General features: G+C 36.2%; 4 protein-coding genes across 5 annotated transcripts; 1 reads left to right on the top strand and 3 right to left on the bottom strand.

Moving 5' to 3' along the window:
- The first annotated feature begins 17120 nt into the window (after positions 1-17120).
- LOC141672772 (uncharacterized) lies at positions 17121-20404 on the top strand. The gene is made up of 6 exons (XM_074479434.1): positions 17121-17371; positions 18463-18533; positions 18634-18701; positions 18793-19281; positions 19366-19456; positions 19864-20404. The coding sequence occupies exons 1-6, from the start codon at positions 17230-17232 to the stop codon at positions 19948-19950; spliced, it is 948 nt and encodes a 315-aa protein (XP_074335535.1). The 5' UTR covers positions 17121-17229; the 3' UTR covers positions 19951-20404.
- Positions 20405-20760: 356 nt separating this feature from the next.
- LOC141675255 (protein REVERSION-TO-ETHYLENE SENSITIVITY1) lies at positions 20761-23292 on the bottom strand. 2 transcript variants are annotated; one of them, XM_074481967.1, is made up of 3 exons: positions 23027-23292; positions 21550-21848; positions 20761-21333 (listed from the first exon to the last, which is right to left on the bottom strand). In XM_074481967.1, the coding sequence occupies exons 2-3, from the start codon at positions 21835-21837 to the stop codon at positions 20911-20913; spliced, it is 711 nt and encodes a 236-aa protein (XP_074338068.1). In that variant the 5' UTR covers positions 21838-21848; positions 23027-23292; the 3' UTR covers positions 20761-20910. The 2 variants fall into 2 exon arrangements, with proteins under 2 accessions (XP_074338068.1, XP_074338069.1); XM_074481968.1 differs by lacking the exon at positions 23027-23292 and adding an exon at positions 22855-22987.
- Positions 23293-27367: 4075 nt separating this feature from the next.
- Positions 27368-38613, bottom strand: LOC141672907 (putative serine/threonine-protein kinase SIS8). The gene is made up of 13 exons (XM_074479606.1): positions 38033-38613; positions 37038-37478; positions 35772-35875; positions 34145-35274; positions 32180-32220; positions 29747-29815; positions 29558-29658; positions 29130-29208; positions 28944-29042; positions 28751-28819; positions 28497-28546; positions 28210-28386; positions 27368-28054 (listed from the first exon to the last, which is right to left on the bottom strand). Exons 1-13 carry the CDS (start codon positions 38375-38377, stop codon positions 27922-27924), a joined length of 2838 nt encoding a protein of 945 aa, XP_074335707.1. The 5' UTR covers positions 38378-38613; the 3' UTR covers positions 27368-27921.
- Positions 38614-56882: 18269 nt separating this feature from the next.
- On the bottom strand, positions 56883-58945 carry LOC141673253 (uncharacterized). Its single transcript, XM_074479983.1, has 2 exons — positions 58936-58945; positions 56883-57268 (listed from the first exon to the last, which is right to left on the bottom strand). The coding sequence occupies exons 1-2, from the start codon at positions 58943-58945 to the stop codon at positions 56883-56885; spliced, it is 396 nt and encodes a 131-aa protein (XP_074336084.1).
- Between the last annotated feature and the right edge of the window lie 13144 nt (positions 58946-72089).

The following is a 72089-nucleotide window of genomic DNA, read 5'->3' on the forward strand; positions in this document are numbered from 1 at the left end:
CATTAATAAGTCGGATTGATTTAATGGGATGGTCAGGAAATTGAGATCAGGGTTTAATTATTTGGGCAAGTAATTTGGCAACGACTGTATTTCGGGTTGTAAGTAGACATACATGAGACCATCGAGTTGACGCATCAATTAAAACTATAAAGTACCTAAATGAGCCAGAAGATGGATGAATAGGACCACAAATGTCATCTTAAATTCTTTCTAAGAATTTCGGGGACTCAGTTTGAAGCTTAACTGGGGATGGTCGGATAATCAGTTTTCCTAAGGAACATGTTGAACAATGAAGTTCATCTTGGGATATTATCTTTTGAGTTTTAAGAGGATATCCCACAGAATTTTCAACGATATGACGCATCATAGATACTCCTGGATGACCGAGTCTTTCATGCCAAAGGGAAAGTAGTTTTGGGTCTATGATTTTGGGGATGTTGACACTATGAGATTCAATAACGCGTATACTCGTAACATATAATCCTGAAGAAACCGAGTGAAATTTTTCTTAGACCCTTTTATTATCAACGGTGTTTGAGGTGATGAAAAGGTATTTTTTTCATTCTCATTAGTAGTTTCAACGTGAAACCCATTAAGACGGATATCTTTAAAACTCAGTAGGTTTCTAGTTGACTTGCTAGAGAATAGAGCCTCTTGTATGTGTATGTGTGTCTTATTTGGTAGATGTTAGGTCACACTTTCACTGTAGAGGGGGTGAATACAGTGTTTATTACAATCAAATCAAACTTCAAAAACTTATATAACAGAAAACAAACTTTATTTAAACAATAAACTCTGTTACAATCTGGAACTGTTATCTCTCAGTGATGAACAAAATATCACGAGAGCTGCTAGGGTTACAATAAATAATATTCTCGATAATGATAACACTTATAGTGTAAACCCTATGTCTGTGTTTATATACTACACAGTTACAAGATAATCGCTAATTGATATGGAATATAATTCTGCTTCCTAAAATATATCAATCAGATATCTTCTATTCCAAGTATTCCATTCTTCACGGAATTCCTTCTTCATGCATATCTCTTCTTATGTTTATCTTGATCTTCTTAACTTTAATCAGCTACTGTCCTTATCTGATCGTCCTTCAGCACTTAAGTTCTGATATCTATCTCCTGATAACATAAGTACTGATATCCCTTAAGTTCTGACTTCCAGTATAAGTACTGATCAGTTAAGTACTGATTTGTTCTGTTCAAATAAGATCTGAAATTTAAACATAAAACATATTAGCCATGACATTATCAAATATATCTAACAATCTCCCCCAACTTGTAAATTAACAAAATATACAAGTTTAACAGATATTTGATGATGTCAAAAACATTAAGTACAAATGCATGAGAAATAGACAAGATAACTACAACTTACAGTCCTTAAAGTTTTTACCAATTCAACTTCTGATAACAACTTCAATCTGTATAAATATCAGAATTTAAGCAGTTGTAGATCTTCGACTTGGCTTCATCATTTTCTGATCTCTCTGATGTCAGGAGTTGTTCTGAGATAATTCTTCAACAAACATTTCTCAGCATATCTGAGTTCATCAATCATTCTCCGTTTGACATCTTTAAGCTCTGCAGTATCTTCACCAGTTTGAAATATTGCAGCTCTGAGATCATTAATCTTTGCTTTTCTCAACTCCCGATCTAGTCTTATGACATAAGCTTTATTAGACTCTAGATTGAATTCAAGCCCCTTAATACCAAGATATGTTCTGATCTGTGCAGTATTAGGCTTTATATCAACAATATCACCATTGTGATTTCTGTACTTTGGAACATATCTGCTGTCAGACTTAACAGAATAAAGTCTTTTCTGTCTCTGAATCTGTTCCTTTAAGTAGTTTGCAGCAGTCTCTGTTATTCTGTCATCCACTTGAAGTAAGAATAATACATGCTCCAATTCTTCAAAATACTTCAATGGAATGGCATTTTGTCTTATATGATAAACCCTACCATCTGTCATGAAATACAACATGATGTATTCTTTCAAGAAGGTATGATAAACCATCTGTACAGATTCTAGTTGATTCAATCTCTCAGGAGTTGCTCCAATACCTGGTTCACTCAAGGAAGTTGGATCATCGGTAGTGTTGTGTACTCTTCTTTCATCAGCACTTCCCAATCCAGTTTTATCTCTAGCTTCCTTTCCAGTAACTACTCTTGCTTCAAAACCACTTGAAGTAGTCTTCAAAGATTGAGTCTGTTTTGCTTTAGTGAATCCTGGTAGGAGTGTTTTAGATTTATTTTCTGATATCAAGTTAACTTGAGCACTGTCAGAGGTTACTTGCTTCTTCTGAATATCAGAACTTACAATTTCTTGACTCTGAACAACTTGAGCCATGTCAGAGGTTGTTTTAAGAACTTTTCTTGAAGTCAGAGCAAGATTATCTTTTCCATCAGTAATTTCTTCTTCCTCAGGAGGTACATAAGGCTTGATAGGTTCACCAACCTTTTCTTTACCCTTGGATCTTGGATCTATCTGTGGTTGTGATCTAGCCAAAGTTTCTTCAGTATGTATCCTTTCTTTGATCATAATGCCTTTAGGTTTTGGAAGTAACTTTTTACCAGAAGCTTCAGATTTAGATGTGACTTTCTCTGATTTAAGTCTGGCTTCTTCTTCCTTTAAACTTTCCAAGTCCATCCCTGGATTTTCTTGAAGAAATAACTGTCTTGACATTTCCTCATCAAGATCTAGAAGTTCATCAGAACTTATCCTTTTACCAGCAGCAGAACTTATTCTTTTCCCAGTATCAGAACTTGTTCTGTGACTAGCTTGTCTTGATGTAAACCTTCTACCTTGACTATGACCACCACCCATTCCAGAGTTTCCTTGGTCATCTTTTCCATCATCCTTTCCTTGCAGTGACTTGTTGGTTTTGCATTTGGACTTAATTACCTTCTCCCCCTTTTTGGCATCAGCAGGTAATAAAAGAGAGATAAGTAGTTCCACTGAGGTCTGGATTTCAGTAAGTTGCGATTGCTGAGAAGCTTGATTTGTCAGAATTTGATCAATCTGAGCTTGTTGCTTCTCTTGAGTTTTCTCAATATAAGCAACCCTGTCAATGGTAGGTTGAAAGAACTTTTTCTTGTCAAGTTTCCAAACTTGTTCCTGTTTAATAAAGTTCTCCTGAATCTTGTGTAGCTCTGCATGAGTGTTGGAATGAAGACCTTGTAGATGTTTAGTACTCAATGCAGTGACTCTAAGCTGGATTTTAAAATCATCAGAATGTAACATTTCATCAGCTTTAGTCAAGTGCTCAGCAAGATGTAAAGCATTTGGAACACATGAAACTGAGTTCCATTCCTTAGTCCACTCCTGACCTGCAGGAGTTTCACTCCAAGGTACTGGTGCATCCCTGATAACAAACTCCTTTAGCAGTTCAGACTTAGGAGGAGTATGTCCTGAAGGACCTGCTTCATCAGCATCTACAGTTGTAGCAGCTTCACCAGTATCTCCAACATTTGCAGCATCAGAACTTAAAGAATCAGTATCTTCTGATAAGACAACTGTATGAGTAGCAATGGAGGCTTCAACATCCTCTAATTGCTGATCTGATACTAAGTTCTGATCAACAGCCATATCCTGATGCTCACCTAAAATCTGATCATCATCTTGATGCAGAGAAGGTGTTAGTGATAACTCAGGAGTTTGAACAGCATCAGTAACAGGTGTTGTGGAAGGATTATTTGCTGTTGGAGCTTCTAAGAAAAGTATTTCAGGCACAACCAAGTTCTGAATATCAATTTCAGCACTTGTGCCTGGATCAACAAGAGATATAGAAGGTGAATTAGCCTTGTCAGATACAGGTTCCTGAGATAGAGTTGATGGAGAAGAAGTGACTGGAGCAAATTCCTTGTCTTGTGAGATCAGAGATTCCTGATCCCCTTCCTTAGCTGCTTCCTCCTCATCATCTGAAACTGGCCTCTGTGCCCTCTGTTTCTTGTACTTCCTTGTTGATTTGGATTCCTTGGGAGTTGCAGGAACCGTCATACGTCTAAGCCTCTTGAGAAGCCTAGAACCCCCAATTGCAGAATCCTTCTGAGAAGTTGCCTTCTCAGCTTCATCTATCATAGGTTCTGAAGAGGGAATCTGATCCTCAGAATCTGATTCATCTCTCAAAGTAATCCTCCTCTTCTTCTGAGATGTTTGAGGAACAGTCTTTGTTCTCTTTGGCTTAGAGGATGTAGGCTTTACAGTAGGTGCTGAAGAAGAAGGTTGAGCAGTCTGTGAAGTGGAGAGATAGGATTTGAGATAAGTTCTGAGGGTAGGTTGAGTAGAATGAGAGGTAGGGACTGAGGTTGATGGATTTTGGTTATGGTGAGTTGGTTGAACATTTGAGTAAACAGATTTGTAAGTAGCAGGATCAGCATTTACCAGAATCTGTTTCACAGACTGAGGAATCTGTAATTGTCTCACCATTGATTTCTTTGTGTCAGCATTTATCAGGTCGTTAAAGTACCTTTTTGCAACCTTAAAAGGTGGGGTTTGCGTGCTGACTAACTGGGGTTCAGCAGTACAATACGTATAAATAAGTTGACAGAATCTAGCAAAATAAACAACATCTCGATCCTCTGTCATCCTATCCCCAATAAAACCAATTATTCCAGTTGCAAAATCAAAATGAGTTTGATGGATAATAGCATACCCGATGTGCTGACTCAGAATTGGGATGGCATCAAAATTTGAACACTTGTTGCCAAAAGCCTTGGTGATGCAATCGAAGAAGAAACTCCATTCTCTTCTGATATTAGCCCGTTTCAACTGTCCAAGTTTCGTCAGACTCTTTTCATATCCCAAATCAGTCATTAACCCCCGAAGGTCTGATTCCTCTGGTATAGAGAAGGTACAATCTTCTGGAAGATGTAATGCTCTTCGTACTGTACCAGGAGTGACTACATAGGAAGAATCACCCACTTGGAAGATAATACTGGGAGTTCCTCGTTTACCACCATCATCATAAACTCCAGTCCTCCAGAACCGCAGAACTTGTTGACTTGAAAATAATTCAGGCTGAGTTAAGGCGTACCCAACCTCACTATGTGCAAGAAGATCTTGCACAAAATGCAATTCAGATGGAGCTTCAGCATGATCAAGAATTGCAGCATAGTTGTTTAGAACAAACTTTGCTCCATCAATGATTAAATCCTTTGGTGCCATGTGAAAAAATATTGAAATTCAAGTATGCCTGTTAGGTGTGTGAGATAATGTCTGTATGAAAAACCAACGTGAGAAAGAATGAGAAAGAGAGTAAAAGTAAAAAGAGAGATAAAGTATAAAGAAAGTAAAAGATTAAAGAAATCTTCTCTCTGTTGTTCTTATACTCGAAGAAAAATGTTACCGTTGGACACCTGTCAGACATGCAGTAATAACGGATAGTTACTGGGCTCGAGAAAACAGGAATGATTACTTATCCAGTTGCCTTGATTCAAGGAAAAACCATTTCAGTTATCAAGAGACACAGGTTTAATTCAAAATTGAAACCGTTAGCACTGATTGAATTGTTTTTCACTGCAACATTAATATTCTGAAAATGAATCATGTTAAAAATGACCGAGATAATTTCGATGAATAAGTGCTGACAAAGAATCAGAACTTAAATAAAGACAAAATTTAAATGGTCATCAGAATATCAAGCAGGATTTAACAACACAGATAAAATAACTCAGAGACAAAATCTTGAAGTAAAAACAGTTTTCATTAATATATCAAGTCAATACATATATGAAATAGAAATTACATCAATACAAGATTTTCCCTAAGCTTCTAATCCTATCGTCAACAGCTTTAGTCTTAGCTAAGAAGCCTGACAAAGCTGAGGATGAAGAAGAACAGGAAGAAGACGAGATTAAGTCATCCTCCTCTTCCTATCTTCGACAAACAAGATAGCGAGTCGAATGATTCGCTCTTGCTGACGGATACGACGAAGGTGAAGGTCTCTTCGAACGGCCACCAGATCACGTTTGATAACCTCTGGAAATTGAATCCAGAGATTGTGAGGGATGTTGGTGATAGGGTAGGGAGTTGAAATTCCATTCAAAAAGACATGCACAGTCTCATCACCGTAATTGTAGAACCATCCAAATTCAGCCATTTGTGATAGTAAATGAAAAACAAGACTGAATTTGTGATACAAGTGTGATGAGAAGACTAATGTGAAGTGGTTGCATATATAGGCATGAGAATGCCAAGAGACACAAAGATATTGAATGCAGACAGGTAGAATTAATTCTACCTCGTCTCCCTAGACCTTGAAAAAGAATAACAGTCATTGAAAAAGGAATGTGCACATGTAACAAGAGTGAACTGTTCAAGGACGAGTGCCATTATGTTTTAACCATAGACTATTAATCTTCCACTTCAACATTTCGAAATTAATCTGAGACTGTTACCAAATTTTATTCACAGATAAGTCAAGTAAAGGGTTAGACTGAAAAATCAGAACTTAGACCTATACCAGAACTTAACAGTCATCAGAACATAATGTCTTAACTCGAACAAGGAATATCTATCTTAGTAAATACTCATACAAGTTCTTAGTTATGAACGTCAGAACTTAATCATCAGAACGTGTAACTAGAACTTGTCCTCAGAATTTGTGCAAAAGTGACACAATGACTGTTGATCTAAAATAACATAGACCACCACAGAAATTTCATCATTCATATGGAGTGATGTGTGTGTGCATTAAGCTAAATAACAGACAAAGAGTAAAGTCTGATCTACTTCAGTACATCTTAGAAATAAGTCATAATTAAAATTTTGCTAAAGAGCTGCCATTATCCTGAAACCTACTGATAAATGAGTTCATGCATGAGTTCACCTCTACTGTTTTTGTGCTAATTTTATGCATCTTTTGAAATTCTATTTTACAGAGGCTTCTCAGTGTAAGTGAGTCACGACTGTTTATCAGAATTTATGCTATTATCAGAGTATTTCTCCAGTAATCATAGAGTGTGAAAAGTCACCAAGAAAATATTTTGCTTTTCTAATGCATATTTACTTAATACCAGCAATGCACTTGGGTCGTCCCTTTCACATTTTTACTCTAGATCTCAAAGGAGTACCTGATATTATTCTTTGATTATTGTTCTTCTTCTTTTGATAAGTGAGGTTTATCAGCACTTAGTACATTCAGCAGTTTTACTAGAATCAGAACTTAAACAGATGAGTAGCATTATTCTAATTTGTGACTTAGTAATAAGATATACAAAGTAAACTTAACTAAGCTCAGTTATCAGAATTTGATTGTGTCATAAGATTTCCACAGAAATAATTACTTCTTTCATGGGATCATTTGTTTATTGAAGACTAGTAGGTCAGTATCTAGCACAGTTATCCTCATAGGATTGAATAGTTACTGAAACAGACATATCACTTATCAGAGTTTAGAAACATATATCAGACAACAGTCAGTACTTAAAGACATTTATCAATTAATGCACAGAATATACAAAGAGATTAATTCTGTAAATACTGATCATAAAGTCTGATAACATAGAACAAGTTTAAGCAGATTTAGAGAAAGAACCTGAAATCATTCCAAGTTCATTTACCAATTTTGAAAAGGTAGCTTCACACAGTGGTTTTGTGAAGATATCTGCTACTTGTTGATCTGTGGGAACAAAATGCAATTCCACTGTACCTTCATCCACATGTTCCCTGATGAAATGGTACCTGATGCTGATGTGCTTTGTCATAGAGTGTTGAACTGGATTACCTGTCATAGCAATAGCACTTTGATTATCACAGTAAATAGGGATTTTGAAATACGTTAACCCATAATCTAGTAACTGATTCTTCATCCAGAGAATCTGTGCACAGCAGCTTCCTGCAGCAATATACTCTGCTTCTGCAGTTGATGTGGAAATTGACTTTTGTTTCTTGCTATACCAAGAAACCAACCTGCCTCCAAGAAATTGGCAGCTACCACTTGTGCTTTTCCTGTCAATTTTGCAACCTGCAAAATCTGCATCTGAGTAACCTATTAATTTAAAATCTGATTCTCTAGGATACCATAATCCTAGATCAGCTGTTCCTTTAAGATACTTAAAGATTCTTTTTACAGCTGTTAAGTGAGGTTCTCTTGGATCTGCTTGAAATCTTGCACAAAGACAGGTAGCAAACATGATATCTGGTCTACTAGCAGTTAGATAGAGAAGTGAGCCAATCATACCTCTGTAATCAGTAATATCTACTGAATTACCAGTATCCTTATCCAGTTTTGTTGCAGTGGCCATGGGAGTGGATGCACTTGAACAGTCTTGCATTCCAAATTTTTTTCAGCAAGTTTCTGGTGTACTTAGATTGACAAATAAAAGTTCCTTCTTCACTCTGCTTGACTTGAAGGCCCAGAAAATAACTAAGTTCTCCCATCATACTCATCTGATATCTTGACTGCATTAGGTTGGCAAACTTTTTGCAAAGTTTGTCATTTGGAGACCCAAAAATAATATCATCAACATAAATCTGGATCAAAAGTAAGTCCTTGCCATGGTTGAGATAGAACAATGTTTTGTCAATAGTTCCTCTGTTGAATCCACTTTCCAGAAGAAACTGAGCTAAAGTCTCATACCATGCTCTAGGAGCTTGCTTAAGTCCATAAAGTGCTTTATCAAGCCTGTAGACATAATCTGGATGTTTGGAATCTACAAAGCCTGGAGGTTGTTCAACATATACTTCCTCTTCCAATTCTCCATTGAGAAAAGCACTTTTCACATCCATTTGAAAGACAGTAAACTTTTTGTGAGCAGCATAAGCCATGAATATCCTTATGGCTTCTAACCTAGCAACTGGAGCAAATGTTTCATCATAGTCAATTCCCTCATGTTGAGAATATCCTTTTGCAACCAGCCTTGCCTTGTTCCTTACAATTATGCCATCACTGTCAGTTTTGTTTCTGAATACCCACTTTGTACCAACAACCGATCTATTCTTGGGTCTTGGCACTAAGGTCCAGACTTTGTTTCTTTCAAATTCATTCAACTCTTCCTGCATTGCTTGCACCCAATCAGCATCTTGAAGAGCTTCTTCCACTTTCTTTGGCTCAGACTGAGAGAGAAAAGAATTGTAAAGACATTCATTCGAAGTACCTGTTCTAGTTCTGACACCTGCCTCAGGATTTCCAATTATTAAATCAGGTGTATGTGATTTTGTCCACTTCCTTGCAGATGGAAGATTTTCTCTAGAACTGGATGCTCCCCCATGATTCATGCTGTCTTCGGTTTCATTTTCTGATGCTCCCCCTGAAACTATGCTCTCTGAGTTGGATCCTTCAGTATTTAGATTTTCAGCACTGTCAGTACTTGGCTTATCAGAACTTGACGAATCAGAATTTGAAGAGCCAGATGTATGTTCTGATGCTTCTTGAGATGTGATAATATCTTGAGTATGCTCCCCCTGCATTGGTGCATCTTCCTTTGACGTAGTCACCACAGTTTCAATAACATCAGAGTTTAATCCATCAGAATTTACAGTATCAGGAGTTAGACTGTCAGGACTTGAGGTATCAGAATATGAATCTTCATTTTCAAATCTCAGCTTATCATGATCAATGCAATCTTCAAGTCCAGTGATCTTCTTGTCATCAAAAGAGACATTGATAGATTTCATGACCACTTTTGTTCTCAAATTATAGACTCTGAAGGCTTTTGTAGAAAGTGGATATCCTACAAAGATTCCCTCATCAGCTTTTAGATCAAACTTGGATAGCTGTTCAGGATGAGTCTTGAGAACAAAACACTTACATCCAAATACATGAAAGTATTTGAGATTTGGCTTTTTGTTCTTCACCATCTCATATGGTGTTTTTCCATGCTTGTTAATGAGTGTTGCATTTTGAGTAAAACAAGCAGTCTGCACAGCTTCAGCCCAGAAATAGGTTGGAAGCTTTGCTTCTTCAAGCATTGTTCGTGCAGCTTCAATTAGAGTTCTATTCTTCCTTTCAACAACTCCATTTTGCTGTGGAGTTCCAGGTTCAGAAAATTCCTGCTTTATTCCATGATTTTTGCAGAACTCTTCCATTATCAAATTCTTGAATTCAGTGCCATTATCACTCCTCAAAATTTTCACAGAATCTTTGATCAATTTATCCAGATGTTTGACATGATCAATCAGGATAGATGCAGTTTCACTTTTTGTGTGCAAGAAATACACCCATGTGTATCTGGTGAACTCATCTACTATGACCAACGCATATTTCTTCTTTGCAATAGACATGACATTCACTGGACCAAATAGATCAACATGAAGTAGATAATAAGGCTCAAGAATTGATGATTCAGTCTTGCTCTTGAACGAAGATTTTCTTTGTTTAGCCTTCTGACATGAGTCACAAAGACCATCAGGAACAAACACTGATTTTGGCAGTCCTCTCACAAGATCTTTCTTGATCAGTTCATTTATCTTGTTGAAGTTTAAATGAGAGAGTTTCTTGTGCCAATTCCAGCTTTCTTCAGTTGAGGCTCTACTCACTAAACAGATTGCAGAACCATCAGAACTTGTTGAAAGCTTAGCTTCATAAATGTTACCACGCCTGAATCCCTTCAGAACAATTTTTCCTTTAGATTTACTAACTATTTCACAATGTTCTGCAAAGAAATCAACATGATAACCTCTGTCACAGATTTGACTTATACTCAGTAAGTTGTGTTTAAGTCCTGAGACCAGAGCTACATCTTTAATAATGACATTCCCAAGATTGATATTGCCATATCCCAAAGTTTTTCCAATGTTGCCATCTCCATAAGAAACACTTGGGCCAGCTTTCTCCACAAAGTCTGATAGCAGGGCCTTATTTCCAGTCATATGTCCTGAACATCCACTGTCCAGAACTAAAATATTTTTCCTGTTGCCCTGCAATCAAAAAGACCACTAATTATTAGTTTTAAGGACCCAGACTTGCTTGGATCCTTTGGCCTTTTTAGGTTTGTTAACATTTGCAGCGGATTTAACATCAGATTTTATGTTAACAGTTTTCTTATCAGAACTTATACTAGAAGGAACAACAGAAACTTTCTTTAAAGAAGGTTTTATTTGATAATAATCATAGTACAAACTATGATATTCCTTACAAGTATAAATGGAATGCCATAAACTACCACAATGAAAACAAGGATTTTGTGGTTTGTATCTAACAGACTGACTTTTAACTCCTGACTTTGTAGATAAGGAGTTAATATTCTTATTCTTCCTGCAAAAAGAAGCCAGATGGTTAGAACTTCCACAGTTATGACATGCTTTCCTAGGAGCATCAGGAACAGATTTATAGTTATTGCTTTTATTCACACCTTCCTTTCCATTCCTGTTTTTCCTAGGTGATTTTACCTTGTTTGTATTCTTAACATCTTTCAACTTATGCTTAAGCTGCTTCTTTGTCATTAAGCCTATGTTAACTTCAGCTGTCTTTTCCTGTTTTAGTTTGTCAGAAGCTAATTCCTTTTTAACTTCTGATTTCTCATTTTCGGATTTTTCAGTTACAAACTTAACAGGTTTTAACTTCGGCTTTTGCTTATCAACAGGCTTAATTTCTACAGTTCCTTTTTTATTTTCTCCATAGCCTAAGCCCTCTTTCCAGTTTCCACTGCTTAGCAAATTTTGAGTTGTTTTGCCAGAGTTAGTCCAAGTTCTGATAATCTCTCTCTCCTTTTCTAACTCAGTTTTTAGAGATTCATTCATTTTTAGCACTTCATCCCTAACATAAAAAGCATCATCTCTATCCTGCTGAGTTTGATGAAACATGACTAACTCTTTTTCTAAGAAATCATTTCTTTTCCTAAAAGCAAGATTTTCAGAAGTTAATATTTCACATGTTAAAGTTTGATCTCTATAACTAACAAACATGGTTTTAAGATATCTTCTCAACTCATTAATATCATCAGTATGAAAAGCATAAGTAGTCTGAGGTACCTTTGTTTCAGCAGCTTCAGAACTGCTCTCAGAACTTGATTTATCAGCATTTGCCATCAATGCATAGTTCTCCTCACTTTCAGAGTCTGAGGTGTCTGTCCAGCTTTTCTGCTTTGTGACAAGAGCTTTGCCTTTGTCATTCTTGGTCTTCTTGCAATCAGGAGATATGTGGCCTTTCTCACCACAATTATAACATTTAACATTAGCGTAATCTCCTCTGTCAGACTTTCCTCCTCTTCCTTCAGATCTTCTGAAATTCTTCTTATCAGAACTTATGCCTTTCCTGGAAAACTTCTTTCCCTTCCTGAACTTCCTGTATGCAATCTTTGTGATTCCTTTCACCATAAGAGCACACAGCTTCATCATCTCCTCATCAGCATCAGTTTCAGGCAAGCTTTCAGAATCTGAGTCATCATCACTCTCAGAACTTGATGACTCAGTATCAGATTTTATGATAAGAGCTTTACCCTTATCTTTCTTTGAGGAAGGTGGTTTGGGGGATTCCTCTTCAACCTTGAGAGCAACTGTCCTTGACTTTCCTCCTTTCCTCTTGCTTCTTTGTTCCATCTCAAGTTCATGAGTCTTGAGCATTCCATAGATTTCATCAAGAGTTGTTTCATCAAGATTGTAGTTGTCTCTTATTGTTGTTGCCTTCAAATCCCAACATTCAGGAAGAGCTAACAGGAATTTGAGGTTTGTATCTTCAAGATCATACTCCTTATTTACTAATGACAAGCCATTCAAGAGTTTGACAAATCTATCATATACATCAGTCAATGACTCATTAGTCCTAGAGTCAAAGTGTTCATACTCTTGAGTGAGTATTGTCTTCCTGTTCTTCTTAACTGTTTCAGTTCCTTGACACCTTGTCTCCAGTGCATCCCATATCTCCTTAGCAGTCTTGCAGTTGATTACCCTGTTTGACATTACATTATCAATGGCACTATGCAATAAGTGACGTACCTTGGCATCCTTAGCAATAGATGCTATATCTTCAGCAGTGTAATCATTCTTTTCCTTTGGTACGGTCATTGCTGCTTCACCTGCAACTACAACAGCGAGCTTGGTAGGTTTGTGAGGCCCTTCCTTGATTCTATCAAGGTATTCTGGATCTGTTGCTTCCAGAAACATGGTCATCCTTACCTTCCATATGGGATATTCAGATGGTCTCAATATGGGAACTCTGATAGTCTCATATCGACTCTGAGTTGATGTCTTTGATGATTCCTCAGTTTTGGTAGGCTTAGTTGGAGTTTCTGTGTCAGACATGATTGTGTTTGGATCTTTAACTGTATGTGTGTTAACAGATAGCTCTGATACCACTTGTTAGGTCACACTTTCACTGTAGAGGGGGTGAATACAGTGTTTATTACAATCAAATCAAACTTCAAAAACTTATGTAACAGAAAACAAACTTTATTTAAACAATAAACTCTGTTACAATCTGGAACTGTTATCTCTCAGTGATGAACAAAATATCACGAGAGCTGCTAGGGTTATAATAAATAATATTCTCGATAATGATAACACTTATAGTGTAAACCCTATGTCTGTGTTTATATACTACACAGTTACAAGATAATCGCTAATTGATATGGAATATAATTCTGCTTCCTAAAATATATCAATCAGATATCTTCTATTCCAAGTATTCCATTCTTCACGGAATTCCTTCTTCATGCATATCTCTTCTTATGTTTATCTTGATCTTCTTAACTTTAATCAGCTACTGTCCTTATCTGATCGTCCTTCAGCACTTAAGTTCTGATATCTATCTCCTGATAACATAAGTACTGATATCCCTTAAGTTCTGACTTCCAGTATAAGTACTGATCAGTTAAGTACTGATTTGTTCTGTTCAAATAAGATCTGAAATCTAAACATAAAACATATTAGCCATGACATTATCAAATATATCTAACAGTAGAAGAAAACTAGCTTTCCCAAAACCTTCTATTATATTTGATATACCCGATACCGTCCAGACATGTGAGTTGGTTTTAGTCAACTGTGAGAAGTATTTCTGACTCTGTAAAATAGTGTGTGTGGTTGTGCAGTCAACAATGCATATATCTTCCATCTCTATACATATATAAACGAAAAATATCTTTATTAAAAATACACCGAGTACATAGAACAACAACATGAAACAAGTACATAAAATGAGTACATAATGGAAATAAGTAAAACACAAAGGAAATAAGTAAAGTAAGACAATACATATGAAGTCTAGTCGTCTAAACCATAATAAAGATTAGCACCAGTGTCTATTTCATTTAAGGCCTTATTGACTGGTTCATTAACTAGATTATAATTAGCGAAGTTGGTTTTTACTATCTTTCCATTATTCCTTTTGGATGACTCGTAGAGATCAACAAGATGTTTGGGTGTGCGACAAGTACGTTGTCAGTGCCCCTCAGATCCGCACCTATGACATATGTCTCAGTTCTCTCCTTCTTGGGGTGCCTTTCTTTTATTTGGCACTTCACGTTGCCATTTCTGGTGGCCAGAGTTGTAACCATCATGTTGCCACTTCAGGTGGCCAGAATGATATTGATTGCGAAACCGACCACGGAAATTTCCACGTCCACGGTTTCGTCCATAACCCCGTCCTCCTCTATGCCCTTTCCCACATTCATTCTTCAGGAATGACGTGTTATGTACTTCAGGTAACTGGGCAGAACCTGTGGGACGTATCTAATGATTTTTCAGTAGCAACTCATTATTCTTTTCAGCTACAAGAAGGAGAGATATCAGCTCGCCATATTTCTGAAAATTCCGCTCCTTATATTGTTGAGCCAGGATCATAGTGTTGGGGTGAAAGGTTGAGAGGGTCTTTTCAATCATTTCAGCATCAGTAATATTTTCACCACATAAAATTAATTTTGAGTTTATCTTGAAAAGAGCAGAATTATATTCAGCTACAGATTTGAAATCCTGTAACATCAAATTAATCCAGTCATATCGGGCAGATGGCAAGTGAACAAGTTTCTGGTGATCAAATCTATCCTTGAGAATATTCCAAAGGGTGAGTGGATTTTTGATAGTGAGGTATTCAGATTTTAGATCTTCGTGGATGTGATGCCTAAGAAAGATAATTGCTTTTGCATTTTGTTCAACAATTGGGATTTTTTTCGGGTCAATAGTATCTTTTAGGCCATTAGCACTAAGGTGTAATTCCGCATCAAGGACCCATGATACATCCAAGGCAACAAACTCTAATTTTGCAAGATTCACCATTCTGAATAGATTTTAAATAAGATATAATATGTCACATAATATTTAAACAGGCGGGTTGAAATAATAACTTTATACAAAAGTTACGATGGCATAGCCGGCCCAAAAATTTTTGATTATTACTTGACGGCAACGCCATCTTTATAATAGTATTACTTGACGACAGAGCCATCTTTATAGTATTATTTGACGGCATAGTCATCTTTATAGATTTCAATCAGTAACATAAATAAATATGTAATAATAATTAGAATAAAATGAATAAAAGAAATCATACCTCTTTTATGAAATAGTTTTAGTTGATAGAGATTCGTGAGTCAGAATAAGTCGTAGCTCTTTCGAGAATAAAGTTTCAGTTGGCAGAGACTCGTGGGTCAGAATAAGTTGTAGCTCTTTCGAGAATAAAGTTTCAGTTGACAGGGACTCGTGCTGATAACGTGTTATAAACCTTGACTGGAAATATTAGTCATGTTTAATGTAGAGGAAGTATAGGAGAATAGATGATATGGAGAGAAAGTTGTATCTCATTTCATTAGCTAAATGAGCTATTTATAGCAGTTGGTTTACAAGTCTTACTAAGTAAGTTATTCAAATCTTCTTCACTAAGTATTGCAAGTCTTTCTCGATAAGTTTTACAAGTCTTTCTGATTAAGTTTATTTCTTAAGAAGCTGTGTGAGTCTTCCTCTGCAAGATTTGAGAGACTTCCTCGATACGTTTTGACAATCACTTTATATTTATTCAAATATTTTAACATATCTCTGTTTTTTGTTTTTACTGTTAATTAGATTTTAGAAAATGTTATTATTCTAAAAAAATCGCAAATACTAATACATATTTGAAAATATTTCTGATAATAATATGGGTCTTCATATGTATATATATACTAGTATATAACCTGTGCTTCACACGGTTATTTTTATCATTATATATTGTAAATTCTAATTTTAATATGTTGTTGGTAGGATTAGAACCTTATACCTCTTAAATAATACTAATTTTTTTTATAATTTTAATATATTGATGGCAGGATTCGAACCTTATTGCTCTTAAATAATACTAATTCTTAAGAATAAATCTAACGGTTCTCGTCGATTTGATCTGAAGGCTCTGGATTGAGGGATCAATGACCAGCAACCACCAACAACCAAATTTTTATTGTTTCGTCTTTAATATAATAGTATAGATATTCAGTTATTCACGCACAAATCAAAATTTATCGCTCGTTATCCACGCGACTCGTAAAAAAAATAGAATTTTTTAAAATACCTAAAACTGCTCTTATATTGGTCTTCTTTCTGCCAAACTATAACAATTTTCATCATTTTTATGACATGATATTTTCATAAACCATTTTTCACATCTGAAAGCTCGAATTAATATTAACATCTTAGAATGTTGGACCGTAAGCGAGCTAAACTATTTGTGCGCTATTCGAGCTCGGCTAATAAAGAATTCGAATTCGACTCGAAAATAATCGATCAGAGCTCAAACTCGAACATTTCAAATTTTTTACCAAACGGAGCATGGGCTTCAAATTTACTCAAACTCGTAGCATTCGCGAGTCTTATCGAGCCTCTATTATCTTTAATTTTTTTATTGTAAATATATTCTTATATAAGTATTTAAATTTTTTTATAGATTATTTATTTTTTATCGAATCGAACTCGAGGCGAACCGATTGTATTTCGAGTTTTTGTTAATAATTAGTGAAATTAATTTGAGTTTTCGAGACGAACTCGAGCTTACCGAACTTTTTATGAACCGAATTTCGAACTTAAAATTAAAGTATCGGTCGAGTTCGAACTTGAACTCGAAAGTTCGAGTTCAAACTATTCTAATTGAGTTCGATCCGAGGCTGACAATTAGTTTTTAAAAAAAAGAAGAGAATAGACCAGAATTTAGAGATCAAAATGCAATTAGTTTTTAAAACAATCCAAAAAACAGCTTATAAATATTGAAAAAAAACAAAAAGCTACGCCAACTTAAATTGCAAAGCAGTACAAGAAGAAACTCTACTCGTTGCTGCTGATAGTGAATTAAAAATTCGAAACTAGAAAATGGCAGACAAGGCAAGCAGAGGGCTGGTGATTTACGGAGATGGGCTGGCCCGTTTAGTTGACCCGACCCATACCCATATCCACAAGCTTGCTTCTTTATCTTGCTGTGGCTTCTTATCTCTCCCGCACTCCCCTTCTTCAGGTTTATTCATTCTCTTATCATTTTAAGTTGTGTATATAATCTTGAATTTGTAATTAATGATAGTGGATTCAGTCTTGTTACACCCATGATTTGTTTCTTGTTTTTCGAGTATTGAAAAGGGATAAAAATTGTATCTTGATTTTGTTTAGACTTGAAATTGATTTGTGATCATGAATTGTGTGGTGTTTGTCAGTTGATGTTTGTGTGAATGTTGATGAATTATGTGAAATGTGATATGTTTCGATTGATGCGAGGCTTATGTATTGCTTTAGATTTGATGTTTAATGTTGTGTGTAATTCAAAATGGCCTTTAGATTGATTACTACTTCCTGCTAATTGTTGTGTTTAATTTGACATTGTAAAAGGTTTAGTTCCGTCTTTGTAGACTTGCATTTATGGTGGTTTTAGTGTCGAAATGTTAAGCTTGTAGCTGTTTGGGTTGAGCCAAGGAACTGCGGTAGTGCTTGTAATAGCAGTTAAGGACATATAAAAAAAGGTTGTTTCTATGTTGTCATGTATAATTGTGATCTATATTCTATTAGAGACATAATTACAGATTAATTATGTAGTCTTGTTCACCATTGTCATTGGCTTCTTTTCATCACTCATATTAATCGAGGTCTTATGAATACCCTTCATAATTCTATTTCTTCCTTAATTGTATTGTTTGGTTGCTCCATTTAATTGTGCGGAGTGGAGGGAAAATAATGGAACATATGAAGAAAATTTAGAGTGGAAGAGAAGGATAAGCAGGGTCTGTATTAAAAGTCAGTGTTTATGTTTTACATGATGAATTTGTTAAGGGTCTGGAGAGGGTGAAGGAGAATATACATGCATATAATAGCTTAAATTACATTCATTCCTTTTAACCAAAGAGATACGAATTTTGTATCATCTTCCAACCTTAAAAGCTCATAATTTTTAACTCAAGTAGATTGTCTCACGGGTTTAAAAGCACCTTTAGTTTTTGTGAAGGTGATTGATTTGAACTGGAGAATGCTTTGTCCCTCCAGGCATCTATCCATTGCAATAAATGTTAACACTTACATATATCATCTATTATATCCAAGTTACATATAAAAAAATTGCAGAGAGCGAGGATGCAAGAGTAATGAGAGAGTTTGCCCAGCTGCTTGATGTAGGTGACACTTGCATGGATATGGTGAGATTCTTATATACTTTAATGACAATTTCATCTTGCATTCATTTATAATGGCCTTTATTCTTCATTTTGACATGTTGGCTTTTTAACTCATTTGCAGAGTGGGGAAGGTACCACGAATGATGTAACATCTGAAAATTTGTCCTCCGTGAAGAGCATATCTGATAGGTTCAACTGCTGTGGTTTTTATGCGTTTAGAATTGGAATCTATTTATATGCTATTTGTGATTCAACAATAAAAAAAATTGCTTTGCTTCAGGTTTATGGGAATGAGAGCAGCTATGCTTACGGACAGTACAAGTCTGAAATCCTTTGGAGGCAAATATGGGCTATCGGTGTTGCAGTTGCAAGATTTAATTGATAAAAATAAAGCATCTACCCAGCCATCCCATGATGTCTTAGCTTCAGAATTGCTGAAGTTGCTTGGATTTCAAGAAGGAAAGGTTTTAGACGCTAGTCCATTCGACTTGGTTTTTCTTCACATTGGAACTTACAAGGAGATGTTCGGTCAAAAAGACATCGAATTTCTAAATTCTTTGCTTGGTGGACTAATGCAAATAGCCCCACTTGGATCTGACATAGGCTCTCGTTTGCACTTGTCTCTTGTATTGGGCTACGGGGATATCTCGCAGGATGATCCTAATCTATCTGTTTCAGTGACTAATCAAAGTTCCAACTCTAAGTTTTCATCACTTTTCCCTCGTCAGAGTTATAGTTTAAAAGGAATGGATCTTCGTACAGATGTTAGGTAAGTTGGGAACTTACTTCTTCAACCAATTTAGTTGCAATGAAGTAATCCTATTTTCACTCTTGTTTGTTCCTTCTTTTGCAGGCCTCATTGTCCATTATTAATGGCTCAATGGCAGAGTGGTGTTACTCGCAAGGACACTGTAAAGAATTTCTTTTTTCAAGAACTCAAAGAGGTACGAATTCAATTATTATCAGATCTCTGACCAGTTTGAGATGAGGCCAGGCATGAAAATTTCGAACACATCTTCCTCTAGTAACATAGCATATTTCTTTACTGATTATTTTTGTATTTTTTTTTTAAATTCTGCTGCGTCCAATAGATATCTTTTTTCACCCAGTTGCTCTAGTTCAGCAAAACTTGTTGCATATCTATCTTTTGACCATTAAGAGTTTATCTTAATATTCATGTTAGTTTAACCACCTGATGTAGATCTTGCACTTTCAAATCGTGTATCTGATAGAACATTCTGAAATCATTAGGTATCTAAATTCAATCTGCTCTTTCGAGTTTCCTTGCGAGTGGTGGTTGTCTGTTTTACTTGTTCCAATTTAGACAATTTAGTTTTCTTCCTTTATGCAGCATTGTGGAAACCTCACAGTCCCTGCGGATAGATTTCTACATGAAGTTGCATTCAAGCTTTGGAAGGCCCCAAAATATGGGGCCTGAGGAGATATTCACCGGAAGTACTGGAAAAAAATAGAACGTGTCTCAACTGTATAATCAGGAAAGAAGTAACCATTCTGTGATCAACTTGCCAGCATTTAATTTGATCACAAGTTGCAAGTCTGGACAGTTAATAAAACTTGTAGTGGAACATCTACAACAAGGACGCATTGCATCATTTCTTCAACATGGGATATTTGGAACTATATTGCAGTCAGGATGCTGACCACCTGGATGGCCTTATAGTTCTTTCACCTCCTAATAAACCTTATGTAGCTTTTGTGCAATTGTAAACAAACATCTCATTTTCTCTTGTTGTTTGTTTGAAGTTGAAAATCGCATGATAAGCAATAAGCAATATTCAGTGACTGCGACAGAATGCAGGAATTTTGTTTGTTTATAATCCCTGTATAATAGTGATGCAATAATGTTGGCCAAAATTGTATTGTTGTTTTTATATACTCTACTTGAATTTGACAGAATTTGACAGTGCTTAAATAAAGTTTCATGTTTTACCAATTTCTTGTATCGTCAAGATAGTTGTTTGCCCTGTTTTCTTATACTATAAAAGTTGCATTAGAGGACAGTGATTATTCAGGCCTCGGTGTTTTCATATTTGTTTAAACCAAAAAATTAGGGTAATACCAAAAACTCTTGTTTGAACTTGACTAGTAAAATGGTTTCAGACGAATCAGCCACGGATAGTGTGATTCGAATTACACAATCTCAGAAAGAAGAAAGCTCATTAACGAACAGATACAAAGTCAATTTAAGCAATTAACATGGCAAAAGAACTGTATAAATGCATGAACAGATATCAAGCCAGTTCAGTAATCAACATGACTAAAGAAGTGTTAACTTTCATCAATAAAGTCTTATGTAACCAGTGGTCTGCCATGAGAATGCTCTTACTATGATCAATATTTCTGTTTCCATCAGTTTAAGCATTAACAAATCAAGATTCTAGCATTCAAAGAGACTTTTAACATAATAAGTACCCAAAACAAACCAACACATAAGGAGTACAGAGAATGATATCAGCCCTATCAAGAAAGGCCATCCAACCACACTAATCCCCAGGCAAAGCATCAATAAAACGGGGAAGAATGATCTTGCGACCGATAAAGTGTCTACCCACTGCCCCTTACACAATATGAGAGCCGCTACATTAATCATGTTCCAACTTAATGAATCATCGTAACAAAGCCGATTTAGACAAGTGGCAACAAATGAATAGCAATTACACGTGAAGAGGTTATAAGATTTGTGCTCAAACTGGCGAACACTTGTTTGAATGGCATCGTCCCAAGTCATTGTACTTCCGTATTGTGTGTGGTTGTAACGATGCTTGCATGTATGAGCAGCAAGATTTGGAGGGAAGCAGCACTAAATCGAAAATAAAAACAAATTATTTGTCAGCTATATTTCAAACAAACAAACAAAATGGCGCATATAAGAAAATACAGTGATTATGCTATACGTGCAGTATCTACTGCTGACCCAAAGCATACACTAAGATAGACTAGATAGTAGCTAGGGAGAGAGGTGTTGCACACAATAAACAAATGGCGAATTATCCGGGCTAAGATCATCAAAGCCTACCTTCTCTCTGTCAAGTTGAATATATCTTGCTACAGCACCGTATGCAAAGTCATCAACATTAAGAAGGTTTGATCCAGAAAAATCTATGATAGATCCATCTTCCTTGCATATGCCAACATGTCCAATAAATGGTGCCAACCATGAAACTACTGGCAGAGGAGTCCATACTAAACAACAAGGGAACTTGGCATTCTTCGGATTAATTTCGTCAACTGGCCAGAATTCGTGACGAACTGCAAGTACTGAACTTTCATCTCCAATGCCAAAAGTAGGTTTTAGGTCCATCATAAAAAGTCTCCCTGAAGACAAAAGGAAGTGCCCAATTTTGCGTTACAAAACATGTTCAATTCAGATAACATTATCTGCCATTATAATTTAGGTGCACAATACATGCCGACTTGTTTTCTTTCCCCACTAACTATGCACAAACCAACTTTTGTTCTATAAAATGATAGATTTCAGCAAAACTCTGATTTCCCATCCCATTAGCATCCAAAAATAATATACATAATAATTATAAGAAAAAGCATCCAGGTCATCAATCATATTCAGCTACTAAAAATTCCATAAATCAGAATACTAAAGTATGATCATAACCACAAGATGAGATATATGATATTGTAAATAAAAACAAATGCTGTCCATTTTGACTATAATCACATAATTTTCCTTCACTCATTGCTAAGGAGTTGTATATGATAACATATTCACCGTGCATTGGTGTGCAAGTGTGACCAGATGCCCCAATAGACTACAACATAAACTTTTTTTAACCAAGGCTTAGCCCTAGTAGATATCCCTCACTACTGGTAACCGATAGATGTTTCGACTCCCAGTAGGGAAAATGCAGCATAATTACATAACAATAACCATGGTACCCAAGCCAGTAAGCCACCTCTAGTTTTGTGGCATCACAAAGAAACAATCTGCAAACCTCATCCAACAGAAGTCTAAGCATCCCCCATTCCCCCTACATACTTAACTAATGCAACTACAAACCTAGTCCAAAAGCTATAAACTTTACTTGTCTTCTTATTTCTTAACCAAAAAAGTAATTCAGGGAAATTATCAATGCAATTTCAATCTTTCATAACTGAGCAACCAAATCTAGACTATCTAGTCACCAAATCCCATATCAAGAATCATTAAAAAAAACCCAAAATTATAATCTAATCAAAAAGCAAGAAAATAAATCACATCCACTAGATTCGCAAGAGGCCAAGTACAAATCAAGAACAGTAAAAAAGTAAAGTAACACAAAGGGTCATCTTGTATAAATTTCTTTCACAATTTTAGCAAACATACCCAAAAAAGCAATCTTTAATCTTTAAAAACTGCAGGGTTGACATAAAACATATTCACACAATACCCAGTTCACATATAAAGATTTAATCAAAGCTAGAGATCTAAGCAACTAAAACACACACAAACACACACACAACTTGAATAAAAAAAGATGTACAAAAGTGATGCATACCAGTGAGAAGAAGTGATGCAGAGGAGTAGAAAATGGATGAGGATGTTGAAGGCAATAATAAATAAAGAGGTGGGTAAAGAAAAGCAAGGGTAATTAAATTAAATTAATTAAATAAGGGGAGAGAAATCAGAAATGCATGCACTGTATTAATTGAGTTATGTTTAGTTTAAGAGAGTTAATGTCTTAAAAGTTAGATTTTGTTAAGCCTTCAGTGTTGATATCTTGGTTGGGCCAGATACAGAAATTAGATGGCTAGAACTAGACAGCAGAAGGTGCATGAACCTCTGTGCCGTATGTGTGTACATGTAAAGGGGTATACAGTATACTCATGGGCCCCACCCTTTACAATACATGCTGGTTCAATTTTGAAATGAAAAAATACTAACTATTTGACATATCATTATTTGGTAACTTTCGAGAACTGATATAGAAACTTTCAAATTTCAAATTGAAAGGTCACATTACCTATTATTTTTTTATCATTTTGAATAGTTAAATTAATAAGTTATAGCCATAATTATAAAAATCGCCGATTATGACGATTAATCGACGAATTAATCAAAATAAGGTTAACTGCAATGTTTAGTGGCTCATGTTTGTGTTGTATAATGTACTTGGGAGTTTTATGTTTATTAAATTTTGGCTTATTTTATTATTTCATGCATATATATAATTCAATATTAAATTTAATAAATTATATAATCGATTATTGTGCTAATTAATCACTTGGATTAATTCTCGATTTATCGATTAATCCCTAATCAATATTTCTGCCGATAAATTCTCATTTCCGATTTTTACAGGCATGACTATAGATTATTAAAGTAACATTGTATATAAATTTGTATGTTGTGGAATTGGGTCCAAATATATTTAATTTTTTAACAAAGTTTATAGTCCCTCTTCTTCCTTTTTAGGTGTCATTTTCGTATGAGAAAAAAAAGGTGATCAAAATATATTATTTTTTAATTTTATTTCTCAAATAAAAGTTTAAATGTTATATTTTCTTTAAAATAATAAGTGAAAATAATTTTATATAGTTTAAATTACGTTTGGAAAGTCAAAACCACACTTGAAGTGGGGGAGTAACTTGTAACTATTATACTATTATGTACCCTACTAAAATGCTTTTTAAATAGAATGTGTGCATTACAAGATAAAATGCAAAAGATCTAAATTTAATCTAAATTTTAAGGTCCCATTCCCATATAACCCCAAACCATATACTCCATTTCTATAGTTTATATCAACCTTTGCAACGATCATTATCTAGATGCTAAGTTAGCTAACCACCCAGAAAAGGAAGCTTAAACTGTGCAAATTCATATTACATGATAATGATCTATAATTAACCAATACTAGTGGTTCTCCTCTTCTTGATAACAAATAACTAAATTTTGTATATTTAACTTAATATCTTCTCATCCTTCCGTGATGCTTAAAAGTACAAGTTGCCTATCAAAAAATGTTATAAAATAATCTCTTCTATATATAATAGAAGAAAAAAGGTATAATTTTATGAGATTAAAAAGTCTCATTGAAAATACTAAATTACCCTTATTTTTAATATTTATATAAAAGATTTATTTTGTGAAAATCGAACTCAAGTTATTTCATTTAATTATACAACCTCTTAACACTATACCATATTGTCACATGTACTTTTAATCATACACATAATATGTAAGTGTGTTAAATGAATATTTTATTTAAATACTTACTTGAATTTCGCAAAAAAATGATAGTTAGTTGAATATTTATATATTTAATTTTAAAGAATTGAATTTCAGTTATAAAATTAGGCATAGTACATACATGAATTATTATCTTATTTATTAATCACTTTTAAGTCTGAAAATATATCTCATATATTTTTAACATATTTTTTAGTATAAAAAGTAATTAAAATGTACATATATAATTTTTTAAAAAATAATGAAAATAAATTCGCTTATATATTAATAATCTATATTGGTATTACATATTTAGATAGGTTCGAATTATAATGAGTCAATACATTTTAGAACTTGGCCCATTATTAAAAAAATACTCGAAATTTGACTACATGACCCGACCGAAAAATATCGTCACATTCTGCATTTAGTAAATTCAAATTGCAAGCTCGGCGAGAATATCTTACCAATAATGCGAATTTTTTTAATATCTTATGTTAATATAAATTAATGTGTTTGAGGTCTTTATAAGATCGAGTCAATTGATTATTTATATTAAAATTACTAACTTCCCTGATAACGCATTATTATTTTTGGCATTTGTCTCGATTTTAAGAATATTTGAAATTTGAAATGAGATTTCACTAGATTTGTTAAAACTACGATGATATATTAAATCAATTTATTTTTCATTTTTCACTTTAAAAAAACTAACTTTTAAAAAAAAATCTTTTAGATCAGCAATATTCATTGATCAAGATAATATTGTACAATTATTTTGAATTGTTCAAATAAAAGTTATATATATACTATATTGTAGCATTTGATTCAATGCATTTTATATTATTTAAGGAAAAAAAATATATTATTCAATAATTTGAAAGAATTAATCAGTTCAACTGATATTTACAAAATTTTATCAAACTGAAAATTTTTAATTTTAGAAGAATAGTATAAAATGTTATCAAATTATTATATGAAGAAATATTAGAGTCGTAATTAAATAAACTTAAAAATAGTTTAAATAACGATATAAATACAAGTTTTCTTTAACATTCTTGAAAAAAATCATGAATATCAATAATAAGTCTTAAAAATATATAATTCATTTTTATGTTACAACCATGATTGATACCCGACTGCATAAAAAATAGATATGGATTGTTTGTTAATGATAATGTGAATATCATATATAAATTATAGCAATTTATTTATTACATAATTTTAATTTTTGAATAATTATAAATGCATGTTATTTAAGTAATCAATTATCTCACTAAATGTTAATAATGATTATACATGTACATAAATCAGATATTTGACATATAAATAATTGAAACCATCATAATTTACTCAGAGTAACATACAATAATTTACATGCTAACGCACACGCATACATGTAACTTAATCTTATTTTGTTAACAGTAGTGTAAATAAAAAAAAACTAACATTTTTCCATACATACATACGTTGAATTTCAATAACTAATATTTTTCATTAAAATCAACTTTAATATTAACAATAATGTAAATTTTACGTTATTGTATATTATGATTGCAAATCATTCTGACTTCAGTTATGCATTTTTTATCTTTTTAAATTGAGTAAGTTAATTGTAAGTTAGTAGTGAACTCAATAATAATATAGAACAGTACATATAGTTTATTTAAATAAAATTCAAGATTTTTTTTGTCATAAATAACCCGCAACAGTTATCATTCGGGTGTGCACCGGGTAAACCCTACGGACTCACGCAATAACCTGGGTAAACCGCATTTAAGCGATAGACTCTGACTCATGAGGCATAATCATAAATTATCCTACCGTGGGATTCGAATTGATCAACTCTGTATTCAACATATATGTTAATTTGTAGTTTTTTATTTGTAAAAATGTTAACAGCATTCTACAGATTAGGTTTAATCGTTTCGTTTTAAACGTACACTTACTATCCTGTTTATATTCATTTATTAAATATAAAATAACGGGTAAGAAAAATATAATATAATAATAGCTGAGGGAATATTCACTCCTAAAAGTGACGAAGAATTGGAAACTCTTAATGTTATAGAAGAGGACATGAAGCTTGTTGGATTGAAATTTTATTTTAATTTCTTCAAAATTTGACTCTAAGAACCTGTATAAGGATATTGTTGGAGTTGATCTACAAACATTATAATTACATGTATAAAAAAAATCTGGATGCTAGTTTAAAATTAATGATTCAACACTTTTTTTATAACTGATTTCAGCATAAATACACGTAAATCCATTGTTATATAACCGATTAGATTCTAAGAGGTGTAATTTGATAAACATTACTCCCTCATTTTATTTACATTTATGAGAGAATGTCGCATATGTGAAGTATATCTTTGTAATTTTTTTTAAAAAAAATTAAACATTTAACTTTATTCAGAACAAAAAATTATAGAAAAAAAATTTGTATACCTTAAAATGCATGCCGAAAACTCTCGTTAACAAGGGTATTTGATAAACATTTTGGTATCTGTAGTAATTTCCCTCGTTCTTTTTTTTATATTATGATACTCAATATGACTAACCATCCATTTGTATTGGTTCTAAACTTTTTCAATAAACCAACCGTTTCGTTTGTTGCAAACATGAAGATAAGGCATTCAACGAGAAAGAGAGACGCAAAAAGGCATGCAAGGCAAATAATCTGCAGTTCAATTTGCATCTCTTTTTTTCTTCACTTTGTAACTTACACCACAATTGCAATGATCATCGTTTACAACAATTCAAAGGAAGCCACAATTACTTCCTTGATTACCTCCACGGACTCCTAACAGAACCGTAATCTTCTCCTCTTACAACTAGCGAACCATTCTTACAATACGCACTTACAAAAGCTGAAGAGGGTAAAAAGTTAGAAGGAAAACATTTTTTTTCTTTTTTCTTTTTCCTGTTGTTTTAGTTTACTGTTTCTTTTGATTTTTTTTCTTTTGGACATCTTCTGTGACATTTATTACATAAATATTACAATGGCTAATTTACAGCAAAAGTCCTCCCCTCAGCAGTCTTGCACAGCAACTGATCTGGAGGATGACACTTCTGAATCGGCTGTGTTCAGTCCCCATGTTATGTGAAACTAACACTTCCCTATCCAGTTTCCTCTTATGTTACTTCTCATCTACACGGCTTCTACTCCTAAATTTCTTTCTGGTTTACTTTTTGAGCCCAGAAAGCTGCAATGTTATATCATACAACAGCATTCTTCCTCTCATTTCTATTGCTGATTTTACTGGTCTTTCTTTTCTCAGCAACCACCAGATGCTGAAGACATCTAAGACGGGCAATAATCTGTCCAAATGAAGGCCGCAATTGCGCATCACTGTAAAAGAAAAAGTTTATCATGGCAATATACAAAGATTGATGTTTAAAATAAGTTATATGGAAACTTTATGTCAAGGATATATCAGGAATTGAAACAGAACATCATTATCTAACACTGGAAGACCAGAACAGGAAGCAAGTTTATAAACTTACGGATTCCAACACTCAAGTATTAGCTCTGTCACCAAGGGATCAACCCATTCTGGTACGTCAAGATGTCTATGTTGAAATCCAACAGCTCCAACAACCTGCATAGAATTCATCTCATTCCATGGTACACGCAAAGTTGCCAACTCCCATAATATCACCCCAAAGCTGTATACATCACACCTGCAAACCGAATTGGATGGTTTCTGTCAGCAAGTTTGACAAAGATAATTGTCTAAATTTTTTACTAATTCCCTTGGAAAATCTAGTAGCTATACAGAGCATGAACTTACTTCTCATTGGATAATTCATTTCTTAAAACTTCAGGAGCCATCCATTCAGGCTGCATAAACAGTCTATTCAGTACATGTAATCGTCTAAGAATGAAACAAAAGTTTAGCTTCACCCCCTGAGACTTGCTCCCACCCTCGCTGGGGTGCACGGAGCACAGAATTGGGGGAATGGACACAAAATAGATGACAGCATTATAGAGAGAGCATAAATTTAATCAACTGATAGCTAACACTTTTAGGATCACAAGCCTTACCGTCCCAGCAGTAGACGTAGAAGACAAAAATGTGTGGTGCAACAACCGTGACATGCCAAAATCACAAACCTGTGAATATTAACATTTAACTGTAAGTTTGAGCAGAATATCATAAAATCTTGCGTTCTTCATGCAAGAACAGAGGGATTTGCTTTGTAAGATAAGAGGGCTTGAAGGCCCGTGTTAAACCAACCTTAACAACCCAGTTCTTATCAACAAGGAGATTAAGAGTTTTCAGATCTCGATGCACAATCATAGGATTGCTTGTATGCAAGTAATTCATTCCCTTAGCCTGCAAAATATAAAGAAGATTAATGAGATAAGAGTAAGTGAAACGAGTTGAAGAAATCAAATGCAAGCATTGTATCTTAATTCATACCACATCAAGAGCCATTCGCAATCGCCTCTTCTCATCAAGTTGGATGTTTGGACGATGCAGCAGCTTAAACAAACTTCCCCTGCACACAATCCACTATTAATCTACATGATTTTTTTTTACAAATTACCACATGATGAAACATTATCAGTTGTGATCATTCCAAAGCATTATGAGGTAACTCGGTCAGCAAGTAAAAGAACTGCTAAGTACTAAATAGCTCTCAGAAATCAGGATCATGGTTCAGAACAGAGTACAGAGGTGATCAAGCAAGTTTAGTACATTAAGAAAATTATGCGCTATGATTTAATGTATATTTTATTATGGGAATAGATCCACTAGAAGCCTCATTTCATTAGCCTTTTCTCCGTATGTGTGTGTTACAAGTACTAGAATTGATTTTATAGTATAAATAGGAAAAAGAGATGAACCTTGGTAAAAACTCAGTAAGGATAGACAGATTTGGGGGACGAGTAACTGCTCCCATGAAGAGAACAACATTAGGATGTCTCAGTCTCAACATAATTTCTACCTGAAATAAGCAAAACATAAACGGTTAATAAAAATGCATATGTAATCGGTGCTCATCAATCAAAACGCAAGATGAATATAAAACTTACTTCGCATTTGAATTGATCAAGTGCATCCCCTGAGATATCCTGGTTCATGAATCTCTTCACAGCAACTTCCTGTCAGGATACACCAAAGTAATTAAAATGAGATACAGTGTCTTGCCAGAAATACACATTGACAACTGACCATTAGAAGATCAAGTCAATTATGTCATGAACATAAAGAAATTATAGATCTTTCTAGAATGCCATGGCAGCGTTCACCTGCAGTGCTATACCGATTTTGCCGGCACAAATTATAATGAGATCAATCTAACTAAATTAATGTTAAATATCAACAGTAATGATGGCATAAGCATTCTTAGGTCATCAAGATAACATCATAAAGTACTTGTTACAGTAGAAAGAGTAGCCACCAAGTTTCATCTTTTCTATATACTGAGGCTCTTGCCTCTCTTGTAATATTGCAGTAGACATAATAATATAAACACATTTCAGTTCTCTGCCTTTCTCTTTCTCTCCTCTCTACTATGATCCCTTTTCTATTATTCTTAGTTTCTCATCTAATCTGAGATGGTATCAGAGCGGGAGTAGAGAGGAGGAGATTTTCAGTTGAAGCTTGTGATTTTTCAAGGAAAACACAAGCTGCCCCAAACCAGACTTATAATTTTAAACAATATTCCCATGAGACATGATCCAAACCAAGACTGAATAATTTCCAGTGTAGAGCTTCGAGGGGCGACTCACTGGTTGAAATCCAGCTTGTAAACACCACCACACGCTCTGTCACATGCCACCTGTATGTCTGACTACAAGATCCATGCGTTGATGCGTGGAGCCTTTTTCTGCCAGATTCCGACAGATCTCAATCAGACAAAGCTGGTTGGTGTCTCTCAAGAGAGACCATTAATACCTCTGTTGTCTATTCTCACTGATTTCACCTTGTCAAGACAGGTTCATTCATGAATGAAAGCAGCAGAAGTAGTGTATACACATACACACATTCACTGCTCCACAAATGACAAAGCAGCAGAAGTAGTGTATGTAGACAGATACATACACACAGTTCACTGCCATGACGACAAAGCAGCAGAAGTAGTGTATACAGATACATACACACAGTTCACTGCTATATCTTACTTTCATTCTCTTAGAAGCAGAAAGACTAGTTTGCGGACGATCTCAAGGGATACAGTCTACCAAACCTAGTGTTCAAGCTACTCTCAGTGCATGAAATGACAGATGCGCATCCATCCAGTATAGCACCTCCTCTGTTCAGATAAAGAGTAATTAAAGGAGTCCAGTAACTCTGAAAATTTATCAGTTCAAGGACTGATTGGTGGCCATCCACCGTAGTGCTGATTGCAACACCTTTTTATGATTGTTTGACATAGCCTAAAATGTATTGCGCGGTCGCGAAGTCAAGTCCCGGTAATACCCAAAATTCTCATATAATAATCCCAAGATAGGTCAATTTCAAGATGGGTCAATCTCAAGATGGATCGTTAAATCCAAGATGAGTCCATCCCAAGATGGATCAATCCTAAGATGCGTCTTTTATCCTAAGATGGGTCTGGTTGAATGCTAAGGTTATGCTTAAGGGCTCCTAGTGTTCCACTCTTCAATCCCAAGATAGATCTTTCATCCAAGATGGGATTTCGAGTGGGGGGCGTGTTAAATATCAACAGTAATGAGGGCATAAGCATGCTTAGGTCATCAAGATAACATCATAAAGTACTTGTTACAGTTGAAAGAGTAGCCACCAAGTTTCATCTTTTCTATATGTTGCCTCCCTTGACATTTCAGTTCTCTGCCTTTCTCTTTCTCTCCTCTCTACTATGATCCCTTTTTCTATTATTCACAGTTTATCATCTAATCTGAGAATTAACGATATATTACAAACAAGCCAAAAAATATAATTTTGTGTTCAATTAGCTTCTGCAAAGACTTATAATGTCAGGAATGTTAGCATGCACGCATGCATACATCAGCTTCTGTGAAGAAATCTAATATACTGCTCAAATATAAACCAATATTATAATAGAAACTAGAAACCAGTGAAAGTGATTGCTACAGTTATGATTAGCGACTGTTAACTAATATATTTATAAATCTGTAACTGTTACCCAGCTCATTTAATGATTGATAGTATAGTATGTAATTTAGCGACCGCCTGTAATTTAGTGATCGCCACAAAATAATCGGTATACAAATTAAATTTTTTTTTGGCTAAATCAGTTCTATATTTAGTGACTGTTAGTATGTAGTTAGTGATCGACACAGGTTTCTAGTTTCTAGTTTCTAGCCTAATTTTGGCTATTAGTGGAGTAGTACCCTATGTTTTTTTTCCATCAATTTTTTATGGTTCCTATAAACATGTTGGATAATGAGCACTTGAAATTCATACAGATAAATATGTATTATAAATACAACATCTAATCAGGATTAGAACTTGACCAGAAAAAAAGGATTTGAACTTACGGTGCTGTTCCATTCCGCACGAAAAACCTCACCATAAGAACCTGCCAACACATGCAAAATGATAAAGACTATTCAAATAAACTGCCGAAGTCATTGTCATAGACATTAAATTCAAAAATCTAATTAAATAGACCCAGGAATTATTCGTTTGCAAGAAACCTTTAACAGTAACTATTTATTGCATAATTAGACAAAGGGAAGGGTATGGGAACTGCTGCACTTGAAAAATCACATCAAATCAACACAAATCATTCTGGTAGCAATCACTGGAAACTGTAAAATATACTAAAATCCCAAAAGATTCTTAAATTAGAAAATAGGAATTAGAAAAAGAGCCATTTCTACATGTTGCCAATTAGCGGCGGCAACATCGAATATCGGATATCAAGTTAGGTTCGGGTTGGGGTCATAACCCGACCCAAAATTGTAACGGGTCAGATTACCCAACCCGACCTGAATTACACATGGATAACCCAACACGATCCAAAATAGTACTAATATATAGTATCAAGTATTTAAACAAAAAATAATAATATATAAAATATGCTTTATAAATAATTATTAACAAATTATTTATATATTATAGAAACCTACAGATTTTGGACTCAAGGACGCAAGTGTCTCATACAACAAGAAGAGTTGATAGATGTCTCATAATTGTTATAAATTACTATTAAGATAACAGGTTTGCCACTTCTGCTTTTCGAGCCATCTTAAGCAAAACGTCATTATAATAAAGATAAAGCATACGAAGGGGAGAACAATATTATCTTTTGTCTGTCCAATGACAATAGTCACAATACTAACCCAACTCACTGTTTTATCTATAATTTTTAACCCATTTTAATTCTTCATATCAACAAACTATCATCCAGAAATAAATGCTACGCACCAATATCTTTGTTTGTTATAGATACCATTACAGGTACATCAGCTCCTAAAAGTGCCCATGACACAGAGCTTGCTGCATTACAGGTTATCTGATATGTAGAACTATGCTAATTTAACAGGCGGACAAAAAACTGATACTTCCTACCTCATAATTTTAGCTTAGATCAGTTCAGTTGCTTTCAATTTCTTTTAACTAATTCATTTATTTATTTAAAGATAAGCAAGCCTTTCTTATTCAATTATCAAGAAATAGTTGCACCTAGGCATGCGTCAAATTTTCAATAACAATGCTACATTCCATTCTATACCAGTAGATTCATATTATAGCATGTAACTTACAAATATAGGCTGAAGATGGGTTGACCATTCTCTTTACAGCTATCGTTCTAATCCTTTGTCCTACCTCTATAATCCATATCTTATTCTTGCTTATACATTTTACAATCCTTACAACAACCTCTTTCACTATTGTAATTAACTACTCCCACCGTCCCTAAAAACGTTTCCTGTTTGTGTTGGACACGTTTGCCAATGCACACTTTTGATTGTTAATATCTTTAATTTCGTATTAGTATTAAATATAAAAACTTCATTGTATTAAAGTACTCATAAATACGAATCCAACAAAATCACTTATGACTATGTTTGATCTTATAAATTAGACGTAAATTAGTAGTCAATCGGTTACCATGAAGCGTACAAAAAGTCAAAATGGGAAACACATTTTGGGATGGAGGGAGTAATTATACATCATTAATTATTACCTACCGGTACATTGGCCATCAGACTCGTCACAGAAAATCTAGATGCTTGAGATAAAGTCAAGATAAAACCTAGTTTTCTATGGCTACATACAATACTGTATAACATACAAGGACTCAGCTAAATTTTAAACGTTAAATGCCAAAACAACACAATTTGCAGTATAATACTATTAATAGATCTAAAAAAAACATCTCCCACCTTTTAGCATGCCGAAACTAAGTAAAACATATAGGTATTATCTAATTATACACACATCAATTTTATACCTAAATCTAATCTTCGGTAGGAGAAACTTCTGTAAGATCTTACCAATACCAATGCGTTCAAAAACTTGCAGGTCCTCCCATGATATTTCCCATTCTGCAACCTCAACCAGCACTGGAGCATTCTTTCCATTGTAAGTATTGCAAGAAATATGATGACCAGTATTGTCTGTTGTACTCAATTGCATGCAGGTGTCCTCTTGTTTTTCGGTATTCCTGGAAACATCTGCAGTACCTTCCTTGGAGCATACGGTATCAGTACCAACAAGAGCATTTCCAGGCCGACCATTGATAGGGTTATACATATGAGAAAAGGAAGATACATTAATGTGATCAACATTTTGAATCTTTGCAACTAGCTTAGAAGGGCCGACTGCAGTGGCATCATGTATCGGAATCTTTGCCTCCGTTTCATTGTAATCAAGTACAGAGCGCTCATTTTTAGCAACGAATGTGCTAGGAAAGTTCAGTCCCTCCTGTACTGTTTGTGCCCTCTTGATCGCGTGATTTTGGTCAGAGTCATAGTAAACATTTTCAAAGAACTGTACTCCAGTAAATGGTACAAGACTCTGCTCATTGTTAGGCAAGAATCTTTGATTATATTGTGCACCCCAATCCGCCGCATTCCCATCATATATATTATTATGTTTTTCTAGCATGTTTTCTTCACCCTGATACTGGGGATTTATATTAGAAAACATATCTGAAGAAGGAGATGCACCATTTTCCAACAACACAGCATGAAGTTTTTGGGCAAAATCAGGGTTTTTTGCAGCACTAATGACATATTTGGAGACATCATTAACTTGCAACTTTTTTGCAGCAGATGGTTTCTCTCCGCCACTTGACAGACCTTCATTTGACTTGCATAGTGTTGGAAGAAGCTTTCCAAAGTCATATTCAAACCTCTCCATTTGGTTTTTATCCCCAACATTCTTCTCATCCTTTTTTGACTGGACACCTTTAGATAATGTTGCCACTGAATTTGAACTAGAATCTGCAACAACTCTTTCATGACTGCTTGCTGTTTCAGTAACTTTGTCTAAAATTGAATGTTCATTTTCAGATATTTCAGCATAAGTCCTTGTATCCAGGCCAAAATTTTGAAGATTACAACTGGGAACCTCAGCTGGGATCAATGTCCCTGGAGCGCCCATTAAATCTATAATGTATTCGCTGCAACAATCCAACAATCAGCTACAACATCATAAATTGTTTCTCTTAAACTTTACTGCTGTTTGAATATAACTTCTACAATAGTCAACTGTAGATGAGTATATGCCAATAATATTCACCGACCAAAATCTAATTTTTATGAAAGTGCATCTAAAAAAAGTGGCAGAAGACAAGTTGTCTGCATTTAACAAGTATCGCACAAACAAACAGTTCACCATTTGACAATTTACAGAAGAAAACAGACTTCAAGGAATGCCAACAACCACGAATAATCCTTTCACGGTACACGCTAACCTTTACCCAGTGCTACTTGCTGATATATTTCTCTTTTGCTACATTATATTTCTCTTTTGTTTAGAAGTTGACATAAGTTATGTCCAATTAGAGATTCATTACAAAACTTAAACTTGGAACATCCAAAAAAGTAGTACAAAGCTATACATTTAATATAACACATTGAACTTAACAGAATTAGTTTTCAAAAGTAACATAAATACCTTCCATCATCAATTTTGATCAAGTTTACAGCTCCATCATCAGTGCCAGTATAATAGCTACCTTTAATCAGCATACACGGAAGGTTGATCCTATCCGCAAGTACCTGCCGACCATTAAAAAAAACTTCCAAAATAAGCAATTCTACACAGAAAACCATTAAGAATGCTTCCAGATAAAACATACATGTGCACAAAAACCTAATCAAATTATCTCTCAATTATTAGTCAATGGCTATATGATACTTGGAGAGAGATCTAAAATTTGTTATCACTCAAATCAGTAATCAATTGTAAATCATATAATTATTTTGCCCAACGATATTTCGATAAATGTATCTCCTTAAATTTCTAGTATTCAAAGTTGTTAATGATAATTTTTTTCTTTGATTCTCCACTATAGTGTACAAAAGCCCACCTGTATAGTGCACAAAGGCCCACCTGTGCAAACCCCTTTTAACACAAAGTAAATTGATGGGTAATGACTATTAGGTTGAACTAGAAAGAATGGAAAGTTAAAAAAACAGGTCTTCAGTTAAAAATCTATGTACTAAAACTTAATCCAGATTTTAAGTATTTAGAGAAGAGATGAGGAATTCTGCTGTAAAACCGAAATACTTGAGTAAGGATGGAATTCATGTTCAGATTTTATAAATGAGTGAAAACAAAGTCTTAACCTAATTTATAGTGACCCAAGTAAACATATAGTATCTAAGAGCATCTCCAAGAGACCTTAAAAATAATATAGACAATATGGCTCTTAGAAAGTTATCATTCCAAACTCCAATAATGCTCTCTATATTAGCTCTCTATTTATATTTTATTCATTAATTAACTCCACTATGCCAAAACGTTCTGTAATAATTGGAGGGAATGTATATTTTAGTAATAAAATAAAAGTCAAGAGCTACTAGATGCTCTTAAAAATGAGGAGAGAAAAGAGGATCTATAGTTTTTAACCAAGAGTCTCCTGGAGCTTCATTTTAACCAATGCTCTTTATTTAATTTAAGAGCCTATCCAAAGAGCCTCTTGGAGATGCTCTATACCTATAAATTATATTAATAATGGTATTTTGTAATGTGAAGATAAGTCTTACAAAATATTGCTCATCTCATTCAACTAATAATCGGGCTCTTGATTTAAACCCAAGGGCGGTAACAAAAAAAAATCAGTGATGATGCCTATTCGATGAAAAGCTTTGTCTTAAACTACACTAACATAGGCCTGATATAAGAGATGCATGCAAGAGAAACTCCAAATTCCCAAACCTTAAAAAGCAGAGCCCTATGGCGTGAAAGTCCCACATCAAGACAGCCAATGGGAATAATAACAGACTTTAAGGAATTCCGCAATTCATAACCCCTGCTAGTCCATCTTTTTAACATTTCATCTGCATTACTGACTGGACCACCCATTCTATCAACAACAATATCAGCAATAATCTGCACCAAACCGTTCATAACTTGCCCTGCTCCCAATGCCTGATAATCCAACAATAATCCAACAACCTTCTCCTCAAGCTTCCGAAGCTCTATATCAACCGCCCGATTCACTAAAATAACTTCATAATCAACACTATCTGAAACAGGAATTGCTTCAAGTTCCACTAGTGATGGCATTTTCCCTTGGGTGGTTGAGTTTGAAGAAACTCCATAAACATCATAGAATCCATTCATCACTTTCTCATCATAATTTATAACATTATTACTCTGCATACAACAATTCAGCTAATTAGTCTATATTCAAACCCCAAGGGAAATATAAGAATGAAAAGAAACAACATCTACGATAATCCAAACCCCACTAACCCACTGCTAACTTAATTAGCGCAGATAGAAACAAGTACCTCTAGTTGACCGTACCAGTACCACACCACACAGTAAACTAACTTACCTAAACAATAACAGAAATCCAAACATTTCATTCTACAACCTTAACCTTCACACAATCAATATAGAAATGAGAACCACAAGATTCAAATATTGACAAAACTTAACTTAAACCTAATTAACTGTTCAACACATCGTTAGAAATGATTAATAAATGCTTCATTTAATAACAAAACCAACAGTTCAAACTTAATTAACTGCTCAAAACAACACAATAATGACACTCAAACACTTCAATTAACATCAATTAACAGTAAAAACTGACAGTTTCAACTTAAGTAACTGCTAAATACATCAAAACAATACAGTCACAGCAACTAAACACTTCAATTAACCAAAACTAACAGTAAACTAACACAAATTCAGCAAATTACCCAATACCGAACCGACAAAAACTCAACAACACTCTCGGAACACGAAAACCCCAAGCTCCGCTGCTTCGCAACCTTGATCTGCGCCGTCTCCGCATCCTCTCTCGTCTCAGGATCCGAAACACTGATCGCCAACGCCAACTGCATCTGAAATTCCTCCTCGAAGAAATTAAACTCAACCGACTTATCCGCCGCCGATTCACCTCCCGTCAATGCCGCAAACGACGTCGTCTCCGCCGCCGGTTGATCCGTCGGACTCACCGTCGCCACGCGGTGGTGATCGGCGAACTCCTCACCACCACCGCCTCCAATATGAAGCTTACGCAACAAGTGTTTCATCTTCGACATCGCTAACAGAATCACATCAGAAATCTACCCAAACAAACAAACTATGTAATTTCTAAAATTATGTCAATTGTATGTATAGATTGTGAGTTGTAAGTATAGGTGAGATCGGTATGAGCAAGGCAACTTGTTGAAGAAGCAAAGTGTGGAGAATTGGATTAAATTAAGTGATCGGGTTCCCTCCAATGGACTGTAATGTTGTAAGTATAGGTGTATGTATAGATTGTTTGTGTATATCAAGTAGCCTCGGTGGTGCTTTTATTTATTAGGTGTGTGTAGTCAGTGGGTGACGCGTATTATCCTCTGCTTTGCAGGTGCAGGGTAGTGGATGGAACTCACCTAATCTTAACCGCTAAGTTTTAAGTGATTATTTAAAATATGTTTTGGTAATTTTATTTATTTAAGTAGTATTGACAAGTCTATATAAATGTTGGGAAATTTTTTTTGGAGGATATGAAGAAAAATTTAAAAAAATTAGTAAAAACATGAAAAGATGGTTGAAAGAAGAGTTAAGATTTATCTATCCGTGAAAACTGGATAATTTTATTGTTAAATAAAGAATGACTTTACTATAAATCATAAATTCGTAAATGATGTATTTAATTAACTTTAACAATTTTGTTATGGATTAATGTCATAGTCCATGACTTAGTAATTTAAAAATTATGAATAAATGTAATTTATTAGATAATTATAAACCAAATGATCATTTGTTCATCTTCCAAAATGCAAGGAGAACTTTTCTCCAAAATATTGGAAAATTGATATGCTTATGTATGACTAGACTAGAATGACAGTAGGAAAAGTACCGGAAAATACTCTCTTTATTGAACAGGATAATAACAATTTGTTATGCAAAACGGACAGCACAATGACAAAATTTTTGATAGGCTTACGGGTGAAAATTTGCACTTATTCATTTTGTCAAAAAGAAAAAGAACATGTTATGAAAGTTTGTGGATGAAATTATCATAGGTTTTTGTACTTTAATTATTATACAATTAGTTTTACATTATGAAAAATTATAATTACTTATTTTTATAAATTATTGAAAACTAATATTTCTTCCGTCTCACTAATACTTTACATACTTTTTTCTTAAGACAACTGTAAAATATAATTTTATAATTTATTTTTAGAATTTTCTTTTTCTATATAAAAGTTTAAATATTATATTTTTATTTAAAAAAAAAATAAAATTATTTAAGAAATCATGTTTTACGGGAGTTTTAAAATGCATGCCGATTTCCCGTCCACCATGTAAACAACCTAATGGGACTGAGGGAGTAACTCGTATTCCACTTAAATTAATTAATAAATATTTCAACATGAATAAAATTAATTAATACATCATAGACAATTTTGTGTTATCTTTTATTGGTACAAACTCGTTTTTATTTATAAAAAAATATTAAATTCAAATTTTTAAATTAAACAAGACTTGACTATAATACAATTTTGTTAAACAATTTGGATAATAATCACAATGAACAGTTAGCTTATTTGTTGTTTAATTTCATCTTGTTTTTTTATCCATCCATTACTTTAACTAGTGTAATTTAATACAAAATGAGTAATAATGTACGTTTGTTCTAAACTATAACTTTTGATAGTGTTATTTATTTCTAAAAAACCTATCCTAAAATATAATTTACATAGCAATTATTATAACTTAAATACATTGTTATTAGACCTGCAATGTTCGATATACTTTCGTGTTTTCGTCTCAAAAATCTTAAAATCAAATCTGACCCGATTTTGCATTTACGTATCAATTTGGTAATACTAACCGAAAACTAATATATTCATATTTATTCATTTAGTATACGAAAATATACGAATTATTTCAAGAAAATAAATAAATATCAATTGATTGCTACATTAAAATATACATTAAATAATTAAACAATTTAGGATAGTAAACAACCAAGTCCCCATTGAAAAATACATAAAGCAAGCGCAAATGTTCTTACAAATACAATAAAATATATAAAGTGCTCAACATTAAAATGAAATTAAAGATAAAAATTTAAAGTGTCATTCACTTAATTAAATATAATATATTTGGTATTTAGTTAAAAAAAGATATATAAATTATATTATATGTATTATATATTTATAAAATTTATTTATTTATTTATTTCGTTTACTCTCATTTCGTGTCATGTGCCTACATCGGAAAATCAAACCTGACAATAATCATATTCGTATTTGTGTACCAAATTTTCAAATACAAATATTAGTTATTCGTGTCATTTCGTACCGCGTTTACATGTCATATACCCAAATTGTCAGCTCTAATTATTTTAACTAAAATTATTATAAATTATTATCAACTGGTATCATATATCATATATATTATAAAATTGAAATGATATTACCTAGTATGTTACTCTCCCGTCCCGCATCCGATCTGATGGAGACTCGACACGTATTTTAATACTGCTATAGTATAATTTTTAAGTCATTTTAAAAAAATCTAAATAAAAATATGATATTTAGATTTTTGTATAAAAAATAATAATTATGAGACCATACTTTATACTTTGTAATTGTTTTATACTTTGTAATTGTTAAAGAGTATAATATTATATTCGGCTCTTCCTCTACCGTCTAAAGGTTTTAGTGTGACTAATTATTTATCAGTAATAACCTTAAAATGTATCTAGTATAAGAAAAAAAGTATTCCCTCTAGTTCATTATGTAAGTCATTTTGACTTGCATGCACGTATCCTTACGTGCTTTAACCATTACTATTTTATAAATTTTATTTTTCTGAATAAAAGATAAATATTTTAACTTTTATTAAGTAAAAGAATAAAAATTTAAAATTATAATTACGTGATCAAAATATCTGAAATTACCCGGAGATAAAGTTAAAATGACTCGAATAATGAACCATAAGGGGTGATATAGAATTTTGGTTAGTGGGCCTGCACGTAGTTTTTAAAATTTCGTACTTAGTCCATCTTTTGCTACTTCGCTAGTCCATCTCACAATAAAAGCCCATTAGTTTAGTTTGTTTGTTGCGATTTTAAAAGTTCCAAGACATCACAATTTTTCTCTTCTATGAATTTATTTAAAAGTTTTCTTTTTATTTTTTAAGCTGGACAATGGACAAGTGCCACAAGCTGAATAAAACTTGTTCAAGGAAATTTATTGAAATCAGAAATTTATAACGGGAGAGAATTTTTCAAAAACAATTTTTTTGAGTAAAATATTTTGTCAGTTCCTTATTTATTTCTTGAGATCTCTGCAGGGGATTCTAATATGTTGGAAACATTTCTGATGCTTCTATGGAATATTGAAAAATATTGAATCTGCCATGTATCTCTTCTCAGACTTTAATATATTAAAGTAGATTATAAATTGTTGGGTAAGTTTTATCCACGCTAGCATTTTGGTGATCGGAATTTGAAATTTATAATATGTTGGCAGACATCGTTTTTATTGTTTCCTGTCCTTTGTTAAAAGAGAATGTAATGGATAGCTGATTGTACAGAAAGTTGGGTTAATATTCAGGGTTCAGGATTTTTACTTGATGAATTTTGTTCCTGATGCTAAGCAAGCATGAATGCTCTCTTTATTATAACCAACAAACCTTATTAATCCCACCAAAACTATCCATTACCCTATTCTATCTCAATTCTCAGCACAATTTCATGATAACAGATACCTTGGTACATTATACAGTACCAGAACTAGTTAGTTAGATTCAGCTATGAATAAGGCCACAAGAGAGAGCCATTACAAAGATTGCGGCTTCTTCTTCATCCCGGGGAACGATTCAGTTGATCTAGTGTTGATTAAACTCATTGCAAAATCCTCAAAAGTAAGCGTTGATTTAATAGTTGTTTGGCTAGACTATCTGTCACCATGACAACTTTTACGCGATTTTTTCTTCTTGTGAATTTTTGAAGGGCCTCTAGAAGAGTAGAACTCCATTTTCTTAACACTATTAGTGTTATTTTGAGCTGCTTCTGCTGCTAGTGCTATGGCCTTTTTAGCTTTTCTTCAACGTATCCCACAAGCATTACATAGCGACTGCAACAAATTATTGTAATTCATTTTTTGATGAAATTTGTGTTTGTGTATATTTCTAAATAGAACTAAAACAATGGGACAATTATATATAACAAATTAACAACAAGCAAATTCAACCAAAACAAATACGAAGGCACAAACAATATATAATAACAGACCGAATTGACAAGAAATTAGAGAAAATTACTTAGCTCTATGAAGCTTTATTAGAATTAGAGAATCAGCTGAGTCGCCAAACCCTCGAGAAGACTTGACTGTTCTTGAAGAGATTATTGGCCCAGTTACGATGTGATGAGTTGCCGCAATATCACTTTCAGGATAAAACAACTCAGAGCGATCCGTTCACAGATACGAGAAGACTCAACAACGACCAGCACCTCAATTCACCAAGAAAATCAATGAATATATGTATGTATATGTGGGAGAGAGCCAAAGAGATGATGTTCTAGGGTTTCAATCTATTTTCCCAAATCTATCCCCCTATCAGATTTTCACACAGTTCAACTTTTATTCTTCTCTCCAAAGGTAACGTATGTAATCTGATCTATTATATATTGTATAAGAGTCTAATTATTATTATTATTCTTAAAACAATAATAATCCTCACTCAAATATTAATATATAATATACTTATTTATACAAAACATGTTTATATAGTTTTAGCAATTGGCTTCCAGTTCAGGCCCTGAGCATAAGCCTTAGGCCCTAAACAAACCAAAAATTTTCAGCACCTCAGGATCTGAACATTGCAGAAACATTCTCAGCATACCATCAGGTCTTGAGCTTCCAACCTCAGGCCCTGAACATTGCAGAAACTTATTTCAGCAAATCATCAGGCCCTGAACCTCTAGCCTCAGGTCCTGAACATTGCAAAAATTTCACAATATGCTTCTCAGCTAAAACCGAAACAACTCTTATACAAATAAGCATTATTGCTCTTATTTCTACATGGATGTTACTAAGAAAATGTCTTAAATCAAAATATGAAAGTTTATGTCATTATAGCAAGGAACAACCTCCACTTGTTATTAACCGGAAATTACATCAAGAAGACATATTACATGTGTCCTCAAATTTCCATTTTCTAACAATCCCCCATAGATCCATACAGAAATGCATATAAGATTTTATCATGACTTATTTTTCAGAGTCGGTACCCTTCCGAGTTTGAACCCTTCTAAGTCCCCTACTTCGATGGCTACCGGATATAGATGGAATGTTTCACCTTGAATCTCTATCTGTTCGGTGTAACCACACTCCATAGACGACGACAAGTCAAAAGGCTATAGTGCAGATCTACGGCTTTGAGACGTTATGGTCTTGTCTCGATCCTGTTCGTCGAATACTTCAAGGAATAACCCTTTCCTCTAATTGCGACCACACAATTGCATTCGCTTAGCTGGGCATCTCCAAAGATGTACTGTTAACATCTCGTCTTTCGACTTGACCCCATTCAGAGTTTACAAATTCTGACACAATATTTGGTCCATCAGAATTTATCAAATCCTGATCCAAAACTGTTACAATCAGGGTTTGTTAAAATTCTTGCTAACTAGCAGTCCAAGTACCTTTTAAGGTTTACAGGGGATAGACTCAGATACATAAGTATCTAAATGTATATGGTAGAGGTACTACCAATTTATCCTTACAACTTGTTATTACCACATTGAATACACTTCGAGGGATCTCCTCTCAGGTGTATTGGGTTCCCACTGTTGATGAATTATGATGGGTTATCAGTCCCATCCCCAACCTCGACTTAAGGACTACAGCATTCTCAAGACCTTTAGTCAGCGGATCAACTGTATTATCCTGAGTTCCTATAAACTCTATAGCAATAACCCTGTCAGACACAAGACCCCTTATAGACTTTAGTCTAACTTGGATGTGTCTTTTTGTTTTAGTAATATAATTTACACTTCTGACTTTGTCGATAGTTGTACGGCTATCACAATGAACAGAAATGGCAGGAAACGACATGCTTACTACATGTAACATACTCATGAGTCCATGTAACCATTCAGCCTCCGTCCCCGTGGCATCAAGTGCACACAACTCAGCCTCAAAAATAGATCGAGTAATCAAAGTCTGTCTAGAAGACTTTCAGGACACTGCTCCACCCGCAAGGGTAAACACATATTTAGTCACTCCATTGGAACCAGATTTCTTAGCTATCCAACTTGCATCACTGTACCCCTCGAGTACCCCCGGAAATCTCCGGTAATACAAGCCAAGGGAAATAGCTCCCTTCAGATATCTAAGAACTCTATCCAGTGCCTCCCAATGAGTCTTATTTTGACAGCTTGTATATCTAGCCAACTTAGACACAAAATTAGAAATATCTGGCCTAGTCACATTAGCAAGATATTTCAAACTCCCAATAGTCTGAGAATACCTTAACTGAGACACAGGAACTCCTGAACTATTCTTGACTAAGGAAACTTTTGAATCATATGATGTACTAGCGATTCTACAATTTGAATAACAGTACTTCTCAAGTATAAATTTCTCTATATAATGAGACTGTGACAAAGTTATTCCATCAGTTGACTGAGTCAACTTGATCCTAAGAATCACGCTAGTCTTACCCATATCCTTCATCTCAAAGTGCCTCTTCAAGAAACTCTTTGTCTCGTTAATAATCTCAATATTGGTTCCAAACAACAAGATATCATCTACATACAAGCACACGATCACACAATCATTACCTCTAACCTTATAGTAGACACACTTGTCACTTTCATTAACTAAAAACTCGAAGTCTAAAACAGTTTCATTAAACTTTTTATGCTAGTCTATATGTGCTTGTTTAAGGCCATAGATGGACTTGACTAGTCTACATACTTTCCTCTCATTACTAGAAGCAACAAATCCCTCAGGCTGATCCATATAAATCTCTTCTTCAAGGTCACCATGAAGAAAAGCTGTCTTTACATCCATTTGATGGATGATAAGACCATGTACAGAAGCCAATGCAATAAGCATTTTGATTGTTGTCATTCGGGCAACTGGAGAATATGTATCAAAATAATCAATGCCTTCCCATTGCCTAAAGCCCTTAGCAACTAGCCTAGCCTTGTACTTATCTATTGAGCCATCAGGGTTTAGCTTCCTCTTGAAGATCCATTTACATCCAATAGTAGAACACCTAGGAGGGAGATCAACTAACTCCCATGTTTTGTTTAAAACAATTGAGTTAATTTCACTCTTTACAGCGCCTTTCCAATGTCTTGACTCCGAAGAATCCATGGCTTGACGGAAAGTTAAAGGCCCATCCTCGATATTGTAAGTGATAAAGTCACTTCCAAAGTCCTTGACTACCTTTGCACGCTTACTCCTTCTAGATTCCTCTACTTCGTTAGAAGTAGAGCTACTACTAGCATCCACCCCCACATTTGTCATCTTTTCCACATGATCAGGAATAGAACTCGATGTGTGAGATCATCCTCAGAACTACCCAAAGGTATACCAGTCTTCATAGGGAATACTTCCTCAAAGAAAGTTACATCACGAAACTCAACTGTCATATTCGCCACAATACCATCTATGTCAGATTTTAATACTAAAAATCTCATAGCAGTTGTGGTTTCAAGATAGCCCAAAAAGATACAATCAACAGTTTTCGGACCCAGTTTCTTTCTCTTGTGTTCAGGGATAAACACCTTAGCAAGGCACCCCCACACACGAAGATAACTCAAACTTATCCTACGCTTTCTCCATAATTTATATGGTGTCTTGTCCATATATTTCAGAGGGAATCTATTCAGAATATGGCAAGCCGTATTCAGAGCCTCTCCCCACATGTACTTAGGCAACCCAGAATTAATTAGCATACTGTTAATCATGTCTCTAAAAGTTATGTTCTTTCGTTCTGCCACCCCATTATACTCAGGTGTGTATGGTGGAGTAACCTCATGAACTATACCATTGCTTGCGCAAAATTCATTAGACAAGGTACTCGTATACTCACCACCTCTATCAGACCTCAAATGTTTAAGTACTTTGCCAGTTTGTGTTTTAGCTTCATTTTTATACATAATGAATTTATCTAGTGCTTCATCCTTATGTTTAAGCAAATAAACATAACAATATCTACTACAATCATCTATAAAGGTAATGAAATATCTACAGTGATCCTTAGTCAACACACCACCAAATTCACATATGTCTGAGTGCACTAAATCTAACAAGTTTGAATCCCTAACAACATTATGAAAAGGTTTCCTTGTTTGTTTAGCAGTTACACACACTTGACACTTAGATTTCTTATCACTGGCGTACTTTGGAATCAACTCTAAATTCATTATATTCTTTAGAGCTCCAAAATTTAAATGACCAAGTCGTAAGTGCCACAAATCAGATGATTCTACACAATTAACAGAAGATGCAACACTATCATTAATAAAACCACCCAAAACGGGTTCAACATTTATTAAAAACAAACCATCAGACAAGTAACCTTTGCCAAAGAATGTACCAGTATGAGTAATAACTACTTTATTACACTTCAAAGAAAGTTCAAAGCCGTTTTTAACTAAACAACTTCCACTTATAATATTTCTAAGAATATAGGGAATACGATGCACTCTAGTGAGAGATAGAATCCGCCCAGAAGCAAACTTCAGGTCCACGTTTCCTATTCCAAGCACTTGTGCATCACTAGCATTCCCCATCGTTACTGTCACTCCATGACTCTGTTGATAAGATACAAACAAGCTAATATCAGCACAAATATGTACATTAGCTCCAGTATCAATCAACCACTCATGTGACAGATAAGTGGAAAGTAGTACAGGGTTGTAAGTAACATACCCGTCATCGGTTCTAGAGGCAACAACCTCACCAATGACCATGTTAGCTACTGGCCCACTCGTGGTTCCAAGTACAAGCACAGTATTTGCTTGAGCTACCACTCCAGCTTTCTGAGCTTTCTTACTTGGACAGTCCTTGCTCCAATGACCAACCTGTCCACAAGACCAACATGGTTTATTCGCCTTTGGTTTCTTAGCCTTGTTCTTGTCAGGTGTAGTGTTACCCTTCTTAGTGACTACCTTTCTTTTCTGTCCTACAATCACTACATTCACCTTCGAGCTCCCATGTTCCACAGGCAACACATATCCCTGTTTGGACTTGTGCTGCTCCTGTACAGAGATGTCCAACATCAAGTTAGTCCATGTGATCTCTCCTTTCTGTCTTTTCAGGGAGAGAGCAAACTCTTCCCAAGACTTGGGGAGCTTTTCAAACACAGACATCACTCGAAACTTCTCAGGCAAGACCATATCGTACTCACCCAAAATATGAACCAACATCTCAAACTTGAACCTGTTCAGTCATGGATTTCCCATCCACCAACTTGAAATCAAGAAACCTAGCCACAAAATACTTCTCAAGACCTTGAGAATCAGTATTATGGATTTGGTCCAACTTATCCCATAAGACTTTAGTAGTATAGGCATCTGATGAATAAACATCGAACAAAGTGTTCTCCAAGGCTGCCAAAATGGCTGCCCTAGCCACCCCATCCTTCTCAGCCCATAAAGCATAAGCCTTAATAGATTCAGCTTTCTATTGATCCAACACAGGAGGATCATATTGTACCACTGGCCATAGACCCTTAACCGTTAACCAGAGCTTCATCTTTTTATGCCAACGAGAAAAAGAAACTCCACCACCGAATTTATTAGGCATACCCGATAAATCAATTGGTTGGGGAAAACAGTACGTAATCCAATCAATAGAAACAGTACCACCAGAACCAGAATCAGTTTTAACAGTCTTAGGAACTTCAGTTTCGTTAACCATCTTGCTAATTAATATATAACACAGATAATCTCTTTAAGATTGTTGGGTATAATTCTAAATAGAACTAACACTACGCGCAATAATGGGATAATTATATATAACAAATTAACAAGAACAGACAAATTCAACCAAGTAATGAAACAAACACGAAGGCACAAATAATATATAATTACATACCGAATTGACAAGAAATTAGAGAAAATCACTTAGCTCTATGAAGCTTTATCAGAATTAGAGAATCAGCTGAGTCGCCAAGCCCTCGAGAAGACTTGACTGTTCTTGAAGAGATTATTGCCCCACTTACGCTGTGATGGGTTGCCGTAATATCACTTACAGGATAAAATAGCTCAAAGCGATCCGTTCACAGATATTAGAAGGCTCAACAACGATCAACACCTTAATTCACCAAGAAAATCAATGAATATATGTATGTATATGTGGGAGAGAGCCAGAGAGATGATGTTCTAGGGTTTCAATATATTTTCCCAAATCTATCTCCCTCTCAGATTTTCACACACTTCAACTTTTGCTCTTCTCTCCAAAAGTAACGTATGTAATCTGATCTATTATATATTGTTTAAGAGTCTAATTATTATTATTCTTAAAATAATAATAATCCTCACTCAAATATTAATAAATAATATACTTATTTATACAAAACATATTTATATAGTTTTAGCAATTGGCTTCCAGTTCAGGCCCTGAGCATAAGCCTCAGGCCCTAAACAAACCAAAACTTTTCAGCACCTCAGGACCTGAACATCTAGCCTCAGGCCCTGAACATTGCAGAAACATTCTCAGCATACCATCAGGTCCTGAGCTTCCAACCTCAGGCCCTGAACATTGCAGAAACTTATTTCAGCAAATCATCAGGCCCTGAACCTCTAGCCTCAGGTCCTGAACATTGCATAAGTTTCACAATATGCTTCTCAGCTAAAATCGAAACAACTCTTACACAAATAAGCATTCTTGCTCTTATTTCTATATGGATTTCACTAAGAAAATGTCTTAGATCCAAATATGAAAGTTTATGTCCTTATAGCAAAGAACAACCTCCATTTGTTATTAACCGGAAATTACATCAAGAAGACATATTACATGTGTCCTCAAATTTCCATTTTCTAACAATTTGAATGTTCCTAAATATAAGAAATTTAAGCAACAATAAATTTATAGGTAGATTACCTTTGGACCTCAAGGGCCACCTCTCCAAAGTGGAGTTTTGGTTGTTTTACAATTAGAACATACTCTAACGACGTCTGCGGTGCTGCTATTGCAATAACCAACAGAGTTGATCTGATTACTACAACGAGCACTGTTATTAGACCTGGCTTGCATATAACAATCAGTACCAGAGTAATTATTTGAGTGCAAAATTCTTCTCGTGACCCTCATTTTTGAGGACGTCCATTTCATCGATCCATTGTCTCCATTATCTTCATCTTTTTTATGATTAGAAGAAGCGGAAAATACGTGCCCTGCACTTGACCCTTCAACTAGCACAATCTTCTTATCAACCTAATTGTCAAATGAAATCATAATCATATAATTATTTACTTTTACTACCAGTAGCATTCCAAATTATTTATTGTAGATAATTACCTTCTGCGAAGTTTGAGGACAGTCGACAAGGTGACTCCCACTCTGGCAATCTTTAGCTAAACTGAAAAAAGCATGGCTCAAGTGTGCTGAGATAGTACTGGATGAGTAGTGACGGAGCCATATTGTTCATATTCTGGCATAGGATCTTTATTAAGATCTAGGAAGTGAAAATAAGAGGATGATAAATTGAAATTATAGGCTGGATTTATAGCGAATATTTACGTAGGTAAAATTGTTGTCCAAGAGAGGGGAACACTGCTATTGTGTAACAAGATAAATTGGATATATAGGCTTATAAAATCTGTTTGTCATGGTGGTCAAGCAAAAACAATGGTCATGATTAGAGTCTAATAGTATAGCCAGTATGTATGGTGGTTTAAGAGGACTTATCGTACATATGTTATACATAATTAAACTTTTACGCACATGAGAATTTGAAAATTCTGGGGTCCTTAAGTGCAGGGGCCCCAAGAGTAGGCCGGGCAATCGTGTCGTGTCGTGTATTTTCGTGTCGTGTATTTTCGTGTTTTCGTGTAATCAAAGTTAAAATCGAACACGACCTGGATAACATTTCGTGTACCTATTTATCAGGTCCGAACATGAGACAAAATTTTTCGATTAATACGAAACAAAACGAAAAGTACACGAATTATTTCGTGTACTTTTCGTATACACGAAATGACTCAAAAAGAATACACGAAATGTACACGAATACTAAGTAATACATAAAATGGACTTCGAACGTAGCCGGTTGCTTTTTGAACTTCGAAGAACCTTCACTAGGATGCTCAGTAGTAGGACTCTTAGTAGGAACATTTTCCAAAACATTAGCTTCATCGTCGCTTAGAGATTGATAACCCTGCAAATCAACACAAATTAGTAACAAATCGTATATAAAAAATTGATTAATTAACAAATTAAGGCATGAAAACAATTAAATAATCATTGATATTACCTTATCTATGAGATCATCTATGTTATCTAGGGTGTGAAGAGGTGAAGAGATTTAGGGTTTTGTAAAGAGGGAGGCGGAGGGGGGAGTGAAAAAGAAGGCGGATGTGGTTTGTGACTTGTGAGAGAAAAACCCTAATGGTGCTTTATACATATATTACTTTTACTTGACTTTGTGTTGACCGACTATCAACCTTCCCACTTGTTTGAGTACAATATTTTAATTAATGTATGATTAAAATTATATATTATGTTAAGTAGTATATATTATGTATGTGTATATATATATTTAATATATAAAAAAAATATAAAAAACATATATAACATATTTCATGTACTTTCGTGTATTTTCGTGTACCTAAATCAAAACTCATATCCGACACTAAATTTACCGTGTAATTTCGTGTTTGTGTACTTTCGTGTTTCGTGTACCGAAAATCAAAATCCATATCCGTATTTTTCGTGTCATTTTGTGTCATGTACCAAATTGCCCGCTCTATCCAAGAGCAAGACTACTTCCCTTTTGTATCTACACTGGTAAATACTAGTGTATGAAATGGAGAGTGCCCTAAATCCGTCTCTCTTTCTCTTTTTACTGAAATATCGAACAATCATCAATCTACATTCTACAATGAATACTAGTGCAAATGGCAGCACAATTTAAACAATACAATCAATATATCAGTCAAGTAGCTAAGAAAACAAACAATATATCAGCGTGATTCTGAACCAATCCCCGGAGATACAAGTTGACGGGCCAATAAATTAAAGGTCTCAGGCAATGAACTGTATCCAATAATAGCTAATATTGTGCAACTCATCTAGATGACTGTGTGAGCTGAGTATCACGACTAATCGGAATATATCTTAAAAACTTGCACACAAAAATTGGGAGAAGTTATATTACACCTGCAATTTTTGGTGAATTCCAATATCTCTCTTACAAAGTGTACAAAAATGTACAGAATCTAATGCAAGATAGTCCCATCAGTTTTATCAAAAAACGCTCACTCCAAACGTACATTATCCTGATCAGTACTGATCACCACTGGACAACACATTTCTGATTTCACTTATCATTGGTTTCATGGATTTCCAGGTCTTATGACCCTCATTAGTTGTCGTGTCCTTATGCCTATTATTGACAGATAATAAAAAACAAGATACATTATCAGTTCAAAATTGGTTTTTGTTAATTCGTCTTCAAATATCGATCTTTTTTACATATTATCGAAAGTGAGCTAATATCAATCCGTTTTACATATCACTGAAAGTGAGCTTAAGAACTCGCATGATAAAAAGTTTACATTATGTAATCATGATTCACTCTTCAATCCGAAAATGGGCTTTCGAGTGAGAGGAGCTATTTATCCGGGCATTACACTAAATCTTAAGATTTTAGATGAGTTGTTTAATTAACATTATCAGTTATCTTGTAATTCCAAAATATTGAAAATTAAGAAGTAGCCAATGTTTTCAACAAGGTTAAGATTTTGTTAATATGAGTCCAATGAAAACCGAGGGTTAAAGATTGAAACCAGTTGTTGATAGAATCTAATAATTTTATAAACATATAATTCTCTAAAATAGAGACAAGTACCGTAACCATCATATCTAATTATCGAGATTAAACTGAAAACGGAAGCGTACCTGAATCCATAAGGCTATAATTGTAACGGTATCTGAATCTGAATAATATTCTTGATTATTGTCTTCCTCTACGAAGTACTCCTTAGGGTTTCTCAATAGATCTCTCTGATGGGTAGTAGATAAGCCGTTACGTGTACTTGATATATTGAGGACTATAACCCTTTTTATATACCACCTAATTAAATCTCCCATTATAATTTTATTGGGCCTAGTATTAGGTATCCGCTTATTAGGACCATACAATAAATTAAAATCTAATTAAGTTTCTTATTTGATCACTTAATTTAACCCAGTATAATAAATAGCAAATATAATTGATATATTTATATGTAGCCCATAAAATAATAATTATTATTAAAATAATAATAACAATCTCCCACTTGGGCTTCATATGAATCTAGAATCAATTATACAATACTTTAGTGCACAACTTTATGCTATTTATCGTCCTTAGATTTTACCAAAACAGTTCGGTCCGTCTACTATGTATCCATGAGATTCTGGCGGCATTCGTTACAAACTTTACGTGACTAAACCTTCCATGGTCACCACACAAATATATTCAATGACATGAATCAATGCATGGATAAGTGGCATGGAAATTACATATAATGTGATCTATATAATGTCTATTTCCAACTAATCCTTAGTCAATCTCTAACGAGATTGATTCCAATTTTCTCAGCTCAATGTTAAACCACAATAAGAAAATTGAACAAAAGTAGAGTGACATTTAATAAAATTCCATCAACTGTATTCTGCAGAACATAAACAACTCAATGTTTATTACATAAAACACCAAAATACAAACTCCCACTAAACTAAAGTATCACATAAGGTAACACCCATATGAGCAGTATGCTCATGAAAAACCTTAGGTGTTAATGCCTTCGTGAGCGGATCCGCAATTTTGGAGTTAGTGCCAATGTGTTCTATCGAAATCTGTCCACTCTGAATCTTTTCTTTAACAACTGGGAACTTAATATCTATATGTTTTGCATCTGTAGTGCTCCTATTATTGTTTGAATACTCCACTGCTGATTTATTATCACAAAATATCTTTAATGGTCTTTCAACACCATCAAGGATACGCAAATCAATGACAAAGTTTCGCAGCCATAAAGCTTGATTGGATGCCACAAAACATGCTATATATTCTGCAGCCATGATGGATGAAGCTATGAGCGTCTGTTTGGCAGACCTCCATGAAATCGCTCCACCAGCCAGTAGATAAACATAGCCCGAAGTTGATTATCTTTCATCTTTGCATCCTCCAAAGTCAGAATCTGAATATCCAATGATTTCTAGATGATCTGATTTCCTGTATGTGAGCATATAGTCTTTAGTTTTTTCAAATACCGTAAGACTCATTTCACTTCTTTCCATTCCTCCATTCCCGGATTACTCAAATATCTTCCCAACATTCCAACAATGAATGCTATGTCAGGACGAGTACAAACTTGAGCATACATTAGGCTTCCCACTGCCGATGCATATGGTATCTTTTGCATTTCCCTTATCTCAAGTTCATTCTTGGGACACTGTTTGAGACTAAATTTATCTCCCTTAGACACGGGTGTATCCATTGGTGCACAATCTTTCATGCCATACCTTTCCAGGACCTCTTCGATATAGCTCTTTTGTGACAATCCAATAATACCTCAAGAGCGATCTCGATATATCTGAATTCCTAATAAAAAAGAGGCGTTACCAAGGTCCTTCATCTCAAATTGACTAGTGAGAAATTTCTTGGTATCGTGCAATAAGCCTATATCATTAGTATCATGTAAGAAATCATCAATGTATAAGAGAAGAAAGATAAATTTGCTCCCACTGGACTTGTGATATACACAATATTCCACCAAGTTCACTTCGAAACCATATGATGTGATAACATGATGAAATTTGTGATACCATTCATGAGAAGCCTGCCTGAGACCATAAATGGATTTTTTTAATTTGCAAGCCACATTCTTTGGATCTCCAATGACAAAGTTTTCTGGTTGCACCATATAAATTGTTTCGCTAATGTTTCCATTGAGAAATGCCGTCTTTACGTCCATCTGATGTAGCTCTAGATCATAATGAGCCACAAGTGCCATAAAAATTCTAAATGAGTCTTTCGTGGAAACCGGAGAGAAAGTCTCATTGTAGTCGATACTTTTCTTTTGAGTGAATCCGTTAGCGACTAGACGAGCCATATATCTTTCGATGTTACCACTCGAATCCCTTTTAATTTTAAATACCCATTTGCAACCAATAGGTTTTGAGTCTTTAGGCAACTCGACAAGATCCCAAACGTCATTGTCTTTCATAGATTGCATGCATCTCTTCATTCATGGCATCAATCCACTTTTGAGAGTTAGGACTCTGCATGGCTTGTTGAAGATTTACAGGATCATCTTCCCTAATGCCAATTCCATCTTCATGTTCTTGTAGAAAAACAACATAATCATCTGGAATTGCGCTCTTTCGCTCTCTAGTGGATCTCCTTAATGGCACTTCTTGTGATTCATGAGGTTGTTGAGTTTTCTCAACTGGTTCCTTGTGGGGAATTTCGGTGTTGTCTTGAACCGGAAGGCCTTGAACAATGATAGGTATCATAATCTGATCATTGCTCTCGGCAGCGTCATAAACATGATCATGACTATCTTCTTCAAAGACAATACTTTTACCTATATCTTCCCTCCCTAAATCAACATTTTCAAAAAATCTTGCATTATCAGTCTCAAAGAAGGATCTAGTAGCGGGATCATAAAATTTGAATCCGCGAGTACGTTCTTGATACCCAACAAAATAGCAATTGACCGTCTTAGAGTCCAGTTTCTTTTCATTTGGCCTATATGGCCTTGCCTCAGCTGGACAACCCCAAACATGTAAATGCTTAATACTAAGTGTTTTCTTAGTCCAAAGTTTGTAAGGAGTTTTGGCCACTGCTTTAGTTGGAACCCGGTTAAGGATATAAATTGCAGTCTTTAGTGCATCTCCCCAAAGTGACTCAGGCAAGGAAGAATGACTTATCATACTTCACACCATATCTTTAAGAGTACGGTTTCACCTCTCAGCAACACCATTCATATTTGGTTTTCCTGGCATAGTGTACTGAGGGACAATTCCACAATCCTTTAGGAAGTTAGCAAAGGGTCTTGGACGTTCCTCACCTGATCCATCATATCTACCGTAGTATTCACCACCACGATCAGATCTGAAATTTTTAATACTAATGTTTAACTGAAGTTCAACTTCAGCTTTATACTCTTTAAATACGTCCAGATCTTGTGACTTCTCATGTATCAAGTAGATGTAACCATACCTAGAGTAATCATCTATGAACGTGATAAAATACCGTTGACCGTTCCAAGAGGCCGTAGGGAATGGTCCACATATATCAGTATGAATCAGTTCCAAAACACTTGTAGCTCTATTGGCACCGAACTTTCTCGAGTTTTTTTGTTTTCCCTTAATGCATTCAACACAGACTTAAAAGTCACTTAAATCCAAAGGATCAAGAATTCTATCATTCACAAGCCTTTGAATTCTCTGTTTAGAGATATGACCTAATCGCTTGTGCCACAACATATCAGAATTCTCAGTTAAATTACGTTTTGTACCTCTTGCACTTGAGTGCAAACTTTCATTATTATAAGCAACATATCAAGCATATAAAGATTATCAATCAAAGAACAGGTGGCAACCACATTTGAATTTAAAGAGAAACACACTTTATTATATCCAAAAGAACAAGTATAGCCATATTTGTCCAAACAGGAAATAGAAATAAGATTTCGACTGAAAGACGATGCAACAAATATCTCAAATAAATCCAAATAAACACCACTTTTTAATAATAATCTGAATGTTCCAACAGCTTCAACTGTAAATTTATTGTCGTCGCCCATATAGATCAATCTTTCGGCATCAATTGGCGGTCGGCTCCACAGGCAACCCTGCATAGATACACTTAGGTGAGTAGTAGCAACAAAATCTACCCACCAAGTATCCTTAGGTACAGAAGCCAAATTACCTTCAGAACAAACAAAGAAAGAAGTCTTACCCTTCTTCACACGCCAAGCAACATATTTGGAACAATCTTTCTTCATGTGTCCAGCCTTCTTACAAAAGTAGCAGGTTGTTCCCTTATCCTGCTTCTCTTGCAACTGATGCTTGGGTTTTCCACTTGCAATATCCTTACCTCTCTTTCTTTTCTTATCATGAGAGCTTGATTCCAAGTGAGCACTCTCAATCTTCTCTCGCAAAACCCTTTCTTACTCTTGCACACAGTGTGAAATGAACTCATTAAGAGTTCATTTTTCCTTTTGAGTTTTGTAACTCACCACAAAGTGTCCAAACAGAGGAGGCAGAGAAATAAGAACCAAGTGAACAAGTAACTCATCCGAAAGTTCTAACTTGAGTTCCTTGAGTTTGCCAGCAAGATTAGACATCCCAATGATGTACTCCCTTATGTTCCCATTTCCTTATACTTCATGGTCATGAGTTTTGACAGAAGATTACTCGTTTTCGCTTTCTCATTCTTAGCAAAATATTGCTCAATCTCGGAGATGAACTTTTTGGCACTTGTGCTATCAGCAATAGAGCCCCGAAAGCCAGTTGGAATCATTCGCTTCATGATCACCAGACACATTCGATTAGAGCATTCCAATTTCTCAATTTGATCCATTTTGGGATCATCCGTAGTGGGAATTGGTTGCTCTTTCCTTAGCGCAAGGTCGAGATCCATACACCCAAGAACGATTTCAACATTCTCTTTCCATGTGATACAGTTTGTCCCATTCAACATTGGAATCATGTTCAACTGAGCGGAAGCAGAATTAACACTAGCAGTTACTGAAATAGAAAACAAATATACGACATATGTTTAAAACTAGTATATACAATAATATGATAACTTTTAAATATTGGCAACACCATCACAAGATACCTAGCACATCATTAAATTTTAGTCTTTGGACAAAAAAAATAATTTACAATTGGTACTTTCCACGCAAAAATCAAGTATTAACAATTAATTTATGTTAAATAATATGCCTTTCTTTGCACCGACTTATTATTCACATGAAAAACTTAATATTGTTACATACTTATTATCACAAGAATATATAAATTTTGGCCAAACGTTTTGGGCCAATAAAATTTGCATAAAATTAAATATTCCATCGTCACAATAATATTTTTAAATTAATTAATCTACACAAAAGAGGTGACTTTGGCGACATATTGCTTCAATCAATTAATATAAAAATATTAGACCACCTAAATGAATAGATTAAAATTAAATTGCTTATTCTCAACAAATTAACCAAATTACACAAATAACCGACACTATAATACAGTTTAATTGCAATGACTAATGAGAGGGGTTAAATATCAAAGTGGTCATTCAACTGAACATCATATATCAGTTTAATCATCAAACTTAACGGGGTATCATTTGGATCACTAAAGTAATAATAAATATCAAACAGATACCTCAAAATATGTGCTCGGGAATTAAAATTTATTTAAGGAGTTCTAAATATTTTTTTAAAATCTTATTACAACCAAATGAAAAGTTATGAATTCATAGTATTTTAGATAATTTTTTGAGATTTTTAAAAATTTATCTACTAATTATTTTTATTTAAATAAAGCAAATGACTACAAAATTAAAAATAAATAATAGATAAATTTAAAAAAATCTTATTATATTATGGAAAATACTAGAATTCATACATTTTCATTTGGTTGTAATAGGATTCAAGAAAAATATATAGAACTCCGTAAAATAAATTTTAATTTTCGAGCACATATTTTGAGGTATATGTATGATATTTATTATGACTTTAGTGATTCAAATGATACCCCGTTAACTTTGATGATTAAACTGATATATGACGTTCAGTTGAGTGACCACTTTGATATTTAACCCCTAATGAGAGAGTTATATTATCTGAAATTATTGAACTCGGAAATTCATGTACCACGAGGTTTATAACACTATTATCCACCAATTTCTTAAATATTAAATAAGTAGCATGAAATTTACGTACAAGAAATTGTACATAACAAAATGGTGGACATAAAACATCTAATAAATAAATATATCCTAAGTAATAATTGTACATGGTAGCATCACTATATTCTTAATTAAAGCACTGCAAAATTTATCTAGTTGTGCATCTTTAATGTACGCATGATTGATAAAAAAACATGGCCCTAAACCGAATACATACATGGTAACCAATTAATAATCATATTATGATAACATATTATGAAATCACTTAGTAAACCAGAACAGACCGTAACTCTAAGATCTCAGAAAACAATAATCAAATGAATCAAAATAACACGTATCCAAAATTGCTCGAATCAATATCCAATAATTAAATATGAAGAGGCTCTGATACCAATTGATAGATGTAATAATTCTATAAACATATAATTCTCTAAAGTAGAGACAAGTACCGTAATCATCATATCTAATTATCGAGATTAAACCGAAGACGGAAGCGTACCTGAATCCATAAGGCTATAATTGTAACGATATCTGAATCTAAATAATATTCTTGATTATTGTCTTCCTCAACCAACTACTCCTTAGGGTTTCTCAATAGCCCTCTCTGAGGTTTATCAGCACTTAGTACATCCATAAGATTTGCCAACATCAGAACTTAACAGATAAAAAATACTATTCTGGTTTTTTTTTGACTTAGTAATAAGATACACAAAGTAAACCTAACCAAACTCAATATCAGAATTTGCTTGTGTTAAAAGATTTCCACATAAACAATTACTTCAAATATGGGACCATTAGTATATTAGAGACTACTAGGTCAGCATCTAGCACAGTTATCCTCATTGGATTGAATAGTCACAGAAACATTCATATCACTATCAGAGTTTAGAAATTCACATCAGACAACAATCATCACTTAAGTAAATTTCAATTTAAGCACAGATTACATAAAGATAGTAATATCTGTAAATACTGATCATAAAGTTTGATGTATCAGAACATAAACTAAAAAGATTTAGAGAAAGAACCTGAAACCATTCCAAGTTCATTTATCAATCTTGTAAAAGTAGCTTCACACAGTGGTTTTGTGAAGATATCTGCTAGTTGTTGATCTGTTGGAGTAAAATGCAATTCCACTGTACCTTCATCCACATGTTCCCTTATGAAGTGGTACATAATGCTGATGTGCTTTGTCATTGAGTACTGAACTGGATTACCTGTCATAGCAATAGCACTTTGATTATCACGGTAAATAGGAATTTTAGAAAATTCTAACCCATAATCCAGTAACTGATTCTTCATCCAAAGAATCTGTGCACAACAGCTTCCTGCAACAATGTACTCTGCCTCTGCAGTGAAGGGTTTTTAGCACATAAACGCAACGAAAATGTAAATTTAAATCTTAAAAAAAATGAAACCCTCCGCAGGATCCATGCGAAAAATAATATTTAATTCGTAGTTCAATATGTTTACCTTAAGAAGCTTTACGTTAATGGAAAGATGGAGGTCTTTAATAGCGATCCAAGAACGATGAACGGAAATCTCTAGCAGCTGCTCCTCAAGTGTGAAGCACTCCACCGGTATCCACCAAGAGTACAATGTGATGGAGGAGGAAGAGGTTGAGAGAATTAGTTGCCTCCCTCTTGTTCTACTTTAGAATTAGGGTTAATTATTTGGGTTTTGGCAAATAGGGTTTATAATAGTATATTTATAGGCAAAATTTTCAGCTGAAAATTTTCCATAAAATATTATTATTATTAACACTTTAATTGATTATTCTTATTGATAACTCCGATGAGCGGGCGGCTCCGTCCGGTGGCGTTCCTGGACCTTCGGGGGTGAGGTGTAGCTGCTGGTTGGGCGCCTGCAAAACAACACCGGAAGGGGGGTTTGGCTCCCACGGCGCCTCCGGTGTGAGAATAAGAATAGGCTTTGGGGAAGATGAAGGGATATATGTTTATGCAATTTAGAGGCTGCTGTGTATGTGTGTTTATATGTGATGGCTGCTGTGTGTTTTTGAGTGTATGAGAGTGTGTGAGTGTAAGAGTAAAAATATTTTCCAACCCCTAAACCCTTCAGTCTTGGGGGTATATATAGCCCCAAGGTAGGGTTTAGGGGTAGTTACCTCTAAATCTGGGCCGTTGGATCTTGGGAGCAGAGGACGCCTGGCTTGGGCAGATTGCTTACACGTGTCCAGGGGAGGACCACCTTCAGAGTGTCCTAACGGCCTCTGACACACGCCGTGCTTGTCTGGGGTGTTGGTTGTTAATAGCTGTCATAGTCACGTGCCCACGTACCCCTCCTTAGCGGGTTGTGGGATGTGATGTGTCTGCTGAGACCTCCCTCACTGTGGTTTTGGCCCCGATCCGGATCCAGGTATGCAGGCGGATCCGGATCCGGGAAGTAGGATGGACCCGGGCCTGGGCTCCTATGTTTGATTGGCCTGAGAGAGGGGGGTCTTAGCAGGTCGGTTGAGCCTGACCCCTTTAGTCCAGGTTGACTCCTGCCCGGGTCTCTTATGCCCTATCATTTGCCCCTCACTCCCTTATACAGATTTTTCTGGATGAGGGAGTAGAGTAGGGTTGCATATTTGGCTTAGTAAAGAAAAATTCCTGCTCCTGTTGCCCCCCAATCTGGATCTGGTGTAATGGATACCAATCCGGATTAAGGTAGAATAGTTGCTTCAGAAAAATTTGTGCTCGTGGTTGCCCCCCAATCCGGATCTGGTGTAATGGATGCCAATCCGGATTAAGGTAAAATAGTTTCTTCAGAAAAATTCCTGCTCCTGGTTGCCCCCCCAATCCGGATCTTGTATGGTAGATGCCAATCCGGATTGAGGTAGAATAGTTGCTTAGGAAAAATTCCTGCTCCTGGTTGCCCCCCAATCCGGATCTGGTGTGGTAGATGCCAATCCGGATTAAGGTAGAATAGTAGAATAATCCTGGTTGACAATGATCCGGATTTTTTCTACTGATCCGGGTATTGGGCTGTGGAATTTGAAAAGTTTGGGATTTGTAACGTCTTTCAGTTTATTCCCTCCCACGAATTTGAATTTTTGGGCAGTTATTTCCTAAAAACTCGGCCCATAATCATCATGGGTTTAATTTGCATTTATATGTGTGTAATTACACATATATATGTATTAAATTTTTTTTTTGTAACTGCTTCTGGAACGAGTAGGATCCTGCCATGTGGCAGGGGAGTTACTATTTCCTGGGCCTATAAAAGGCTGCCTCCCCTCTTCCATTTCATTTTTTATTTTCACAAAAAAAACTCAACAGTCCTTTGTTTTTCTCTTCTCTCTCTCGCTTTTCTGCAAATCACCGTGTTTGTGGTTGATTCTTCCGCCGTGTCTCGCCGGTCTCGCCATTAATCCTCCATTAACTTGTAAGATCTTCACTTGCTTTTTTGCTTTATTCCTCTGTTTTTCTTTTCGATTTTGCTTTTATTTCCTCCGAGTTTTTGTATGCCTTGATTTTGCTTTTTCATCCGCACATAAGTAGTAGAAATCATGATTTTCGGCTTCGTTTTTGTTGCTTGTTGGTGCTTGTTTCGTGTGTTTATGCTTAGATCTGTAGGTTTTCGTTGTGTTTTTGTTTGATTTTGAGTTTTTGGGCTCGATTTTTCTGGGTTTTCTCTATTTGTTCTTCGTGTTCTTGAGAGAATATAATTGTGTGTATAGGTAAAAGGTGCTAATTTTGCTGTTTGATTCTTGGGTTCACTGTTTGTGGGTTAGGGTTTTGATTTTGATCCGGGTTGGTGTGTAGGGTCCGGATTTGGGGGAGGTTTATGGTAGGATTGTATAACTTAGGTTTTATTTGTTTTTGGTTGCTTTTGATCCGGGCATGGGTACTTGCCGTTGGGATCCGGGTATATGGGTTTTGTCTCAAGTTTTCTGTTTCTATGGATCCGGATCTGGGTTCTTGTCATCAAGATCCGGGTCCATTGTGGTTTGCTTTTGTTGATTGTAGTTAACATGATCCGGATCGTTGATGTTTTTCCGGGTTGGACTTGCATTGGTGGTCCGGATCATTAGGTTATGATAAAATTAACATAACGTACCTGATCCGGACCACTTAGCAAGACAAATAAAATCTGTAGAGCCCAGACTAACTGACCATCATTTTAATAGGTATATGGTACGGATCAAAGAGCGAGCTAGGAAAGTATACAACTGCTATCCCAACTTTTCTGACGAGGAGAGTGATCCGGATTCGTCTGGTAGAGAACAGATCCGGGGCGAGATGGTTAGAAAGGGGTCCGGGTCCGTGGGAACAATTACGAGCTTCCGGTTCAAGAGGCTTCCAGAGAACTCTGTTATTTTCACCCCGGATGGCCGCTGGTCCGATATTAAATATCACTTTGTTAGAAAGCCACCCGGGTTTGAAGATAGCATATACTATACCCGAGTTAGATACGAGAGGCACGAGGATGGCCACCCGGGCGTTTATGATCAGGGCGCCCTGGAGGCAGCTTTTGCTTTATTTGGGATCAGCCGGGATCATTACCAGCTGAAGGATTTTTATGCTGAAGCTGACCCGGGTGATATGGACAAGGCAATTCGGGATGCTTTTCAGTTGACTCCTGATATCGCTTGGAGGTGGCCCGAGCCGTATGAGAGGATCTTTCATCGTCCTGCGGATGGTTTTGTCCCGGTCTGGATGGAGCATTTAAGGTCCGGGTGGAGCCCACGCTGCCATATTTTTCTCAAGCACCTGTGTAAGTATGTCTATAGGATATCCCCCATGCAGATAACTCCAAATGGAATAAAGTCTATGACTTGGTTCATAGCTTGCTGCAACAAGGCCGGGCTCATGCCTACCTTCAAGTTGTTCCACCAGATATTTTATCTTTCTAGGTCAAGCCAGAAACCTTTTTACGAGCTGAGATTCCGGGCAGCAGAGTGCGGATTTGGTTCGGGTAGGTCCAAACCGGTTATGCACCAGACTTCTTTGAAACATTGGAATGGGGAGATATTGATGTTGAAGGGGTACGATTTGAAGTATCTTCCTTATTTCACAGCTGGGGAGGTTAAGACGAAGTTCAACCCAGAGATCTTAGAGGGGGAGGCTGTAGATCAAATTAGAAAATTTTGTGGTAGTCTCGGGTTCCAGCCAACCCGGGATACGTTTATGAACCATAAACTCCTGTTCCAACTTGGCTGTAAGTTCTTGTTTAATGTTTTTTTTGATCCGGGTCCCCATCCCAGCTTGGAGAACCGAATTACCTTCCTTTTGCTTGCATCTTGTAATTTTTGGTCCGGATCAAAGTCTATTTTGGTCTTTGATCCGAGTCCTTCTGCTTTTCTGTATCTTTTGGTTTCTTACTTGTAGCTAATTTGCATAAAACGTCTTGACATGGTCCGGGCTTACTGCAGTATTCTATTTCCAGATTTGGTAGTCTTTGCATTTTTATCAATCCTATGGTGATAGTTTTCCTTTTCCATTTTTTAGGTTTGCCGCATTACAACCCCGCATCCCGGGCCATAATGTCTTCTTCAGCTTATGCAGCAGCTTTTAACTCATTGGGATTGGCATACAAGACAACAAAGGGGGCCCCTGGTACCGGATCAGGATCTGCGGATGCAGAGGGTGGTGCCGAATCTTCTGCCCCCCGGAATGTGGCTGATCCGGGTAATGCTCCCCTGGCTAAGGACCCAGACGTCCAGGAAATCTCTGATGAGGAACCTCCTTCGAAGAAGAGGAAATCCGCCCCGGGAAAGCCTCCTCGCGGAAAAACTGTTGTTGCTGACCGGGTCATATGCGACCCGGAGGGGAAGGGACCGGATGGGGAGGCCGTGAAGATAGGAACCAAAACTCTAATCGACCTAGCCGGGTTCATGTCCAGTATCCCCTCCGAGGAAGATTGGGAGGAGGTTGAGGGTTATAATATGACTGCTGCCTTGAAGAGGGTCACAGGTCAATGGGGGCAGGTAACTTCTGAATTTTTAAGCCCGTAGTTCCGGATTATGCCCCCCAATCCACTTTTTGCTTATAATGTTCTCTTTTTTTTGTTTCTCAGCTCGGGAGTGCGATATCTATCTGCTCCGATGTTGCCTTCACTGAGCTCAAGGAGGCTAACAACCGGACTAAAGCTGAGAAGATGCTTTCTGATTCCCTGAGGGGTGAGCTGGAGGAGGCCCGGGAGGGGTTCCGGGTTGAACGAGAAACTGAAGAATTCGGAGACCCGGGCCGAGGGGCTGGCCCAGGAAGTTGAGAGGCTCAAGGCCGGGCTTGCTGCTAAAGAGAATCTGAACAAGGAGGCCATCATTGCTGAGTTCAAGGCCAGCGATGTTTATGACTTCGAGGTTGCTCAGGCCAGGGTTCCCGAGGTACGCAGTTCCTGGATTGTTGCCGAGCGCCATATAAAGACTGACCTCTTTGCTTCCTGGGAGAGCTTTATTCAAGAGTTTCTTGCTGCAAAGGCTGCGGTTGAGCAGGGTCAAGGGGAACCGGAACCCTATGATGGTCCGAGCCCCAGCTTCCTCTAGATCCAGACCAGCTTTGCAAAGCTTCTCGGGCCCAACCCATGTAATTTCATTTCTAGGATTTCTTGATTTCGTACTTTTATTTGAACTATATGTAATATTTGGATTTGTCCCGGATTGATGTCAATCCGGATCCTGCTTTGAAATTTTCTTCCGTCATAGAAAATGTTTGCTTTTCTTTTACCTGTTGTTTTTCCTTTTTTGAGCAATCCGGATCCTTGTTATTGCCCCTAATCCGGACTGGGTTCATATCGGGTTTGGTCCGGGTATGGGACAGTGTCCGGGTTGATGTTTACTTTGCTTTTAATTTTGCTTTCAATCCAGGTATGTTGAACCCGGATTGATGTTTGCTTTTTGGCTTTATATACTTGGAAAATTTCCGGGTATGTTGAACCCGGATTGATGTTTGCTTTTTTGTTTTATGTACTTGGAAAATTTAAGTACATAATGGTTGTTTGCAATCCGGGTTGTTTTTTGCTTTTAAATTTGCTTTCAATCCGGGTAAGTCTAACCCGGATTGGTGATTGCTCCATTTACTTAGAATTTTTCTAAGCAAATAGTGGTTGCTTTCGTTTCGTTTTTTTTTTCTAACCCGGGTATGAGAAGGCACCCGGGTTGTTTTTTGCTTCCATAACTGGTAATTTAGAAGTAATAACTTTCTAAGAAAGGAAATTTCTTTTCATTGATTTGCAAATTTTTTCATACAAAATATAGGATCATAGATTGGTTGCTTGCCATAGGCTACAAGTTCTGGTTGCTTTTGGTTGCTTTTTCTACTGGTAAAACTTTCTGAGCCTGAGTCCATGCCATGTATTTGGTACCTCAGACTCATCCATGTTCATGAGCTTGTATGTCCCTGGCCTTAGAACTTCCTTGACTTTGTATGGGCCTTCCCACTTTGGCATTAGCTTTCCAGTGTTGGTGGGGTCTGAAGCTTCCGTGTCTCGAAGTACCAGGTCTCCAACCTGAAATTTTTTGACCCGGGACTTCTTGCTAAAGTGCTCTCTTGTTTTCTGCTTATATTTTTCCATTCTTACCACTGCCTGGTCTCGGACTTCATCAATTGGCTCAATATTCATTCTGAGCCCCTCCTTATTTGCTATCTCATCAAAGTTGATTGCTCGATGGGAGGGGGATCCTACTTCAATTGGTAGCATGGCTTCAGTTCCATAAGCCAGCTTGAAGGGGGTTTCTCCTGTGCTTGTTCTGGGGCTTGTTCTGTATGCCCAAAGTACGTTAGGCAATTCTTCCGGCCATTTGGTTTTGCTTTCCCTGAGTCTCTTCTCTATCCCCCTGAGAAGTATTCGATTAGTTACCTCAACTTGGCCATTTCCTTGAGGGTAGGCTACATATGACTTCTTGTGTCGGATGCCCCTTTCTTGAAGGTAGGATTCAAATTCTGAACCGACGAACTGTGGACCATTATCTGAGACAAGTACTCTCGGGATCCCAAACCTCATCAATATGTTTTCCATGAACTTGATGCAGTCTTGTTGGTTTATTGTTCTCATTGCCTTAGCCTCTACCCATTTTGTCATATAATCAATTGAGACTAGTAAGTATCTGAGGTCTCCTCTGGCTTTGGGAAAGGGTCCCATGATATCAATTCCCCATACAGCAAATGGGATTGGTGACAAGACTGAGGAGGGTAGGACTGGGCTCATCCGTGTCACATTGCTGAAGAGTTGGCATTCCTTGCATTTTTTCACAAAGTCTATTGAATCCTGGTGGATAGTAGGCCAGTAGTACCCCTGCCTTATGATTTTGTGAGCTAGTGCTTTTGCGGACATGTGGTCCCCGCAGATTCCTTCGTGAACTTCCATGAGGCAGTATTGTGCCTCTCCTGGGCCTATGCACTTGAGGGTTAGGGAGGAGAAGGTCCGGCGATAGAGTATTCCCTCTTCCATGAAGAATTTTGAAGCTTTTGCTTTTAACCTTTGAGCCTTCCCTTTATCCTCCGGGAGCTCTCCCTTTCCAAGTAGTTAATGAATGGAGTCATCCAATTTGGACTGTTTTCTATCTCCATGACTTCCTCAGACTCTGTGCTTGGTTTGTGCAATTCTTCGAAGTAGACGGAGCAATCCAGGTCTGACGAATTTTGAACAAGTTTAGACAATGCATCCGCTTCTGAATTCTCCTCTCTGCTGATTTGGATGACTTGGATTTTTGGTATGGAGGTTAGGTAGCTTTGGACCAGAGCCTGGTACTTGGCTAGAACTGGATCATTGGCTATGTACTCGCCATTTGTTTGCTTTACGACGATCTGGGAGTCGCTGTAGATTTTGAGATTCTAAATCCTGAGTGTTCTTGCTAGCTTCAATCCTGCAATCAAAGCCTCGTACTCTGCCTGGTTGTTTGTTGCTGAGAATGCAAATGAGATTGCTGTTTGGATTGTGAACCCTTCTGGGCTCTTTAGGATGAGCCCGGCTCCCGATCTTTCATTTGTTGAAGAACCATCAACTTTGAGAGCCCAGACTTCTGTTTCTTGATCTGTGTTTCTCTCAGGGTCAATGCTCATGGGCACAGGCTCTTCTTCTGGGAAATTGCATTCTATGATGAAATCAGTTAGAGCCTGGGCTTTGATTACTGTTCTAGGAATGAAACTTAGATTGAACTGACTTAGCTCAACTGACCAATTTACCAACCTCCCTGAGACATCTGGCTTGTGTATTATCTTCCTTAATGGTTGATTTGTTACAACTCGTATCTCCCTTCCCTGGAAGTAGTGTCTGAGTTTCCTGGATGCTGTGACTAAGGCATAAGCAAACTTTTCTAGCCTCGGGTACCGGGTCTCTGCATCTTTTAGCACTTGGCTTATGTAATAAACTGGTTGCTGTTTGCCATTCTCTTCCCTGATCAAGGCTGCTCCAACTGCCAGGGCCCCTGCTGACAGGTAAAGGGATAGGGGTTCCCCGGGTTGAGCTTTTGTTAACACAGGGGGTTGAGAAAGGTACCTTTTGATTTCCTCAAATGCGCTTTGGCATTCCGGGCTCCAATTAACTTCTCTCTTATTGGTTGCTCCTTTTAATAGGTCAAAGAAGGGTAGGCATCTCTCAGCTAGCTTGGAGATGAATCTTCTGAGTGCTACTAGTGATCCTGCTAGCTTCTGCACATCTTTTTGTGTTCTGGGAGCCTTCATCTCTTGAATTGCCTTTATCTTTTCTGGGTTGGCTTCAATTCCTCGGTTGCTTATCATGAATCCAAGGAATTTTCCTGCCCCTACTCCAAATATGCATTTTTCTGGATTGAGCCTGAGTGAGTATTTTCTCAAGTTGTCGAAGCATTCTCTCAGGTCTCCTATGTGCCCGGGGATGCTTGTGGATTTTGCAATCATATCGTCCACATAGGATTCCAGGTTCCTTCCAATCTGGTCCTTGAAGATTTTGTTCATTGCCCTTTGATATGTTGTTCCCGCATTAGTCAATCCGAACGGCAGCATTACATAGGCATAGACCGCCCTGTGGGTGATGAAGGCTGTCTTTAGAATGTCTCTGGGATTCATCTTGATCTGGTTGTAACCCAAATAGGCGTCCATGAAACTTAGCATCACATGCCCAGAGGTTGCATCGATCAATTGATCAATATTTGGCAAGGGGTAGGGGTCTTTGGGGCATGCACTGTTCAAGTCTGTGTAATCGATACACATTCTCCACTTTCCGTTTGGTTTTTTAACCATCAGTACATTTGCCAGCCATTCTGGGTACTTGACTTCGCATATTATTCCAGCTTTCAGTAGTTTCTCAATTTCTTCATCGATTGCTTTCTGCCTCTCCGGGGCGAAATATCTTCTCTTTTGCTTGACTGGCTTCCTCTCTGGGTTGACGTCCAAGCTATGCATTGCTATGGATTCATCCAACCCGGGCATTTATTTTGGGGTCCAAGCGAATATATCAGAGTACCCTTGGAGTAGTGACACCAGGTCTTTTTTGAAATTAGCCTCGAGCCCGGATCCTATCTTTATCTTTTTTGAAGGATCGCTTGTACTGATCAGAATTGTTTCTGTTTCAACAGCGGCCTCTATCTTGGATTGATCCGTATCTGATACCATCTTTTGGATCTGAGCCTCTGTGTTCTTTTTCATATAAATCTGAGCCTGGGCTGTCATCTCTTTATTGTTCCTTTCTTCAGTCATTTCTGGGTTGGTTGCTTGCACAGTAGGGTTGGTTTGGTCAATGCCTAGGCCCAATTCAATCCCTCCTGTGACTTGGTTGCTTTTTTGCTCTTCTGAGCCTTGTTTGGTTGCTTTTGGATCTGAGAGGTTCTCTATGACCTGAACTTCTTTTCTTCCATCATCCCTTGACTGTTGGCGATGTTTCTTAATACTTTGTTGTTTCCGGAGCACGACAGCCTTTCTCTTGTTATCTTGATGGGTCTCAGCCATTACCAGAGCCTGGCTATAACATCTTTCAGCTACCTCATAGTCTCCCTTGATTTCTCCTACCCCAGTTGGGGTTGGGAACTTGATTTTCAAATGTGATATGGAGGTGATTGCTTGGATCCTGGTCAAAGCTGAGCGCCCGATTATTCCGTTGTAAGATGAGGGAGTATTGATCACGTAGAACTTAATCACATGGGTAACTTGGTTTGGGACCGATCCAAATATCACTGGCAAGTACAAAGTTCCTTGGATCGGGACCAAGTTGTTCCCGAACCCATACAGAGGGTCCTCTTGGCATTCATTGGAGCGTACGCTCCCAAGCTTCATCCTGTCCACAGTATGCTTGAAGAGTATGTTTACTGAGGATCCATTATCGATCAACATCCTTCTTACTTCGTTGTCAAAGATATTAAGTGTTACAACCAAGGCTTCATTGTGATTCGGGTTGACTCCTTCATAATCCTTGCTACTGAATGAGATCATCATCTCCGGGTAGGATTGAATTGAGAATACCTCATCCCCTGAGCCCGGGCTCCTAGGGGGAGAGTGTGAGCCTCCCAGGACCACATTTACCACATTCTTACCTTTTTTTTGCCTTTCCTCTCTCTGATTTTTCTCCCTTGAGATGTATTGATTCAGGTTGCCTTTCTTGACTTGATCTTCAATGAAGTATTTTAGAGAGAGATAATTCTCAGTCTTGTGTCCATGGGTTTCATGATAGTCGCACTGCCTGTTGTAAGGCCTGCTCTCTGGGGGAGTCTGCATTGGCTTTGGAGGATAGTAGAATGGCTTTCCCTTGATCTCCTTCAATATCTCTTCCCGGGTCCTGTTTAGTTGTGTCCACTCTGTCTCTTGCCTAGGCTCCCTTTGCTGCCTAGGGGGACCTGGATCACTTTTGGATTCTGTTTTAGGACCCAATCTTTGGAATATTGGGGTGTTTTGTACAACGTTTGTTTGCTGGGTTTGGTTGCTTTGTTTGAACTTTTTCTCCTGATGGTAACCCCCTTTCGGTCGGTCATCAGAAGATTTATTCCTGTTCCCTCCATTCCAAGTCATTCTCATTGCCTGGAGGACATCCGTTTCTTTTATGAACCGGGCTGCCATAGAATAAGCAGCGGCCAGGCTTTGGGGCTCCTTGTTTATCAATTCCACAATATATCTCTTGTTGTGTTCTGGATCCAGGTTTCTTCGAAATATGCTTTGAGCCTCCCTTTCATCGAGATTCGAAACTTTGTTGATAGCTTCCTGGAACCTCCGCATGTAGGCTGAGAGTGCTTCATTATCGTACTGGCGGATTGTCTCCAGGTGGCACATGTGCATTTCATGTGTTTTATTGGCTCTGAATCTTCTAAGGAAGGCTTCTCTGAATTCTTTCCAGGAGTGGATGCTCCTTGATGGGATTCTGCTGAACCATCTTTGAGCCCCCCCTTTGAGGGTCGAGGCGAAGAATCTGGATTTCGTCAAGTCATTGTAATAGTATATCTGAGCTATTTGTTCGAAATAGTTGAGGTGCTCTTCCGGATCCCCCAGCCCATCGAAAGAATCGAAGTTGTAGTGTTTGAGATTTTTCTGTCGGGGGATGGCTTCTAGAGAGTGGCTAAAGGGCGTGAGGGTTTCCCCAACTTCCACCCCGGATTTTTTCTCCATTTTTCTCTGGAGCTCGTAGATCATTTCCTTGAGGTCTTTCTGACCCTCCTCTTCGTCATCGGAAATGAGTTCGGGGGTAGGGTCCCTCCGGGTTCTTTTTCCTTTTGTTTTAGCTAGGAGTCTCTCCTCCTCCATCTGCATTCTTTTCTGAATTTTTTGCTCCAGCTTTTCCTCCTCTTTTCTTATCATTTCTCTGATTTCTTCTAGCTTTTTCTTTCTGGTTGCTTCTGTCTCCTTCTTGCTATGCTCCTTTTGATTCTTTTTCTCCTTAGCCCTAATTCGGTCGAAGACAGATCTCCTGGATTGCTGAGAGTCCCCGGACTCTTCTTGCTCATCATCTTGCTCAAATTCCATCTGAGCCCGGGCTTGTTCATCTCTGTAGAGCCTGATTGCTTCAGCAAGTTCATTCATGGCTTATTAAGTTAGCCATATGCTCCTCTGCAACTGGAACATTGGTGTACTTGTACTGATTTAGCTCTATGACATTTCTAGCATCCCTGATTGGAGTATGCTGTGTCAGTGGTTGCTCCTGGAAGGTCTCCCTGTCTCCCCCAGGTTCTTGAACTTGAGAGGGGTCTTGATCCTAAATGTGGGTACTGGCGGAGGGCCTATCAGCTGTACTCTTTCCTGCTCTTGCCATTACCACAATTGTACAAACAACTGACCAAGACTTGAGGCTACAAATATGGATCTGAGGTTGCTTTTTTGAATATTACAAAAATTTTCCAGAATAACAGCAAGCAAACTTTCTGGGTTTTGCTAAAAATAATACCAAACAAGAACAGCAGGCTCTTGAACACAAAAGAAAATATGCAAGCTAAAACAGTTCTGGGTTTTAAATTACCAAGACTATTAAACCCCAGGCTTCGAGATTACCAAGATTATCAAACCCTAAACAACTAAAACTTAACAAACAAGAGCGGGCTCACACAAACACGGCCTAAAGCAAGAAGCTCATACAAACATGGCTAAAATGAAAACTCATATTCAAGAAAGGGTTTGGTTGTTTATGTTCTTACAGGTTTGAAAGTGGACTCTCTCAAGAGTTTGCTGATGAAGATAAATCCAGGGGCACCGAGACCCAAAGATGGAGCCCCCTCCTTCTAGCGCCAAATGATAACTCCGGTGAGCGGGCGGCTCC

This window comes from Apium graveolens, chromosome 7 (genome assembly GCF_009905375.1).
Source record: "Apium graveolens cultivar Ventura chromosome 7, ASM990537v1, whole genome shotgun sequence".
Lineage (NCBI taxonomy): Eukaryota > Viridiplantae > Streptophyta > Magnoliopsida > Apiales > Apiaceae > Apium > Apium graveolens.

Excerpts from the sequence above, each read along its gene's own strand:
- LOC141672772 (XM_074479434.1), top strand. The coding sequence starts at position 17,230 with ATGGCAGACAAGGCAAGCAGAGGGCTGGTGATTTACGGAGATGGGCTG. Across the intron at positions 18,534-18,633 it reads GTGACACTTGCATGGATATG|AGTGGGGAAGGTACCACGAA; the intron begins GTGAGATTCTTA and ends ACTCATTTGCAG. Across the intron at positions 18,702-18,792 it reads GTGAAGAGCATATCTGATAG|GTTTATGGGAATGAGAGCAG; the intron begins GTTCAACTGCTG and ends GCTTTGCTTCAG.
- LOC141675255 (XM_074481967.1), bottom strand. The coding sequence starts at position 21,837 with ATGATGGACCTAAAACCTACTTTTGGCATTGGAGATGAAAGTTCAGTA. Across the intron at positions 21,334-21,549 it reads TTCAACTTGACAGAGAGAAG|TGCTGCTTCCCTCCAAATCT; the intron begins GTAGGCTTTGAT and ends TTTTCGATTTAG.
- LOC141672907 (XM_074479606.1), bottom strand. The coding sequence starts at position 38,377 with ATGTCGAAGATGAAACACTTGTTGCGTAAGCTTCATATTGGAGGCGGT. Across the intron at positions 35,876-37,037 it reads ATAGGGCTCTGCTTTTTAAG|GTACTTGCGGATAGGATCAA; the intron begins GTTTGGGAATTT and ends AATGGTCGGCAG. Across the intron at positions 35,275-35,771 it reads ATCAAAATTGATGATGGAAG|CGAATACATTATAGATTTAA; the intron begins GTATTTATGTTA and ends GGATTGTTGCAG.